The following is a 72,089-nucleotide window of genomic DNA, read 5'->3' on the forward strand; positions in this document are numbered from 1 at the left end:
TTCCAGTGCCTCCAAATTCAAGCTCCAACTGGACTATTAATTTAGATTGCGGGGCATGCCAAACAAACACAAATGAGAATCACCCTGATTCCAATATAACTGTGGTTCGAATTTTAATGCATTCTAAATCCAAGCTCTCAAATGAGCCCTTAGCATATTGCTGAAGTTTTAAAACACATCAAAAGGTAGATTTGAAATACCCAATTTAATTTACTTTCAAAACCAAAGCCGTAAAATGCAAAAAGTAACTGTTTATATTTGAAATACATCCATTTACCATCAATCTAAGGTGCCATACGGGGTACGAAAGAAGTCTCCTGGTCGAGAATCCTGCTACATTTGATTGCATGTATTTCAGGTCTACCAGTAATGCTAGCTCTCCCAGGAGAAGATCACCCCCGCTCTCCCCACCAAATGATGATCTAGACCGTTCATCCAGAACCACCTACAGTACATGTTGAAAGTGTATAAAAACTCAAAACTCACCAATCAGGGCACATAACCGTTCACACCGCTCTAAACTCAGTATAGCTTTTCTCAACCATCATTTTCAAGTCACCGTGCGTGTACGATGAGCTCGGATGCGTGAGCCTTTTCAGCTGCGCCACGTGAAATCCAAGAAGAACGCTCTGGATGATCACGTGGTTGGGCAGAAGGGGCAAGCAGATACAGTGAGACGCGGATTAGCTATACTGACAGGTTGAGTCGCCGGACTCGCTACTGAAGTGCGTCACCAAGTTATTTGGCCCCACTATAATGTACGTGTTGTATCCATACCGTCCATGTTTTACGAGTGGTATCAGAGCATATTTAACAGCGGATCTTCGATTATTTTCATCTAAAAAGGTAAGTGGCCTATCCTTTCTTTTTGGATTGGAATCTAAGGCTTTCAAATGGTATTGGTTCATGTATACCATTTTGTTGATTTAAGGATTGATCCAAATAATGTATCACATGCGTGTACATCACAATAGAATTATAACACATGCATGTACATCACAAATATATGTTATACCATAACTTTTGTACACGTGGGGGGTCATAATGGCTAGTCTACATTATGCCATATCTTAAGCATACGTAGAGATCGGTAAGACTGATGTTGTTGTATTGAAATACAACATAGCTATTAGTGACTAATGTTGTTGTATTGAAATACACCACTTGCTGATGTATTTGAAAAATGGAATGGCTAAGTACACGTATTCTTATTCTGATAAGTGGATCCATATATGATTACCGTACAATAAAGAATCCACGTGATGTACCCCATGAATATACATTACAGCAGAAATATATCCCTCTTTAATGTTGAATGTGGACTGTTGTTGTGTTTTTCTATAATCGACCGTCCATTGGTAGACCACAGATGGAAAGGTTAAGATTGTCCCATGAAGGAAAGTTTGTAGAGTATAGTCCATCCATGGTGCAACTCAATCTACCAACGGTGTGGATTACCAAACCATGAAAGTATGTAGCATATACCCCATACATGTGCATCATACCAACTAAATAGTTGTTGAATTAAAGTCAACCACTAAAACATAGCTACTGGTGACGTATCTCACCATACTTGAATTGTTGGTTGTTGTACACGTGATGGCTCATGTATATGCACACGTGTGATGACTCATGAATTGTTGGCTACTGTTGTACACGTGATGGCTCATGTACATGCACACAAGTGTTTATGCACGTATGTTGGCTAATGTACACGTGTACACATGTTTAGATTAACTTCTCCATATGTTGGCTGATGTACATGTGTGCACGTATACTTGGCTGATGTGCACATGTACACGTGTGTACATATGTTGGCCGATGTGCACGCGTACACATGTGTACACATGTTATTTTGATAGATAACTTCAACTATATACATAGCATCTGTACGCGAATTGGCCAGTGTACATCTTGCCATAGTTGTATTCATGTACGTCAACAACCCATGAATTTCCATAGTTGTATTCATGTACGTCAGCAACCCATGAATATTCATGTGTTGTATTCTTGTACGTCAGCCACCCAAATTGAATATCTCCCACATTGAATATTCATGTGTTGTATCCATGTGCAAATCATGTATTGTATCCGTGTGTTGTATCCATGTGCGATAAAATATTCATGTGTTGCTCAGATGGCAAGATATGTGTTGTATCTAAACCGTCTATCCATATGGAGAACTAGGCAGTCAGTAACACATATAGATCTTATCACGAGGTATGTGTTGTATCCAAACCATCCATCCATCGGGTGAGCTTGAATTTATGACAAATATAATTATCAAGTGGGCCACATGGATGCACGGCATGCATAAACCACATATTTTTGAGATTGGCTCAAAGGAGTTTACTAAGTACGCAATTTGATTTCCATGTCGCCTGTAGCAATGTGTCACATGTACATGGAATAAGGGCCGCTCATCTGGTTATGATGATGCACATATTACAAATACATAATGATGCACAAGTGAAGTGCTTAGTATAATGAATGCATGTATGCTTATGATTTGATGGTCCCATGAATTCGTATGATGCCCCTCTTGTGTAATGTGGGATATGAATGATGTTTCCTTTATAACTTTTTCTTCACTATTGATCAAGAGCTTATTAGTAATCGAAACGATCATCAACTATAATGATCAATGTTGATGAAAGGATCCATCATCAACAATGATCATTATCGGTAATGATTAGAGTCATCACTAATAGTCATGATCACAGGTGAAGATTGTACTCTCTTTATATCTAAGCACTTAATTTTTTCTTTCTGATGATGATGTTAATATGCATGAAAGTATTCGGCTTGATGTGTTTAGATCTAAGCCCCCTTATTTTTCATTGAAAAATATAGAAAAACTTAGTACTTAGGTACTCCCTATATATAAATGAAGGTTGTGCATAACCTGAGTAGGAGTTTATTCTCCTACACCAAATGATGCATGCAACCATGTAATGGAAGGTTGCACGTTATATAAATTTATTCTTATAAAAGTATTAAATCTCATCTTAATTAGAGAACTTGATTGTTCTACACCGCCCATTCGGGTATGTGGACTTTCAGATCTCATTAAGATGTGTTAACTGCTTTTATACTTTGAAATTTTATATAACACGTAGAAATGCTGATGATTAGTGTCAATACCTTAGATCATAGCTATGTAATGATACTCATGCAATGTAGAGATGGCCACCAAAGCGTTAATCACTGAACAACTAAAAGGACAACATTTCGACGGCAACAACTACGAAGACTGGTCCCGAGCAGTGCGATGCCTTCTGGACGAGGACGACATATCTCACACACTCGATGTAGTTCAAGAGGAACCCATCCTGGCTGAAAACGGAAATTTACAAGAACATAGGATTGCGATGACTCGCTATAATAAGTGGCGAAAACAAAATCGTTCAGCCCGTAATGTCTTTCTTAGCACTATGCACAAAGAACTCATACCTACGTATGAAGTGCATGAAACCACTAAGGGAATCTGGGAAGCACTGACAGATGCCTATGCACAGAAGTCAGATGCGAGAGTTAGGGCATTGAAATTAGAATTTCAGGAGTACAGGATGCCTGTCGGCTGTCCCATCAAAGATCATATTCTTAAGATGGAGCAAATGATAGGTGCCCTTAGGAATGTTGGGTGCAAATTGACTGAAAATCAGAAGATTATAGCCATGCACCGTTCCTTGCCTGAATCTTGGGCCCAAATCAAAAGAATTCTGAACCATACTGATTCAATCACTACGCTCAGAGACTTTTGTGGCCACTTGGTACGTGAGGTTGATATGAATGCAATTTAGCCAGGTTCGGCCAAGGCCTTTGTAGCAGAGACCCATAAGCGAAAAGCTAATAATAAACGGTTCAAAGCTCGCAAGAAGGCGAAGAAGAATAATCAAGAACAGAAGACCACAACACCTGCTCCAAATCTCAAGAAGGGGAATGGAAAGAAGAAGCAGAAAAAGATAAAAATAATCTGCTTTGTCTGTAGAAATTACAGCCATTATGCTCGGCACTGTGCCCACAAAAAGACGGTAATTTCTCAGTCATAAGATACTTTGTATGTAGGCGTTTGTTCTGAAATCCTTTCCGTTGATTCTATATCTAACGAGTGGATTTTGGATTCAGGCGCAACAAAGCACGTGACACAGAGTCGTCGAGGACTCGAGGAATTTCAGCTTGTAGCCAAAGGAAGTTACAAGCTATACATGGGCAATAACGCTGTTGAAGACGTACTAGGGATTGTCGTTCTCTATCTCCGTTCGCGCATAGGGCAAACAATAATCCTTCGTGATACTCTTTTTGCACCGGAGATGCGTCGAAATTTAATTTCTGTTTCTACGTTATTATTTGATGGTTTTGATATTCGATTTTCTGGTACTAGAGTTTCTTTGAGATAGAATAACCTCATCTTTGTATGGAAAAATTTAATTTCAGATATATATATTTTAGACGTAGATTGTGATAATGCTCATCTTGCTTTATCAACTATGTTGAATAAAAATGTAGTATCTGAATCTCAAAAATGGCACGTGAGGTTAGGTCACATCGGAAAGGATCGTATGACAAGACTAGTACGTTCTGGTCTGTTAGACTCCTTTTCCAAAGTTGATTTGCTATTTTGTGAACATTGTGTGTCCGGAAAGACATCGAAGAAACCATTTCCCAAAGCGGCTAGGTCTAAGGGCACACTAGAGATAATCCATTCAGATATCTGTGGACCCTTTAATGTACATGCCAGAAATGGATGTCAATACTTTGTCACTTTCATTGACGATTACTCGCGCTATGGATATGTGTATCTCAACTCACACAAATCTGAGGCTTTTGATTGTTTTCTTAAATATAAAGCTGAGGTGGAAAATCAGCTTGAGAAAAAGATTAAAACCCTTCGATCTGATAGAGGTGGCGAGTATACATCTGAAACATTTAAATCATATTGTGAAAACGTTGGAATTGTTCGGCAGTACACAATGGCTTACACTCCACAACAAAACAGTGTTGCAGAGAGAAGGAATAGGACACTATTGGACATGGTTAGATCGATGATGGCACAAGCTAATTTCTCTACCATATTCTGGGGAGACGCACTGTTAACAGCCGTCTACGTCCTTAATAGAGTCCCATCCAAATCCATTCCTAAGACTCCATATGAGATGTGGTCTAGGAGGCCTCCTTCTTTAACCCACCTAAGCCCTTGGGGATCATTGGCATATGTTTTGCTACCTACTCAACATAGAGGTAAACTTGATAGTAAAACCATTGAATGCGTGTTCATTAGGTACCATATGCATTCAAAGGGATACGTTCTAGTTTATGAGGACCATGGACGATGGATTGAGATAGAATCCCGAGACGTGACCTTCGTTGAAGATAGATACCCAAGCCGAATGAAGCAAAAGGTTCCAATAGAACTTTTTGAAATAGTCGATGTATCTCAGGAGAGTGGGAGTTCTGCTCCTCAAGATGAAGATGCTCCTATGTTCACCAGGACAGTGGGAGGACATCTCAGCAGGCTCCTGAGTTTCGTCAAAGCGAAAGAGGATTGATTCCCCGAAGATACTTCGATATTGAGGGACAAACATTCTCTTGCGTTGCAGTTGATGATGATGAACCTGATTCATATCAGGATGCATTATTATCTTCTAACTTGGCCGATTGGGTAAATGCTATGGACGAAGAGATCGCCTCCATGGAGAAGAATAAAGTCTGGGAACTTGTTGATCTGCCTTCCAATCGCAAAGCGATAGGTAATAAATGGGTACTTAAGATCAAAAGAAAGGCAGATGGTACAGTAGACAAGTATAAAGCATGATTAGTTGCTAAAGGTTTTACACAGCAAGAAGGCATTGATTACGAGGAGACCTTTCACCTGTTGCAAAGTTCTCCTCAATCCGCATGATCTTGTCCATTATCGCAAGTTTAAACTTAGAGTTATATCAGATGGATGTAAAGACCGCATTCTTAAATGGTGACTTGGATGAAGAGATATACATGCAACAGCCCATGGGTTATGTGGACAAAAAGCATCCAAAGAAAGTCTGCAAGTTGTTAAAATCTATCTATGGGCTGAAGCAATCTTCAAGACAGTGGTACATGAGGTTCCACTTGGCCATCACCACTTTTGGATTCACGATGAGTGAAGAAGATCATTGTGTATACATAAAACGGTCTGGAAGATCTTTTCTGATACTATCTCTATATGTAGACGATATCCTGTTAGCTGGTAATGACATGCAATTGTTAATATTGACTAAAGATTGACTATTCTCGAACTTTGAGATGAAAGACCTCGGTGAAGCCAACTTTATTCTTGGGGTAAAAATCATCAGGGATCGCCCTAAGAAATTTTTAGGCTTGTCTCAAGCAACTTATATACAAAAGTCTTAGAGCGGTTCAGGATGGAAAATTCAAAAGCTGTTGAAACCCCTATGAATAAAGCTACCAAGCTAGACAGGAAATCGTGTCCCCAAACTGAAGCCGAGAAATTGGCTATGTCCTCAGTACCTTATGCAAGTGCAATAGAGAGCTTAATGTATGCTATGCTTTTGCACCAGACTGGATATTAGCTATGCAGTTGGCATAGTCAGCCGTTATCAGAGTAACCCGGGACAGTCTCATTGGCAAGCCGTCAAACGTATATTCCGCTATCTTAGAGGAACAAAAGACCTAATGTTGTGTTATGAAGGAACAAGCCTCGAGCTCAAAGGATATTCAGATGCTGCTTGGGGTAATGATGCCGATGAGAGAAAGTCTACTTCAAGATATGTATTCTTACTCAAAGGAGGAGCTATCTCATGGTTGAGTAAGAAACAGACATCCACAGCTCTTTCATCTATGGAGGCCGAGTACATTGTATGTTGTGCTGCAGTTCAGGAGTGTGTATGGGTTCGCAGATTTCTATTAAGTCTGAGTGTTGTACTGAGTGTTCGTCAGCCTATATCGCTGAAGATAGACAATACTTCTGCCATTGACTTGGCAAAGGACCCTAAACACCACCAGAAATCTAAGCACATTGAGATCAAGTATCATTACGTCCGTGATCAAGTGAGAGATAAGAAGGTCACCCTCAACTACATTCCTTCTAAGGAGATGATGGCTGATCCCATGAAAAAACCTATAACTAGAGATCTATTTTAGGTTCACGTTAGGCAGATGGGATTGAGGAAAGCTTGACTGATGTACTTGTTTTGTAGTACCTTTGATCTTTCATTAATGAATATTATATTCCTTTTTATTCAGTATTGAACACTAATATAACTAGGTATGAAGATCATCAACATTTACCTTGAAATCATGTAGGATTTCTATTTTTTGTCGGCAGGCCGGTCACCCACTCGCACGGGTTGACCAACCTTGAATGTACAAGAGAGGTATATTTAGGACTATGTTTATACATTGAGGTATGAACTTCCCTTTATTGTGAATAATAAAGGATGAGGATATGAGTGAGTCGTATCCGCCTAAAATCTTATAAAGATTGAAGATGAGACTGATAAAGTCGAATAACATAATCGCACCATTCTGTTATATGCGATCAATGTTATGGCCTGAAATTAAAGCAATGTTATGAGGTTATGAGATGAGTCGTACCTTATGTAGAATGACCTGCGTATTGTAGACCCGACATTCACCTAGTATTGTCTACTTTACGACGTGGATTGTAGCCACGTGCTGGGACCTATAACCTACAGATTGCTTTGATTCGATCTAATCATTACAACGTGCGAGTAGCCAGTCCCGTAGGTGACTCTTTGTGTCCTTAGCTACCCTCCTCTTGTGTATATGAGGATGAGATTGAGTGTTGCTACTTTAGTGTACTATGACGAAAGGTCATTGATTGGCCAGACTCAGTTACGCTAGGAAAGTAGCTTGATTAATTCCAAATTACACATCTATGTGGGGAAGATCCCGTGACAGCTACACCAAGTTTCTAGAACTATAAATACGCACTTAAAGACTTATCCGCCGGTAGTATCGAGTTGTTTTTATTAGACTTTTGCAAATAGTATTTTTCTTAAAAAGCATATACATATATAAGTATTGCTTTAAATTAATTTTATTCGAAGTTTGTGAAAAATCAAGTTTTCATAATAACTCGATAAGTTGGATAAGTGCGTATATTGGCCGAGTACTCCAGGTCAGGAGTTAACTCCATTCGGTGTGGTCATGCGGACTAGGACAGGCATTGCAAAGCTTGGGTTATTGAGTACTAGTCAGGTGGTCACTTAGTACTTAAGCACCTGTGAGAAGATTATGGTGATCCAGCTGGTCCCACGCCTCTGATTCTTTTGATCGCGATGTTTGGTTTTTTGATTGTTATTAGGTAAGTTAGATGGACAAATCTTTTGTGCCTATCCCACAATGTGATTGAGTGGGAGATGTTGGACGTAGGCCAGTGGGGCCCACTGGTGAGCAATCACTAGTGGGTGGGTCCCACATGTTTAGGCTTTCTCCGGCCTTCTTTTCCATTCGGTTGAGATTTCAAATTCAACTTTAAATTTGAAATATGATAAGAGATAAGGATTTGACCGGATAATATGGTTTTATCCTATCTCATCCAATTTCTCTCTCCTTTCCTATAAAAGGGATGCGTTCTCTCTCTCGCAAATAGACAATCATACAAAATACTGAGAGTATATGGAGAGAGAAACATTGTGCACGAGAGTCTGTCCATCTTAGCTTGTCCTTGGGACGATCTGATCCATAGATCGTAATCCGAGACCACTATATACCGTAGGATCAGAGGTGTGAATAGTTCCATCTGCTCTAGTAGTAGATAGGCGGGCCGTTGGAGCACCGTTCTTCTGCTTTGTAAAGGTTCCAAACATCGTGTAGACCGTCAGATCTTGAGGGCTCACCTTCCGCGCTTCCTAACAGTCCATTCATTTGGAAATATCATTTTAGGGCATGACAGCAAAAAGAATGAGGCAGATACAATGTTGTAGTGGACCCACCACAGAAAACAGTGGGGAGAACGACGTTCACCGTTGAAAGCTTCCTAAGGCCCATCATGATGTTTATTTGAAATCCAACCTGTTCACAAATTAACACGAGCATGATAAAAAAGAAAAAACAAATATTATATTATATTGAAACTTTTGTGGCCTTTAGAAGTTTTTAATAGTGGCTTCACTCTCCCACTAGATTTGACTCATTCTCTTGATCTTGCCCTAAAATGATCACTCGAGGCAGATGGACGGCCTACAGAACTTAGTGACGCCACTTTAGTAGCCAGAGTCTTGCTACACAACCTGTCAGTAGCTAATCCGCGTGCGATGAAGTGACTCCGGGAAGGAGAGCCCTCCCACCATGCATCACTATCACACCTCAAACATGTGAGAAAAACTTCAATATTCCAACAGTGTGCCAATGATACACATGCACTTAAAAATTACTTAGTAGTGGCATAGTATGTAATAAGTTGAAATAAGTTGGTCGAAGTTGTGAATTCAAACTTAAATGTATCATTAACCCAAAGTAATGCCTAAGGCTGTTTAATAGGAGAGAAAGCAAAGGAAAAAAGGGAGAGAATAATATAATAATAATTATTTTTTTCCGCTTATGGATTTCTATTTTTTTAATGCACACGCACTCTATATTTTATAAACGCCCGTACACTCACGCCACGGTGGGATTCACCACAATGGGTACTTGAACTCATGACTTTCTGTTAATAGTATTGTGAGTCTACTACTAAGGTGTAAGGACCTTATAAATTTCTATTTTAGAAGTGTTGTTTGACTAGTAAATGATAATCTCACATTCCACGTGAAGTTTGCACTCGAACATGTAACTTCAATGCTCAAACGCACTTTATCTACCATTGAACCATTTATTGAAACTACAAAATTAAATATAGTTAAATATTTAATTATAAAAAATGCTTCATTTTTCTTTCTTTCTTTTAAAATTTAAAAATTTCTTTTATCAACTGAACCTTAACTTGATTACCTAATTAGTGGAATGGAAAGTATGGGTCATCTATTACCTGACAATGAGATAGACATTTATGGGACAGCCAGAAAAGAAAATTAATGGTACTAGCTCTTTGTCATAACCCATGATTAGGACGTGTCATTTATCTAGACCGTTGCAATTTATGACTAACGTGTGTTGCCACCTAGGAGGTGGTGGGTCACCTTATGAAGTATGTGGATTGTGTGACTCAATACCTTATAGCTTAATAAAATTTCTGAGGCTCACCATGATATATATATGCCTTATCCATCCTGGTCATTTGTTTTACCAACTTATCTAGGAACTGATCTCAAAATTGAAGCATATCTATAGCTCAAGCGGGCGCCTTATCCATCCTGGTCATTTGTTTTACCAACTCATCTAGGAACTGATCTCAAAATTGAAGCATATCTATAGCTCAAGTGGACCACACTACAGAAAATAGTGGGAAAATGACGTCCACCATTATAATCTTCCTAAGCCCATGATGTTTATTTATCATCGTAACTTATTCATAATATCATATAGACACCGATGAAGGGAAAAAACAAATATCATATCGATCTAAAACTTATCCATCCCAAGAAGTTTACAACAATAGGCTTTCAACTCTCATTATTTCCCATGGTGTGGTCCACTTAAGCTTTTTATATGCTTCAATTTTAGGCTCATGTCTTAAAATGAGCCGGTAAAATAGTTGAATGGTATAGTCATAGATAACATTATAGTGAACCCTACAGAGTTTACTCAGTACACCATCAGCGTCCCATTCTGAAATGGTACAAATGACTTAGACCACTTATATTCTCATCATATTGTCATTGCTACCACAAATGTATTATTCACAACGGTCAACCTTCACTAACGGTCTTTAATCTTTGATTTTGAGTGGTGAATAAGACCCATGAAAATGTTCTTTTTAATTTATGGTTCTAAATTCATCTCCAGAAAGGAAGTGATGGCAACAATCATCTATCCAGATTTTTCTACTCTAGCCAACGTACCATAAAGTTTACAACACTGGACATTTTTGACCACTCAGCTTGTGGGGAATCCTGAACGCTGGAAAAAAAAATATCCACAGATCAGAGGTTAGGATTGTTCAATACATCTAATTTCAGGACCCTGACTTGGGGACAGTGAGTTTCACAATTTAGTCAGTTTAATTTGAGTTGGTGTATACCACGTATACAGTTTACGGGTGCCTGAGTATTGACCATCACATGTTGCCAGAGTATCAAATAACTTCCATAAACATGCCATCCTTTACCATAAAAACTGTGGAGAGATCCTCCTGTCTTGTTTTAAAAATCAAAGACCCAACCCGAGCGACCGACCGAGCGAGAGAGAGAGAGTGAGAATGCTCACACTCCAACCCAACTACTTCCCGCTTCCATCTCTCCAAAACTTCAAATGCAGACCGTCTATCTCATTCTCCCGCCGTAAATCTCACCGTACAAAACCACGCAACTTCAGCTCTCCTCCAACACCTCGCATTTCCGCCTCCTCCGCTGCAGAAACCTCTGTCGAGGAGAAGAGGAGCGTGGATGGCGGAGACACCCTCCCAGAGGGCTTGAGCCGCGACGCAATGCCGAGGCACGTGGCGGTGATCATGGACGGGAACGCGAGGTGGGCCAGGGCGCAGGGGCTACCTCCTGCGGCCGGGCATGAGGCTGGCGTCAGGTCTCTGAAACAGATGGTGAAGCTTTCTTGCATGTGGGAGATTAAGGTCCTCACCGTCTTCGCATTCTCGTCCCAGAACTGGTTCCGGCCGAAAGTCCGTTCGTTTCTTATATTTTCTTTTCTTTCTATTACTGGTTTTGTGGTTTTCGGGAAATTTATATGTAATTTTCTTGTTTTCCTTTGGATTTACAGGCGGAGGTTGATTTTCTGATAAGCTTATTTGAGAGTGTTCTTAGGGCGGATATAGAGAATTTTGTGAGGTATATTACTCCAACACTACTGAATTGAAATGGGTTCTCTTCTTATTCTAGGAGTTATAAGATGTGTGGCCCGCATCTTTTCATCACATACACAGGTTTTCGATTCTGACAGGTGGAGCAGGTGGTTTGGTGATCCAGAGCATAGTTCAAAAATCTTCTCGATAAGACCATCTTAATCTTATCCTTTATGGCCTAAAGATAAATGGTTAGTAAAAGAAATACGACAGTGGTTCCATTCAGCTGAAAAAGGTCCTAACATGAAGGGATGATTTTTGGGGCATGCTCCATCAATGGTGGGCAGGATTGGATACCGAAAATATTGTTCTACATGGGGTGCTATAGATATCCCTGGGTAAAAGTCCCTAAACCCTTATGGTACCAAGAGGTTGCTCCAACGTCTAGACCGAGTGGGTGCATGAGCGCTAAGCGCCAATTACCAGATGGTTGCGCTTTCCACTGTGTCGTGGTCGGTTGAAAGGGGGTACGGCCTTACCCGCCCAAGAGTAGGGGGCAATGCTAGGCTAAGTCTGACCAGCTCAAGGAATGGGTCAGCTATTGACGAGCCGAGCCCGATATTGGCAGGCGGATAGTGAGGTCTTTTCCACTCACCTTATTGCGCGCGATGGGGCGGCAATCTGGCTTGGAGTGTAAAAGACCCCGATGATATTCCAGATTTAAGCTGTATTGATATGTGGACTTAGATGAAGATTTGTATGCTTGAGTTGCATTTCACATTGCATGGCCTTGGTATGGCCAATATCATTCTTTGCACCGCATGGCCTTGGTAAGGCTAATGGTATTCTTGGCTTCCATCAGCATGTTCCGCATTACTCTGATACTGTATACTGCATTACCACCTTGAGCACACACTTTCACCACCCTCTAAGCTTTTTATAAGCTTATACATGACCGTTACGTGTAGGTGACGTTGGATCGCAGCAGCGCTGAGGCATGATCACTTATCAGATCATTTTGGAGTTTTTGTTCATCATCATTGTATTTTCCTTTATGCTCATTGTACTTGTAAAGTTTTTGATCATAGTGGAAATGTGATGGAGTTTTTGGTTGTTGTTGTGGGTTATACCTTTGGTTATGCTTATTACGAATTAAACTGATGTTAAAAAAATCCTCCTCGTAGCATCCCAGGATCGGAACCTGGCGAATGGGAGCTGGGAGTCGAGAATAGGGTTCTACGGAAGCTGTCGGCGCCGGATTCGGCGATCGAAAATTTTGAGAGCCCGGTTTCCGAGTTTGGGGCGTGACACGGCTCACTTTAAGCTTTCCTCAGAATAATGTCCTAAATCCAATGAGGAAAAGTAGGTTATGTCTCATGTGCCCTATTCGAACGCGGTTGACAGTTTAATGTATGTCATGGTTATCAATGGGTTTCAGTGGGCGAAGGGTGTCCCAGGCTCCATTCAGGCGTGAGTAGACATGGTTAACAAACATGGTTGATCAGTAAGTAGACTAGACTGCATGAGTTCAGGCGAGTACGTGACAAACGACATCGAGTATAAATGACTCATTTAGTCTAACTACTGTCGCCCATACGCACCCGCCCAAATTCACGGGTTTAGCCTCAGGGTAGTCCTATCAACGGGACCACCGTCTCTCTCCTCAGATTCCTGACCAACCCAAGGGTTTTGATGGTAATCCATAACACTTCAATAATCAGGGTTATCAACTAACATAAGCAATATCATGCATTCATATTTCCCAACATGAAATTCAGATTTTTCTACGACGCAAATGCTAACATTTCTGTGAAATAAAGGTGTATATGTGGTGTGTGGGTTAGTGGGGAAACCAAATATTTTATATATTTCCTAATACCAAAAATATACATAAGGGTTAGTACATCAAACATGTTATGGGGAATCATCATACAAGAATTGAGTAAGGATTATACAAGTAATCATCAATTTCATACCCAATCATGTTGAGAAATATCAAACATTCCATCATCATTTCATATTGATTTGGGGGAGGATCTAAAGTGTAATGGCTTGTCTAATTTTTTTCTAGATTTTCCAAATACATTACCCAACAAGCAAAATCATTAGATTCATATTAAATTTGGTGCTAGGCCACGTAAGAACAATAGTCCGCACCTATGGATCATTGAAGACTCGGGAAAACGACCTAAAAGTGTCGAACTCATGGTTGATTGGCCGGAATCCTGCGTCAATGCATTTGCATGTTAGAATTTCATATAAATCCTAGCTCAACACAAATGATTACAAAAAGGATGGGTGCTTACCACCCCAATCGGATACAAATCGCTTGTATTTGTGGATGTGGGATTTCTTAAGAAAATGGAAGAGGGGTTTTTAGATCTCACCTCCCTTGGGCCCACCTTTCTCTCCCTTCTTCCTTCTCTTCTTCTCTCTTTCTCCTCTTTTCTCCTCTTTCTCTCTTTCTCTCTTTCTTTTCTCTAGGGCAAATTAGTATGAGGAGAGGGGGTGCCCAAATGAGGCCCTTTTATAGTGCTAGATTTGGTGTAAATGGCCCCAATGACTAGGTTTTTACTATACTAGCCCTATGGGAGGGTCTTTCTAATCTTTAGGGCTCACTATGGGCTGTACATATTGATATACACCGTAGGATAGTTAGCTCTAATGATGATCTATGTATGCATATGATCGACCCGCCATTTGGGTGCGCCGATCGACAGATATGATTAGAAGTCTTGTTCAATGGTCATCGATAGTCGATCGGGGCTGCGACTATATGGATATGAGCAGGAAAATATCCTTACTTCACGGGTAAAGTTTGGTCGTAAACCAACGGTCTGAAATCCTCAACTTTGCATAAGAGTGGATGACCCAATTCACTTAAGTTTCAATTCATTCTTTTAGGGTATTTGCACTTCTCATGCACTCATCCTTTAGCTTAAGTTGAGCGGTTTTGGACAGCACCCTGGTCTGACTCCCGCGATGGACGTCAAGTCCAATAAGATGGATAAAATTCTATAGTTTTGGAACTGGTGGCCCACTAACGAGCGGTGTAGAGCTTGTTCGGAAAATCGGGGTATTCCTGGAATGAATCTGGTAGTGAGATTTCTCGTGGGCCATGATTAGGGTTTAGATTGACTATGTTCATAGTGTGGTCTATTTATAACTAGTGAAGGTGGAGATTTGGTCATGATTACTCTAAATCGTCGGTTTTAGGCTAAAAGAGTAATGAGGTTGATTTAGTTTATTATTAAAGATCCGGGCCTTATTTGACTAGGCCCCGGTTAGATCTTTAATTTAGTCATGATTGTCTTGATTAGTTAGTGATGGGTCGATTAGATTTGGATTCTATGTGAGTTAATCATGGGGCTACACCTGACGTTCAAGTGATCGGGCGGATTCGTTGGCTTCCTACGGTTGATCAATCGGACTGGTGCGGTTCTTTACTGGTACCACCCTTGTATAATCTAACATTGAGTGCTAATGGTCATTAAGTGATATTATAAGTTAATTAATAAAAAAAGAATTTCAAGAATTTTTAGAAATCCAAGACAGTGAAAATCCAGGATGTCACAATCTAGTTTTAAACAAAACCGCTAATGGGACACAGTTTTGGGCGTCGATTTTCCAGGGGAAAACCCTTCTCCACGTGGACAGTGCTCGGACGGTCTAAATGCATCTGAAATAGAGGACTCTAATTGGAGGATCCCTCCTCTCGCGGATCGCCAACTTGGTAAATCGAAGGAGGAGGAGTTTCCATTTTCGGAAATGCCACACGTGGCTCTGTTTGGGCTGGGTTTGAGTACATGCACGCGCGCGCGGACCTGCACGGGCAACATGGTTTTGGTAGGATAGTTATGCTCCACTTGATGAACGATTTGGATCAGCTCAAGGTGGCCCACCTTGATCATAAACGGTCCATTTTTACTAGGCTAAAAGCACATATCCGTTGTACACCGTCCAGTCATGCCCATCATCGTGTGCATGTACGAGGTCCCGCATGTGAGGTTTTGTTTGGGCTTTGATCAGTCTCGTGTTGCGGACACGATGGACGACCTAAATTATGCGAGCAGGGCCAGATGGTGGGCCATCTTGTGATAAAAACGGCTCGGTTCGTTTAAAATCCTTACGGCGGGATTTGGAAACTGTTGGGTCAGACTGACCTGATCGTGTCTCCAGGATCTAGTGCATTACGACTGAACACACCCTATGTGCACGCACACTCTAAAGTGGGGCCCACTGAGGTGTTGTTGACGAATCTGCCCCATCCATCAAGTTATGTGGGTCCTCTTAGGACATCTGGTCAAAGGTGGGATAAAATCCCAAGCTTAGGTGGCTCATACTCGATCAATTCGAGTTATCCAATCGATTCTAGTCAATCCGATGGTCGGATTGTTCCAAATTTGAACATCAGTGGTAAAAAGTGTCTCAGGGACGGATCATTAGTCCAATAACCCCTTGCTGGGCCCAATGTTCATGATCTAATGTTTTATGGGCCACAAAACATGAGATTTTGTGTTTAATTAATGTCCACGATCAATTCAACGATTAATATTCAAATATGACGTTTAGATTCTCACAGAATTACTCCTCTACGGCCCTATGTATTGTATTATCTATCTGAAGTAGATATAACCATAGAATTTTCCATTTAATAGTTGAATTGTGTAATTAAGTAATGGATTATTGTGTGGGCCATGATTATCGATTGGTGTTTTATTCTTCATTCAAGTACGTAGCCGATAAATAGTGGACCTCATAGTCACGGCTTCTAGTTTAAGGTGTAAGGTTATATCCTATCTATTTAAAGAGAACGAACTCTTAAAGATAGGCTTCTTAGTTGATGTGGAGATTCATTTTGAAAATAGATGGTTGGATGGCCTGATCTAAGGATGGGAATCCTGCTAATGGTCAAGTTTAGGTTAGATCGAAAGCGAATATATAGATGAATCAGATTTGTGTTTGCACTAAACTTGATTCTAATGGTAACACTCGAGTATAGAAAAGTACAGGGTGTTACAATATCAATACAATCCAACATATATTAACATCACTTATCAGTTGGTATACAAGAGTTCTAACAATATAAATTTCATCTTCTTCAAGCATTTTATCAAACATATTAGCTACCAACTTCAAATAATATTAGGGACAAAATAAAGAAATCTAAACACAAATAATATATGAAATCCTAACAATAAATTTTTTTTTTATTATCTAACACTATCAATGGTTAAGAAAACCTATAAGAATGGTCAACACCTTATAGGGTTTCAACAAACCTACTCGTACATGTAACTGGTCTTAGTGATGATCCACGTAAGACTTCGATCGCCCTGCAATTCGGATGTAACAATTGATAACTATAATCAAAGTTAATTTGACAATTATCAATTATTGATTGGGGTTGCGGTTATACGGATATGCATAGGATATTAATTTTGGTTGGTGCCTTAAATTTGGTCATGATTTAACAGTCTAAAAGCTATAATTTTGGTAAAGATCAGACGTGGACAAATAACTTAAGTTCCTGATGGTCTCTAAGAGCATTTATATATCTCATGCGCTCACTTTGTGAAATCAAGTTGAGTGATTCGACGCGCGGTCTTAGCTCGATGTCCCATGATGGACCTTAAGCCCGTTGAGGCGACATCTTTCTATAGTTTCGGGTTTAATGGCTTACTAACAAGCGATCTAGAGCTTGTTCGGATAATCAAAGATTTTCTAAAATAGATTGGGTAGTGAGATTTCTTGTACTTGATGATTATGTTTAGATTGGGTAAGTCATAGTGTAGCCTATTTGCGATTAGTGGAAATGACAATTCGATCATAATCACCTTAAACCGTTGGTTCTTAGGCTAATAAAGTAATTGAGTTAGTTTGGTTTGTTAATCAAGATCCGTCCCATAGTTGTCTTGGTTTTAGGTAGGGCTTTATTTAGTTATGACTATCTTGATTAGTCAGTGATAGATCGATTAGATCTAGGCCCTGGATGAATAGGTCACAACGGTAGGCCTAAGAGTTTAGTGATCGGGAGTATTTGTTAGGTTCTTATATGGTTAATTAATCGAATTTGTGCGATTCTTTACTGATAATACCTGCGTATAGGTTAATATTGAGTGTTAAAAGTCAGTAAGTATTAAAATAAGCTAATTTATCGATTCCCTAGTGGGGGTGAATAACAGTGAAGTGTGAACTGACAGTGGGGTGTACTAATACGCTAACAAAAAAAAAAAGAGAAGCTAATTCTAGTATTTTGTTTTAGAATTTTAAAATCCAAAATAGTGAAAATCTGGAACATTACATTGGATGGTTCAGATCATTATACTGATGCGATTTTAGTGTTGCAGTCGATATTTGGATTGTTTTGGAGTATCAATAGCGAGTGTCCAATAAATTAATAGTCTAGAGACACATTTGTTATTTGTGCGATTCTCCTACCCTTGAAAAGGAGGTAAAAAAAGCATTTCCTTTAGATTACACCGGAATCTTATACCCTATTTAGCACATTGGATTTGGTGCTAAATGAGTGTATTCTTGGATTTAGAGGTAAATAAAATCGGAAGCATTTCAAATCTATCTTTTTAGTATATTCTGAAATCTCAGCAAAATGTTGAGATTGGAGAGTAATATAAAAGAAATATATTTTTTTGCCTCCTTTTTAAGGGTAGGAGAGTCTCACATGTAACAAAGGTGTATTTAAGCTATTAATCCATTGGGCACATGGCACATTGATGATACCCAAAACAAGCCAATAACAATCCACTTATGGGCTGCAACGCTAAAATTACATTAATAGAATGATTTGAACCATCCAAACGTTGAACATTTAAAGGGACGATTAAAAAATGTTAGTGAGTCGCTTGTTTGTGATCTTTGCATTTGTGGTCTACCTAAGACTCGGAATTTTCTATTTTTTAGGGCCAAAGTTTATATTTTGATGAGCTTGTTATTATCATTCTATCAAATATCTCTCACACACACACACATATACACACTAATTTGAGATATAAAAGGTGATTTAGTTTACCAAATCTATGTCATGTGAATATGCCGAAAAATTCCAGTGCCTCCAAATTCAAGCTCCAACTGCGCTATTTAGATTGCGGGGCATGCCAAACAAACACAAATGAGAATCACCCTGATTCCAATATAACTGTGGTTTGGATTCTAATGCATTCTAAATCCAAGCTCTCAAATGAGCCCTTAGCATATTGCTGAAGTTTTAAAACACATCAAAAGGTAGATTAGAAATACCCAATTTAATTTACTTTCAAAACCAAAGCCGTAAAATGCAAAAAGTAACTGTTTATATTTGAAATACATCCATTTACCATAAATCTAAGGTGCCATGCGGGGTACGAAAGAAGTCTCCTGGTCGAGAATCCTGCTACATTTGATCGCATGTATTTCAGGTCTGCCAGTAATGCTAGCTCTCCCAGGAGAAGATCGCCCCCGCTCTCCCCACCAAATGATGATCTAGACCGTTCATCTAGAACCACCTACAGTACATGTTGAAAGTGTATAAAAACTCAAAACTCACCAATCAGGGCATATAACCGTTCACACCGCTCTAAACTCAGTATAGCTTTTCTCAACCATCATTTTCAAGTCACCGTGCGTGTACGATGAGCTCAGATGCGTGAGCCTTTTCAGCTGCGCCACGTGAAATCCAAGAAGAACGCTCTCGATGATCACGTGGTTGGGCAGAAGGGGCAAGCACATAAAGTGAGACGCGGATTAGCTGCTGACAGGTTGAGTCGCCGGACTCGCTACTGAAGTGCGTCACCAAGTTATTTGGCCCCACTATAATGTATGTGTTGTATCCACACCGTACATTCATTTGGAAATATCATTTTAGGGCATGACAACAAAAAGAATGAGGCAGATACAATGCTGAAGTGGACCCACCACAGAAAACAGTGGGGAGAATGATGTTCACCGTTGAAAGCTTCCTAAGGCCCATCGTGATACTTATTTGAAATCCAACCTGTTCGCAAGTTAACGAGGGCATGAAAATTAAAAAGAAAACACAAATATTATATTGATTGAAACTTTTGTAGCTTTTAGAAGTTTTTAACGGCGGCGTCACTCCCCCACTAGAGCTTTGGATTTGACTCATTCTCTTGATATTGCTCTAAAATGATCACTCGAGGCAGATGGACGGCCTACAGAACTTAGTGACGCCACTTTAGCAGCCAGAGTCTTGCTACTCAACCTGTCATAGCTAATCCGTGTGTGATGAAGTGACTCCGGGAAGGAGAGCCCTCCCACCATGCATCACTATCACACCTCAAACATGTGAGAAAAACTTCAATATTCCAACGGTGTGCCAATGATACACATGCACTTAAAAATTACTTAGAAATGGCATAGTATGTAATAAGTTGAAATAAGTTGTTCCAAGTTACGAATTCAAACTTAAATGTATCATTAACCCAAAGTAATGCCTAAGGCTGTTTAATAGGAGAGAAAGCAAAGGAAAAAAGGGAGAGAAGAATAGTATAATAATTATTATTTTTATCCGCCTATGGATTTCTATTTTTTTAATGCACACGTACTCTATATCTTATACACACCCATACACTCAAACCATAGTTGGATCCACCAGAACGAGTACTTGAACTCATAACCTTGTGTTAATACTATTGTGAGTCTACTACTAAGGCATAAGGACCCTATAAATTTCTATTTTAGGAGTGTTGTTTGATTAGTAAACGAAAATCTCACATTCCACATAAAGTTCGCACTGGAACGTGTAACTTCAACGCTCAAACGCACTCTATCTACCATTGAATCATCGATTGAAACTACAAAATTAAATATAGTTAAATATTTAATTATAAAAATGCTTCATTTTTCTTTATTTCTTTTAAATTTTAAAAATTTCTTTTATCAAATGAACCTTAATTTGATTACCTAACTAGTGGAATGGAAAGTATGGGTCATTTATTACCTGACAATGAGATAGATAGACATTTATGGGACAGCTAGAAAAGAAAATTAATGGTACTAGCTCTTTGTCATAACCCATGATTAGGACGCGTCATTTATCTAGACCGTTGCAATTTATGACTAACATGTGTTGCCACCTAGGAGGTAGCGGGTTGAAGTATGTGGATTGTGTGACTCAATACCTTATAGCTTAATAAAATTTATGAGGCTCACCATGATATATATATGCCTCATCCATCCTGGTCATTTGTTTTACCAACTCATCTAGGAACTGATCTCAAAATTGAAGCATATCTATAGCTTAAGTGGACCACACTACAGGAAATAGTGGGAAAATGACGTCCACCATTGAAACCTTCCTAAGCCCATGATGTTTATTTATCACCGTAACTTATTCATAATACCATATAGACAACGATGAAGGGAAAAAACAAATATCATATCGATCTAAAACTTATCCATCCCAAGAAGTTTTCAACAATACGCTTTCAACTCTCATTATTTCCTATGGTGTGATCCACTTAAGCTTTTTATATGCTTCAATTTTAAGCTCATGTCTTAAAATGAGGTGGTAAAATAGATGGATGGCATGGTCATAGATAACATTATGGTGAACCCTACAGACTCAGTACACCATCAGCGTCCCATTCTGAAATGGTACAAATGACTTAGACCACTTATATTCTCATCATATTGTCATTGCTACCACAAATGTATTATTCACAACTATCAACCTCAACTAACGGTCTGTAATCTTTGATTTTGAGTGGTGAATAAGACCCATGAAAATGTTCTTTTTAATTTATGGTTCTAAATTCATCTCCAGAAAGGAAGTGATGGCAACAATCATCTATCCAGATTTTTCTACTGTAGCCAACGTACCATAAAGTTTACAACACTGGACATTTTTGACCACTCAGCTTGTGGCGAATCCTGAACGCTGGAAAAAAAAATTCCACAGATCAGAGGTTAGGATTGTTCAATACATCTAATTTTAGGACCCTGACTTGGGGACAGTGAGTTTCACAATTTAGTCAGTTTAATTTGAGTTAGTGTATACCAAGTATACAGTTTATGGGTGCCTGAGTATTGACCATCACATGTTGCCAGAGTATCAAATAACTTCCATAAACATAAACATGCCATCCTTTACCATAAAAACTGTGGAGAGATCCTCCTGTTTTGTTTTAAAAATCAAAGACCCATCCCGAGCGACCGACCGAGCGAGAGAGAGAGAGAGAGAGAATGCTCACACTCCAACCCAACTACTTCCCGCTTCCATCTCTCCAAAACTTCAAATGCATACCGTCTATCTCATTCTCCCGCCGTAAATCTCACCGTACAAAACCACGCAACTTCAGCTCTCCTCCAACGCCTCGCATTTCCGCCTCCTCCGCTGCAGAAACCTCTGTCGAGGAGAAGAGGAGCGTGGATGGCGGAGACACCCTCCCAGAGGGCTTGAGCCGCGAAGCAATGCCGAGGCACGTGGCGGTGATCATGGACGGGAACGCGAGGTGGGCCAGGGCGCAGGGGCTACCGCCTGCGGCCGGGCATGAGGCTGGCGTCAGGTCTCTGAAACAGATGGTGAAGCTTTCTTGCATGTGGGAGATTAAGGTCCTCACCGTCTTCGCATTTTCGTCTCAGAACTGGTTCCGGCCGAAAGTTCGTTCGTTTCTTATATTTTCTTTTCTTTCTATTACTGGTTTTGTGGTTTTCGGGAAATTTATATGTAATTTTCTTGTTTTCTGTTGGATTTACAGGCGGAGGTTGACTTTCTGATAAGCTTATTTGAGAGTGTTCTTAGGGCGGATATAGAGAATTTTGTGAGGTATATTACTCCAACACCACTGAATTGAAATGGATTCTCTTCTTATTCTAGGAGTTATAAGATGTGTGGCCCGCATCTTTGCATCACATACACAGGTTTTCGATTCTGACAGGTGGAGCAGGTGGTTTGGTGATCCAGAGCATAGTTCAAAAATCTTCTCGATAAGACCATCTTAATCTTATCCTTTATGGCCTAAAGATAAATGGTTAGTAAAAGAAATACGACAGTGGTTCCATTCAGCTGAAAAAGGTCCTAACATGAAGGGATGATTTTTGGGGCATGCTCCATCAATGGTGGGAATCAACAGAGCAATGGTCTGGATTATCGAAGCCGTGGCTTCAATTTCAGAGTTGAAACTACATGCATACATGTGGGCCACGCATTGTATAATTCGAAATTTGATAGTTAGTGGAAATGGTTAATACAGAAAAAAAAAAACAATTCTTTTTCCTTGACACCAACTGGACTGATCTGGGTCTTGTTGATTTTCTTGGTCTGTATGAAAATTTGCAGTTCATGAATGATTGATTCAAAGAATGCAAATGACTTTTATAAAAATAAAATAAAATAATCTAAAATTAACTTACTCAAAAATGAAGCTATGATTTTTCCCCCCTCCTCCATTTGGAATCTAAAGGTTGGTGGAAGTGATCAGTCATGACAAAGACGACAATCTACGGAAATGGTTATCAAAGAGATGGTCACTTAAAAAGGCATTCCTGTTGTTTGATGAAATGCAATCTTCAACAGTTACCCTCCATGTCTTTATCTCTCAAACGATTCTCTTTCAAAGAAGAGGATGGTTTTTATAACAAGGACTTGCTGTTTTATGATTGGTGTTATCACTCTTGTTTGTTAAATTTTACAATTTCTAGATTGGTTAAGTTAACTTATATTGCAATTGACAATAGTTCCTTTCTTTGGGGTTAGCTTGTGCTGTGGTCTTAAACATAGTTCAACAATCAATCCGAAGTCAACTCAGTATTGGTGGAGAACTAAACTAGTAGCCCACTTCCTACCAAGTCAGATGGTTTTGGCTGTGTTGGGGCAAGTTGTACCGGTCTCGTTCTCTGGGTAACTCGCACTCCAAAAAATTCAAACCGTGCTGTATACTTGCTTTTCTATTGTCAAGTAATATAGGTTTGTCCTTTTGGTGTTGATATCAGTGGAAATTCCAGCCTATGTTCAGATGAAAGTATTCTTGTACATAGGAAATTGAATGAAATCATGCTCACTCGTACAAATTTTGACATGATGTTTGTATCATGTACATGTTTGTAAACAACTGGCTTGGCAAATGAGGAATCTAGAAATATTTTTGGCGTGTGAGTCTTTTCAATCTGTGCCTAAATCAAGCAATTGACTAGGAAAATGGAGTTCCTAGCTATGTTATTTGGGTGCGGGTGACCAGTATTGGTAGGGTATGCATCTAGCCACCAGACTCTCTCAGTTGCCAAATCTCAGTGTATAAGGACATGGATTTTATATATATATATATATATATATATATATATATTTGATATTAAAATATTTTCTAAAATTCTATTATTCTTAAAAAGAGAAAGATTACCTACAACCAGTTGCATGCTTTCCCACCAACTGCCCACATGTGTCAGCACTAGGGTGTCAGTTCTAGGGCATCTAGTCCTTTCAAAAGATGCGCCCCACCAAGTAGATCATCTATCCTTGAAATCAGGTCAATCCACTCATTAGGTGGGCCAAACCTGTACATTGAGTCAGACCGTCAGCCTTCCATTGATCTCGACAGTGTGGTCCTCTGGTGACTGGACGGGCCTGTTTTTTGTGCCAGGTGATTCTTATGATGGGACTGCCTTTTGCATGACTCAGATGTCTTGCATGTGTGACATTTTGGAGGGAAAGAGGGGCTACATGCTAAGTTAGCATGCAGCTGGCTGTAGGTGATGATTTCTCTTTTTTAATACACATCTAAGATTTTAAATTGAATTTTAAAACAAAATACATGGGCACAATTGAGTCATATACAACACAGACACATGCCCATGTAATATCTGACAATGGTATTCTGGAAATTTTGTGGGATCTGTGCACCATGGATTTGTAGGTTTAGATGATTATGGCATCTACAAGATGTTCTACCCACAGAAGTTTTGTGTGCCATCTATACACGACCACCAATTAACCAATCAGATGATATATAAAAACCCCAAAATGGAAACAACTAGTCAATGTAACAATGATACTCTATGTACTTGTCAGTTGTGTTTCTCTTCATCATCATCATCATCTAAGCCTTATCCCTAGCAATTGGGGTCAGGTACACGAATCCTGTTTCACTATTCCACTTTATCAAGGACCACATCTGGATACAGGAGGAGGATTGCGCCAAGTTGGCAGCAAGCATGAAAAGTTGTTCACAGCTTTTATCATGAATCTGACTTTAGTTGTTTTTCTGATTATTGAAATATACTTTTTATTTCTTTACACGGGGTCCAAGTTACGTAAGTCCTAAAAGCTGGACGATTTGTGTTTGACATGACAAATCATATAACATTGTCCTTCTTACACAGCTGGAACATCAATATAATTGATTGTTTGGTTCTTGACAGGGAAAACATCCGACTATGTGTAATTGGGGATTCCTCGAAGCTCCCAAAATCGCTACAGATGTTGATAAATGAAGCAGAGGAGATGACGAAGAACAACACGAGGCTTGATCTCATGGTTGCTGTTAGCTACAGTGGACGTGATGACATAGTGCAAGCATGCCAAAAGATTGCCTACAAAGTAAAGGATGGTCTACTTGAGCCGGGGGACATCACCGAGTTGCTAATCGAACAAGAACTAGAAACAAATGCAGTGGATTTCCCATTCCCAGATTTACTTATCCGCACTAGTGGTGAGCTGAGGGTAAGCAACTTCTTGCTGTGGCAATTAGCATACACCGAACTTTTCTTTACAGGGTCTCTCTGGCCCGATTTTGGAGAGGCCGAGTATGTACAGGCTCTACAGTCGTATCAGGACAGGCAGAGGCGCTTTGGTTTACGAGATGGAGCTGCATAACAAGACCTCTAGGCAAACTATGTATAGGAAATTATACTCACATGCTAGGGGTATGCAAGGAGTGGCTGGTAATGTGCCTAAGATCTGTCCAAGATGATCCTGGACACACGAAGCAACAGAGACTAGAAGTTTTACAGGCATGCACGAGCAACATGAGCTATTGAAGTTAGAGAGTTTTATCAGTATCCAGCCCCAGGGATAGCCTCATCAAGTAGCCCATGGCTGGGCTTGGGCCTTGCATTACAAGCCCATCAAAGTACTGGCTGGATTTGGCCTTAAATGCCATGCCTTGTTGGCAATTTCTAGCTGATTTCTAGTGTATTATTGCCATGATTATATCTTTATAGTATACGTTAATATGCATCTATTCAATAAAAGTTTGAAGCTTGTTACCATGACTGCCTTGAGATTACTCCTTTCCATTCTCTTTCAACAGTCTCAATCTTAAAGCATACCAATGTCCTCATCTACTCCATTCGTAATGAGTGACTAACCTGCCAAGTTAGAATTATGATCATTTAGGTTGTGTTTGGATGCTCAGTTGAATTGAATTGCAATACCCGATTTGATAAAGTAGAAATGACCACCCAAGTAGGGCTAGCTCCATTCCGTTCTTAACAAGGGACTAGCCTCCGATAGCTATCCAGATCATTTCAGGTAGGACTTATTAAAATGCATGGAATTGCAATTAAGGTTTGATTCTTATTATGAGTTAAAATGGTGCACCTTCCATTTGGTCATTTCCTCTTAATTGAATCGTTGCAATTCAGGCCAATTTGAGTATCCAAGAGATCCCTTAAAAGTTCAACTTGAAATGCATGAAATTTCAATTGGGGATTTGTTGTCACTATGAAATAAAATGCCACCGCCCCACTTTGGTAATTTCTACTACTGTGAGTTGGATATTGTGAATTAGTTCATTTGGACATCCAAACATACTCTTAGAAAAAGCAAAGACACCTGTTGATGCCTGTTTGGAGTGAATTGTGAGGTAAAAATTTCTCCTTATTAATTTATTCAGGGTGGGTGCGTTAGCTGCTTTAGAATGCAGTTGGCAGTTGCTCCTCCCGATTCATGCCATGCTTTGGACTGACGTTACAACTATCCAAATTTTGAAAAGGATGCTACAGGCTCCCATGTGCAAATTTTTTGCCACTTCACTTTATGCCATTATAGGGTGGCACTTCTTGAAATTATACTACTACTTTATATCAATATAAATCCGTGCCTCTTGCATGCCGTTTTCATGTTTTCCAATCACCAGATACTCTCTTTGGAGGGCAATACAATCTCATACACTTCAAGATGAGCAGATTTCCTAATCATTCTCATTGCCTTCCATCAATATGGGTCCCATCTCTCACCAATCATTCCTGGAGTTTAATGTCACCTCAACCATTTTATCATATCAATTGTACGTTGTCATTCAGCATTGTGGGGAATATTTACAAATTCAGAAAAATGAAAGCAGTTTATGAATATGAGAGGCATGCTTGATCAGCAGAGCTTTCCTTATCAACTGCTACAGAGTCTGTGACTAGGATGAAGGCATTTTGTGCCATCTAATCTTTGAACAAATTAAATACCTGCATCAGGACCAGAATGATGATCATAGTGGAAGTAGACAACAAAACAATGGCTCTTGTGAAAAGGGTATGCGGTTTTGGTGGTGAAAGACTCGAAAGAGTCCGATCCATGTCCTCCATGGTAAAAAATTCCCTGTTCTAGATAGATTCATGGCATGAAACTGCACTGCTTTGAGAAGAGTCACAGAGAGTAATGCAAAAGCATTGGGTTATCCTGTGCGCTAATGACGCTCTGGCAATCTCTATTCCATCTCAAATAATGCAACGGTAAGACTAGTTTTATGTTAATCTTCATTTTGTTTTTAGAATATTCTATTATTATTATTTTCCATGTCTTTTTTTTAGATATCACCTATTCTTGTCATGACTTGCAGCTTATGCTATCCTCTGGAGCCTGGGTAAAGGAGGAGAGTTGATTTAAGGTAGGCAGACGTCATCGGAAGTTGGTCAAGCAAATTCAATCCATAAAGCTGGTGATTGTCTGAGTTAGGACATTTGGGTCTATTGGCACCTAATTCATCTACAAAGGTGAAACCATGGAGTGTAGAGCTGTACACGAGTAGAGTAAGCTCGGTTACTCGCTCGACTCGACTTGGAATTACTCGACTCAACTCGGCATGAGTTTGAGCCGAGCATGAGCATGAGTTTGATACTCGTTTTGATTACGAGTAGAGTACGAGCTGGGCAATACTCGACTCGGTACTCAACTCAATACTCGACTTGTGTGCTCGACTCGGTACTCTACTCGTACTGTGTGGTGTTGATTTATTATTATTGGTTTTTTGTATAAATTGTTAATATATTTTAGAAATTGATATAATATATTGCTAATATATGTTAGAAATTGTTAATATATGTTAATATAGCTAATATATGTTAATATAAAAATTGTTAATATGTTAATATATGTCAGAAATTGTTAATATGTTAATATATATTAATATAGCTAATATATGTTAAAATTGTTAATATATGTTAATACAGCTAATATATGTTAAATTTGTTCCTTGAAAACGCTGCTCGAATTGGGCTCAAATTCGGACTCGGATTCGGACTCGAACTCGACTTGAAAACTCGGACTCGACCCGACTCGATTTCTGCTCACACTCGGCTCGTACTCGGACGAGTAGAGCACGAGTAGGGAATCCATGCTCGATGCCCGAGCAGAGTCGAGTACGAGTAGGACTTCGACAGTGCGAGCTGAGCATGAGCTGGGCAATACTCGGCTCGGCTTGACTCGTGTACAACTCTAGTGGAGTGTTTTTTTTGGGTAGGTGATTGTCTGAGATAGGACCTTTGGGTCTATTGTCATGGGTTAAACCGGGGCTACTTCCTTATGGAATATCTGAGGTCACGCTTGATCCCGGGCTATGCTGTGTCAGGAGAGCGGAACAGTATCAACTCGGATATGGGGCGGGGTGTAACAGCGGTGTATATAATGCTGTTGATTGTGATGGGTATAATTGGTCCCAAACATAGATGATGTGCAAGGAAAAATAAATTTTCATTGACACTTCTCCACCATTGCGGATTCATCATGCATGTGCTGGCATTTGTATGCATAGCTCTATTCTTCCATGTATGTATGATCTTATAAACAGGTTGGATGACAAATATACATCACTATGCGGCCTAACATGGTTTCAACGGTGGAAATCATTGCAGCATGATCGACTTGATCTTTAGATATGCTTCAATTTTGGGCTCAACCCCTTAAATTAGATGGAAAAACGGATGGACGGCATAGATGAAACACATACATCATGGTGGGGCCGACATAGACCACCCGCCATTGGCCGGTGGCGGGGGAGTAGCCAGTCCGTTTCTCAAACTTAAAACCCAGGGACGTGGATTTCCTGCTAAAGTCTTTCCCATGAAGATCGGCGGAAGAATTTTGTATGGGACCCATTGTGATCTTTGTGTGAAATTCAATCCGTCCTTGTATTTTTAAATATCATTTTAGGACATTATATCAAAAATGAGGAGGATCCAAAATTCAATTGAGCTATACGAGATGAAATAGTGGGGAAAGGAATGCTTACCGTTAAAACCTTCCTAGGCTCCACCTTGGTGTTTGTATTCCATCCAAATCGTTTATAAGGTCATTTTCACTAATATGAAATGAAAACACCACAATCGTAAACCAATACAAAACTTTTGTAGCCATATGAATGTTTCAACGGTGGTCACTAAATCCCCACTGTTTCCTCTCATGTGGCCAATTTAATATTTGGATCCTCATTTTTGGTTGCATGTCCTAAAATGATTTTGAAAAATGGATGGACATATTGGATTTATCACAAACATCATAGTGGGCTCCACACAGAATCTTTGCAAATGATCTTCCATCAGAAAAAGGCTCGCACATAAATTACTTGTGGCCCTATAAAATTTTTCGGTTTATTTAAAATTTTCACCATCCAACGAATAACGTGCCACCATTACTCTACTTTATAGAAGGTATAATACCACCGAGTCGTCTGGTACCTTTTCCCTATATATATATATATTAATCAAAGCTTTTTTCACAACACGAATTGTATTGGGTTGGAAAAGTCTAAGTCAACCCGGTTGAGTTGGAATCGGATTAGGCATGGCCAAGTTCTAAAACTATGGTGAAAGGACTTCTGTAAAGAAAATGGATGGCTAGAGAAAGGTCTCACGCTAGTTTGGCGAATGCAGCGTTGTCCAATCAGCGAGGTTTCAAGTGGATGTATGGCACACCGTCGTTAAGATATCCCTCACCGTGGGGCCCACCTTGATGAATTTTTTTGTATATCACACCATTCATCCTTTTTTCTCAAATCATTTTAGCATGTGGTCCCAAAAATTAAGCAGATCGAAATATTAGGTGGACCACACCAGAGGAAACAGTGATAATTAATACCCACCATTAAAAACTACCTAGGGCCTTCCTAGGGCCCAACGCGTGTTTATTTTCCATCCAACCTGTTTATATTATAAAAAAGGCCTGTATAAATGTAAAATACAAATATCAGCTTGATCCAAAACTCTTATAAACCACATTAATTTAATAGTCGATCACCATAGTTTTACAGTGGTGTGGCCTACCTAAGAATTGAATCTACTTAATTTTTGGTATTAAGTCCTAAAATGAGATGGAAAGACGGATGGACAGCGTGGATATACAGTACATTCATTAAGTTGGGCCCCATACGGTCAGGGTAACACCCACTAACGTGTTACCCGGGTAACACTTCTTCATCACCTCCTTTCCATCTATTCGGGTACTCCTTTTGCCCCATACCAACACACCCCCGAGTGTAAATACCAAACCTCTCTTCTTATATAGCAGTGGAGGGAGCTGGCCTTCCTCCTCCTCAATGAAAGCACGTAAGATCATGACCGTCCATCCAATCTCTCCTTTCTTCACTACCGTCCATCATCATTCTAACACCCCATCGCCCTCATCATCATCTCCATCCAAACACTCACTATCTACAGCTGCAGACTCTTACTTGAATCTCCTTCTCCAAGGAAACGCTTCCCAAACACTTCCACCCCTAGAAAAAACCCTATCCCAAATCAAACAGAAGCTCGACTCCTCCTCCGTCGAAACCGTCCTCCGCAATCCCTCCACCGTCCGACCATTGGCCCTCCGATTCTTCGTCTGGGCCGGTCACCAACCCAATTACCGCCACACCGCGTTGATGTACAGCAAAGCCTGCGAATTTCTCGAAATCGCCCACCGCCCTCAAACCCTAACCGACCTTCTAGAAGCTTACAGGGTCGAACGGTGTCCAGTCTCCGTCAGAACCTTCAAGATCATTCTCAATCTCTGCAGAGAAGCGAAGCTTGCTGATCAGGCATTGGGTGTCCTGAAGAGGATGGGGGAATTCAATTGCCGGCCGGACACGGCTTCCTACAATGTTGTCATCCGTCTCTTTGTTGAGAAGAAGGAGATCAGTATGGTGGAAGATCTAGTGGAAGAGATGGCGCTGATTGGGCTTTACCCTGATGTGATCACCTGCATTGCGATGATCAAGGGGTTCTGCAATGCAGGCCGGTTGGAGGATGCGTGGGCTGTCGTCCGACGTATGCGGTGCCATGGGTGCATCCCGAATGTGGCTGTGTACTCTGCGTTGCTTGATGGGGCTTGCAGGAGTGGGAGTTTGGAGACTGCATTGGAGTTGTTGGAAGAGATGGAGAAAGAGAAGAATGGCTGTGAGCCGAATGTTGTCACGTATACGTCGGTAATTCAGAGAATGTTTGAGAAGGGCAGAGTAGATGAAGCGTTGACGGTTTTGGATCGGATGCGGGAGAAAGGGTGTGCTCCGAATTGGGTCACGATCAGCACGGTTATTAATGGGCTTTGTATGGAAGGATGGATAGATGATGCGTATAGGCTGATTGAGAAAATGGTGGCAGAAGGGAGCTGTTCAAGCGATCGATGTTATAGCTCGCTGACAGTCTCTTTGCTGCGGATGAAGGCTTTGGATGAAGCAGAGAAGCTTGTTAGGAGGATGTTGGACAGTGGTGTTACGCCAGATGGATTGGCGTCTGGGTCATTGATAAAGGATCTTTGCTTGGCAGGACGGGCTTTGGACGGGTTTCGGTTTTTTCATGAAGTAGAGAAGGTGTGTGGACTGCTTCTTGATTCGGATGTTTATTCTGTTTTGGTTGCAGGGCTTTGTCGGCAAGGCCATTTGGTCGAAGCTGCAGCCGTGGTTGGTGTGATGGTTGCTAGAGGGATTCGAGCGAGAGCTCCTTATATTGATGGTGTTGTGGAAGAACTGAAGGCGGCTGGTGACAATGAGCTGGCTTTGCACCTTTTGGGTATTGGAGGATGATCAAAGTAAGTGGATCATGTTGATGAGGAAGGGTTAAATTAACAGTATCCAGTTCAACAGCAAGTTGGTTGTGCACACCCGGGATCAAATCCCGCTGCAGGGGTTACCAGAAAGTGAAAAGGCAAAATGAATAATAACTCATGGAGCAACTTTTGAAGTAGAAGAAAAAGAAAATTTGTATATATTTTGATGGGTTTCGAATCGATTGGTCAGGTTAAAGTGCTCTACAAGACTTTGTTTGACATCAGAAGAGCAACTTAGAAAGTGAGGCCATTGCTTTTCTGGTGAAAATTGGTATATATATTCACCCTTTCTATCTGCCATTCATTCAAGTTCTAACAACTGCAATACTCAACATGCCAGAAAAGTATGGATTTTTTGAAGGGAGAAAATAGAAATTGTGTGTGCAGTAGTATTTGCACTTGCATTTGTTTGTTACATTATTATAGTCATCAAGCTGATCACTATGCTTTGATTGTACTTGCCTTTTGACATTCCAAGGCATAGATAGGGTGTGAAATTGGGTGATCACTTAATGTATCTGTTTTCGGTGGGCAAGCTGTTCTTGATGTCAATAAAACTATACTGGCTGTTCTTCGATCAAAAGCCAAGACCATGTTGCAACATGGATGTGGTTGTCCCAGTCAATGAATGAAATGATTGACAGGGTTTTGGTACCCAATTCTTGAAGTTGGGAGTGTCATTTTCTTTCCATTGTTCAGTTGTGTCATGAAGCTAGCTTGGTACTTTACCATTCGTTTAGGAAGACATCAAGCTCTTTGGGTTAACTTACTTCCATATGGGGTATTCGACTTTATATCAATATATCTCATAACAGTTAAGAATTTTGTTTCGGTAGCATCGAGTAATTACAAATACCACTTTCTTTTACAACCTTCTTCATCCATAAGGTGTTTTGTGGTCATATTGTTATCTTCTTGACTTGCATCTCTTACCCCTATTAGTAACATGACAACAGCATCATAGTCATCACAGTCTTGTCCTAGCTATTTGGGGCTGGATTTCTCATGATTGCTTGGCAAAAGTTTCATAACCAGCTGCCTACCTAACATCAACTCCCCTCTTTTTACTGGGCTTGGTACAGGCGAGCACATTGCTTCAAGGTGGAATTTGGAAGTACACGGGAGTATGGGGATTTAATTTATTGTTTCTATTTAATGCATAATTATTATAAGCCTTTGAAGCTAATCTAATGTAATTCCATGTCAATATGACTTCCATATTATGTATCTTTTCTTTCTCCGTCATTTGAATATTATTGCCATAAAATTTCATTCTGATTATTTTACACATTGTAAGGTATAGTCTTTTCTTGTCATTCCTGGGTCAATATGACCCAGTTTCTCAAGCAATTCAGTGATACATTGAACTGTGGTGTGCATTCTTCTCTCTCTTTTATTTCACCTTTTATAAATTTTTTCTTATAAAAATAAGGTGTATGGGGATCTCTTGTGTCTTCATTGACCTTTTGTATCTTCCTTTCATCATCCTCGTTGTCATCATCTTCTAAGCCCTATCCCAGCTAACTGTGGGTGGCTACATGAATCCTGTTCCTCCTCCTTTCCACTTGATCAAGGACCATATCCTCAGTTAAATCATAGGTCATCAAGTCTTTCTACCTCCTGCTGTGTCCCTTTTAGTTCCTTCAACTTGAACCAACTCACTCCTAAGAGGCATGGTTCTTGGTCTTTGTTGCACGTGGCCAAACTGCCCACATCCACTTTCCCTCATTTTATTAAATATCGGTGCTACTTCTAAGTTCAAACACATTCATTTCTAGTTCCATCCTTCCTTGTCTTGTCATTCATCTATCTTAACATCCTCATGTCAGCTACGCCGATGTAGGACAGATGATCTATCCTAGAATGATGCAATAAGATCATTAACGGATTAACTAGAACAATTTAAAGCACAAAATAATGCTAATCAATCACAAGCATAATGAATTCAAGTATTTAACTATGCTCATATTCAAGACTAAATCACAACCCGTCAGTTAGATCTTATAAAACATGATTAAATAGGACCTATGGAAGGTAGGACTTCCATCTAGTATATGAATTGATCTAATTCTAAATGGGATCTCTTGGCTTGTTAAAGGGTTTAAGAGTTGGGGTTTTTTGGATTTAGGGATTTTTGAAAAATTGGGGTTTTTGCTAAATTAGGAGATTTTGGGGAAATTAGGATTAGGGTTTAGAACTAGGGTTATGGGGAATTAGGGTTTTGAGAGTTAGGTTTTTGGAAAATTAGGTATTTGAGATATATGATTTTGAGAATTAGGGTTTTAGGCTTAGGGTTATGGATTTTAGAAAACTAGGTTTGGGTTTGAGGGTTTTAGGCTTAGGGTTATAGATTTTAAAGAGAAATGAGTAAGGATCAAAGAGGGAAATAGGGATGAGATGGGACGGCTGTATGAACGGTCGTGTGGTCATGTGTGGAGGTCCATACGGCAGTATGGTGTAAGTCAGCCTAGGTTTAGATGGGTTTTGGAGGAGATTGTGGATGATTTTTAGGAAAAACAAAGAAAATAAAGGGGTAGAGAAGGATTGAGAGAGATTGAAGAAAGTAGCGAGAGAGAAGAAAAGAAAAGTAAAGAGAGAGAATTTTTATTTTTTATTATTTAATTCATGTGCAATAATGGGCTAAGGTAGGACGTCCAAGCCTTATATAATCTCATAAAAGACTCTTTACAAAAAGATACTCTTAGATAAAAAGTTTCACATAAAGACGCTCAATAAAAATAAAATTTGTTCCTAACTCCCTAATCTCAGTAAAAATATAAGCTTTAAAAAAAGCAAAACATCTAACCAACTAAATAAACTAAACTATTTCGTGGCCCACGATCAGATGTCCAATGATGATGATCCAATGGTAGGGCCTATGATCAAGATGTCTAATGACACTGATCCAACGGTCGGAATAGTCCAACTAAGTAGCCCGCATACATCTTCCTAGTGTGGGGCCTTCAAAGATGCATAATTATGCATGTGGGGTCTTCAACGGGCTAGGCACTCAAATTGGGTTCACAGGGCCCCATGTATGCATCACCTAACCATAAAGAAACGTTCCTCCTCCTTTGGTATACTTTGACTGGTGCTCGGATGTCCTCATCATACACTCATCCTATGAACATGTTGTTCTTTAATTGCCCAACATTTTATCCCACAAAGCATGGCTGGTCTTATAGCTATCCTATAAAATTACACCTTCAATTTGATTGGTATGTGGCAATCACAAAAAACTCTCACACATCTCCCCTTCTTCCACCCAGCTTGAATTCTATACACCCTCATGAATTATTGACCCAAGGTGTCGAAAATGGTCATTTTGGGATATTTATTTGTCAGAAACCTTTAGTAAATCCTCGTTGTTTTTTTTTTTTCCACAAGTGGGAGCTTTCTCTATTAAGCTTGCCAGAGTCCTGAAATGCCCATTGTTTTAGCTGATCCATGAGTGTCTACTGATCCCAGGACCCGCTCAATTTTGAATAGGTGGAAAAAAGCTAAACAACCATGCCTCTTCAGGTGTGATGAAAAGATGATCTGCAGATTCCAACTATTTTCATATTATGAATCTACTGGAGAGGGCCCAAACTCTGATGAAGGTTATCAACCCTGAAAATCCTGTTTGCAATAGCTGCGCAGAATCATGTTTTATTTCAATTTCTCTTTAGTGGAGTGTGTGGGGAGGGATGTTTTAGCTGCCAGAACGAGTTGGAGGTTTTTGAAATTATACAGGGAATATTGCTGATTTGTGATCATGTGTAAGGCATTGGTTAACAGAGCATGAAATGACAAACCTGGTGGGATGGATTCATCATCATCATCATCAACTCTGTTGCATGGATTGCTTGTGTATCCATAGGCCAGCCATTGAAAGGTTAGGATTGACCTGTTGAGGAGATTTTAAAGGCATTGTTAGCCAACGATGAGGCACATCAAACGGTGGCATGGGCCCTGATTGTAAAGAATCTTGTGCAAGTGGATGACATCCTTAAGGACTACAGATTGGAAAAAAATGCATTGGGAGTTGCTTTGAGCCGAATTTGGGAACTGGGTCTTCTTTGAACCCTTCTGTTCTTTTATCTTGTGATGATGTTATGTGATCCAAATTCGTTCATCTGCTTTGTTCCAGGCGGCATTTTCAGTGCAATGGATAGACTTCCATCTATATATATGTTAATTGACTTTTTGGCATATTCATCATGCACGTATAAGCATATATGCCTGCACTCACAACCATACATGACTTCAGAATGTTCTAAGTATGAGGGAGCATGCTAAAAACATGCTGGCAGGAACACATGGATGTCCTTGCCACTCCACATCCTCGGCAATTTGAACATCCACTCAGTGGAGCTCAATGTGAGGGCTGGCAATGGGCTTGGCCCTGGCCAAGTAAATGAGAAATTTTGAATTTGGCCAGCCTGATGGACCCTAGTTCTAAATTCGGGTTTGGACCTTTCTAGGCCCTACTATTGCAATCATAAATACTCTGTCGATGGATTGCTGGTCAAAATGAAACTAATGGACGTTTCAAATGTTACCTTGTCAATTTGACTTGTGAACCATTGCTTTGATGGTTGAAATTGTTCTACATGTTTGAGTTTTGGTTAGTGGCCCATCCATAGCTAGACCCAATTAACTAAGTTTAACATGATGACGTGTGGTGGAAATTTGGGCAAAACTCATCAGCCCTTGTCATTAGACCACTATCTATGCATGTGTTGTGAAATGCTGAGCGAGAATTAAACATTGGGCATGGCATGCATTGGATGATATGCCTGATTTTCGGTTAAAAAGGGTCCCAAAATCCTGTTAAATGCATTAAAACATGTTAATAAGCATTTCTAAGTACACACCTTCCTCAAATCTGGGCTTGTAACAAGTGAATTGGGAGGGTATTTGTGCAATTGGCTTGTATTATTGGGTACTGAAACCAATGATAGTATGGGACAACACATATTAGTTAAATATTGATGCATACAAATGCCAGGGGTCCAGTGGGTGTAAACAGAAGCACCATTTTTGAATTTTCCAAAAACACATGATGGTGATGGTGATGGTGATGGTGATAACAGATAAGAGTTGTCGCATCATAACAGCCATATTATCCACATTGGATGTTGGTAGGAAAAAAAAAAAAAAAAAACGGCTGCACAGCTGTACATGGTCATCTCCCCTTCTTCATTTATCCATGCTTCTCAGCCTGTTTTTACTATTTCCTGAACATTAGATAACCAAAAAAGAAAACAAGAATACTTAATTTCATTTATACCAATCTGACTGGATTAATTCAATACAAAGTTACGAGTCCAGGAGAACAAAAAAAGTCAGAAAATCCACGGCATCAACAAATATGTTCCCTGATGCAGATGATCTAGGAGGAATTGCCACTTCCAATAACAATTTCTACCTCTCTTTTCCTGGACTGGGGCCCACCCATCTCGTGGGAACCCATTGGTGAGACTCAGCATCTTGCAACCCCCTTTTCCCTGGTGTAACTGCAAGAAGCATTCATTGGATACAATTTCGACCACGATTGGTGGGGGCACCAAAAAGGATAGAGGATCTTTTAGTCGAACAAGCAGCATTTGGTCATCTGCACCCACATCTGGCTACCACGCCCAATGGACATGCTATGGCAGCATAGGCTGATCAGAACCAATGAAGGTGATGATGTTGATAAGAAAGGATATTAGAAATCAATGGATGAGGTCTTTGTGGACCCGGAACAACTACCAGAATTGGCATATGTGCTCCCACTCGAAGCATCCACAGGTGCTTGATTTAACCGCTCCAATACCAAGGATCTTCGTCGATATAGCTTTATCGAGAATGTGGTTGCTTCTAGAATGACAGGGACCTGCTCACAAGTCGGAATTACTTCATAAGAGGTAGAAAGTAAGCAAGCTAAAACTTGACAATAGAATTTTTCAGTTTTGAGGTAATTGTATGATCGGTGAACAGAGATGAATTTTACTCAGGCGCTCTGAGGGTACAAATGTGCCACACATTTTAGTTATCCACACCGCTGATCAATGGGCCATCCCTCAATAACCTCTCCTTAATCAATGGGCCATTCCTCAACAATCTCTCTGATTGGAAGCTCCTATCCATCCAATCTCAGGCCATTTCCTGTGATCCTTCTTGTGATATTTAATTTAACCATCTATGTGCAACCCGTTGAAGGATCAAGATCATTGCATCAAGGAGCACTTTGGGGCATGGTCCATCCACGGAAGGACCTCAAGGCCTGGAAGGATTTGTGAATTTCTTCAGGACAAGGATCATATAATTCCTCTCCAGCAAGGTTCTAAGACTTGGTGTGACTCGGGCCGACTTGTTCACACCTGTGTCGAGTTGGCCAGAGTCACCTCCTATTTCTCAACCTGACTCAAAGCGCCGAACTGGATTGGAATCGACCAAATCCGATTCAACTCAAATGAGTTGCATCAAACTTGGACGAGCAGTCAATCCATCCTCCAGTTTCGAGGCTAAATAAATCTGCATTTGATGTAGTAGAAAATGTGCAGAAAACGAGAACTTGTAGGAAGAGGAATGATTCCCATGGAAAAAAAGAACATCACTAAACTGGATTCTAATTGAAATCCAAAATATTAACAGATTCAGCAGTGATGAATCAATCGACCAAGATAAGTACTGAAAAGAAGCTAAGCAAGAAAAGGCCATGCATTAAGGTGAAGCAAAAATGCTATAATGGAGCTCATTTGTCACCGAAGTTCAATTCAATCCTCCCTGTGGTACACATGGCAAACATGTAGGGTCGGCACTGTTGATGTGGATGGGTTATAGGCCAAAAACGACAGTGGTCAAACAAAACTAGGACCACCAGTTGTGAGTTTTCAGGTTAAGTGTGGGCCATTGCTCTAGTCATTCCTTTTAAAGGCCATTAATTGGATGGCTACCGCTGTAAGGATGGAGTTACATAGAACTTGGAGGACGCGAGCTGCATAAATATCATTTTCTAAGATGAAAGCAGACATTAGATGAAGGGACTTTAAGCTTTTAGGAATACCTGAGTATTAATCTGAGCCACTTTATGGACGTGCAGAAGGCCAACCATATCCTGATAACCTGTCAGGAGCTTCGCCATCTCTTTGTCCTCATCTGATTCAAAAAGGTTTCCCCAAACAGATCCACAAATTAGCACAGATACAGTTGGGCTGTAGTGCAGATGAACAGATATGTAGAATAATAACCTGGGATTGCCCTGACAGAGAGCAGAGTATCCGCCAAATGCTGCCATCTCTTAGAGAAGGAAGGTGACAGAACAGATGGAGGGAAAGTAATCATCACAACTGCATTGGTTGACCGTATCATACCCTTGAGAGATCTGATAAAGGAAAGCAAATCCCAGTCCTACAACGAAATGCGGACAGAAGTTAACTGATCATGGAATTTTGATTATACCAAAGAGCGCCCCAACGTTTTAAAAGTACAGTAGATTGCTTTTTGGTGAGTAAAATGACTAAAATGCCGTCATCTATTATTTTTCTTAAAAGGGTGGTAGGGTCAAGGCATTGCGGGGCCCGTATTGGGGTGCATATGTCCATGTGTATATGATATCCAACCCATCCAACAGGTGCCTCCCACCATTTTGATCATGGAAATAAAAAATCAGGCCAATCGAGCCATCGGGTGGGCCATACCATAAAAAGTGTACACAACCTAAAACCCTCCAAATTCAATTGTGGCCCACTTGATGATTAGGTCGGCCTGATTATTAGTTTATGTCGACATCATGGCGGGATACACCTTTTGGATGGGCTGGATTTCATCAACACACCATGCCAGCCCCAAAATGCTTGACTCTACTATGGACAAATAATAGACTGGGCATTTCAGTCATTTCTCACAACAAAAAGCATGTTCTCGCACTTACAAAAAAGCTGAGGCATTTTTTTTTTCGTAAAATCAGAATTCTTGAGGAATTCTGCAGTAAAAACCCCAAAAAAAGACCATAGAAAATCGATGTTGGACTAGGAAGATGGTTTGTGCTCTAAAGGATCTATTCAATATGCATTTAATTTTAAGATTAAAGAGTTCTTAAAGGAAGCAGTCCAGCATAGGCCATTACCTTTTCAGCAAGAATCATAAAACCGAGAGGCTAATGGATGTAGTCACAAGGTTGAAACTTACCAAGTCAGAGAAACAGCATTGTGGAGCACAGAGTGACTGTATAGCTATGCGGCCAGCAAACCCAATACCAGCACCATCGTTTCTGGAAGTAAAACGAAAAGGTATTAACAAGGCCCACAAAGATAAAAGAGCAATATTCATATTGAGTCGAGCCTTCAAATATAATGCACTAGTTGTAGGAGGCACTATATGATGCTCAGCCCAAGAATTATTACAGTAGGCTTGGTTTTTCAGTTTGTACAAGTTGGATCCTTGTTTCAGTTCAGTCATTTGTTGACATGATGGCCCCCATACACCAAAAATACCCCAGATGGAAAGATCTTAACCCTTTAATTGGCAGCCAGCATATAGACGGTTAAGATAGAAAATACAGCTATGGCCCGTTTTCAAAAAAAAGAAGAAAAGGCTGAAGATTTGATGGCTATGATTTTCCAGTCTGTAAAGAAAAGAGACATAGCAAGATGGGGAATTTTGCAGCTCGTGCCTGGAAGATAAATCTTGATGGAGTTCTCTTGGAAATACAGGTCCATCCAGCACAGGATGAGCGGTAGAGTGCAGAAACGTTAGTTGGTTGAATTCAAGAAACCCAAACTGTATAGCATGACTTAATCTAATAAGCAAGTGACAAATCTCATTCTTGGGAATTTATTGGCCTGGGAATCTCTCAAGAGATTTTTAAATTTTGAGGTTTTTCTTGGGAAATCTCGCCAAAAATAAAAAAACAAAATATTTATGAAAAAATTAATAAATAAATTTTAAAATAATATATGATTATGATAAAATAATTAAAATTTTAAATAAATTTTTTATGTTAATATCTGGACAACTTTGCAAAAAATTAAAGAATGCGTTTTTTTTTTAAAAAATTAAAAACCTCATGATATAATCATGATAATAAAGTTCGTCTATTTATCATGGAAATATTGGGAGATCTTCAAAATCTCGGGGATATTAGTAAGTTCATTATTAACACGTACAATTTAGCACCTCCAACATTTTCACATCCCCACCCCTTATGAGTAGGTTTCATGTATTTTAGATGTCAGTAAAAGTAATCATATTGCCAAACCTTGGAAGTTGAGCTAAAAAGGTAGAACATTGGTCTTTGAGTGACGTAAGATGTGGAGAATCTTGAATGCTTATACAATGAACACGTTGCGCGCTGAGTAATTGCCTTTCTAGAGGCTTCCGCAAGTCAAAATTGTTGGAATACTCCTGTCTGTTATCTGCACAATTCCCTCTTTCATGTCATGGTCTGCATCATTTGCTTGAATTTCATGGACTCGTAAGCATTGTTCTATTCCTCACTTTGGACAAAGCAAGTCTAAAATGTCTTGAACAATGTGATAATGCAGCTTTGACATGAAAGCAAAAATGCGAATAATAGCTGATCTCTATTGAAACCAACATATTAAACACTGAATGTTAATTAGGCACAAAAGAGAGGAGACGGAGAAGACGGTAGGTAGGCAAAACAGGAGAATGCTTTTGTATTTGCAGAAATCTAACCAGAACCACATCCTATAACCATATCATCATCATATTGTCTGGATTCATGATGAAAGTTATGGCAAAAGTGTGACACTGGCTGACAACCTGACACAACCCTTCCTCATCCGGGCTTGGGACCAACAATGCGAGCACAAAACTCCCACAGGCACTATGTAATAGACTGCTACATAGGTTGATTACAATCAAGCACAATCTAATAATCTATTACACAGGTTGATTACAACCAAAGAGTTAATAACCGTATATATCGCTCAAAACTCATGCTTACCTATAAAAAAGAGACCGTATCTACATCTGTCTTTGCATCTATATATTTGAAAACTATTAACCAGTGTTTCAAATAGCGCTTGTAGCGTAGCTAAATAGCGTAAATCCCCTGTAGTGTACCTTATGCTACAGCTACGTAGTGTGTAGCGTTTGTAGCCTACGTTACAATGTATTTTTTTTTTTTGAAGAATGATGAGCAATTTTTTTAAATTTATTTTTAGATTTGTTTGTTAAAAATAGTGTAGAACTCATATTATAGAAAATAAAATAAAAATAAAATGTAAAGTTAAAACCAAACCTTTCTTTGTTTACTTTCACTTAAAATGGTGGTGATCCTTTGTTAAAGTTGATGCGAAACTCGCACACTAAAAATATTTAAAACTAAACTTAAAAGAAAAAGGTGTTTCAAAAGGGGGTTTTTGAAAACCTACTCTTTGTATAGATGACATTTGTATTGTACTTAAAACTCTTAACTTGTGGGGTTTTTATTTGTTTTCATACTAGTGAGTTGTGACTTGTGGTTTCAATTAGACATTATTAATTAAAGTGGTTTGCTTAGAAGGTTGTTGATGTGATAATTATTTGATTTGGTTTATGACTTTATGTGGATTAGCTTTTGATAAATGACAATTAATAACTTACTTGAATATGCTTATACTTGAAAAAATAAATAAACTTTTAGGCATTTTTATATTTTTTTGTTTTTTTCTTACTATTTATCATATTTTTCCTATATTTAAATTACAAATAGAAGTATCATGCAGCCTACGCTACACGCTACACGCTACAGAGGGTTGAACGATACGCAACACACTGCCGCTATTTAAAACACTACTATTAACATAACTACAATCAAAATATGTATCTGATTATCCAAGCATTTGTTTGTAGTAACCACGCCATATGCCTCTCACACATTAAAAGAAAATTGCATAAAGTTGACGGCACCTGGATCTTGTACTTGGCCAAACTGTAAGTGGCGTAAAGTACAATGTGGATATGGGATATAGCTTGAAGCATATCTATCCTTATGGGTGCATTTGGATGCAATATCCCGTTGAATTGAAAGTATTAATCACCAAAATGGAAATAACCAAGTTCAAATATTCTTCTTTAGCATTCGTATTCAGGATCTAGGCTCCAAATTGAAATTATGTGGCTTTCAAGTTGAACTTTTGATGCAGTTCTAGATGGGGGTCTTTGAAAACAACAGCCAATTCTGAATTTTGGGTTTGGTTTAGTGAAGTTGGCGATAAACGTTATAGGTTAATGGTTTAAAATAAGGGAAGCTATGGTCGCATAGGGTAGACTAAAAGTTTACAGGTCAAAAGGAAAATAGCGTATAGGCTATTTGGTAATTGGACCGTCGGTTGGGGTGAAAACATGGTAACTCTAGGTTGATTAATAGAAGACACATACTTATACTAGAAGATATGAAACGAATTGGGAAATTTATAGTTGGGATTTCAGTTGACTCAATTGTCTGATAATTCAGTTACAATGAATCACAAATAATAATAATAATAAAAAAATAAAATAAATAAAAAGAATCTGAACCAGAAATAAAGAAAATCTGTTTTAAACAAATCCTCAAATCAATCCAGCAATCAAAAACCAATACCTTCAATAAACTAGAATAAAATAAAACTCGTGGAATCAGGTTTAAACAGATTTAAATAACATGAACACGTACGACAGTGATCATGTAGAGAAACAAACAGATAATATAAGTACCAAAAACCAAAAATAGTAGACACTCTTCTAGGATGTGACTCACCCGGAGATTGGAAGAGACATTACATACCCTTCTAATACTTTGATGGGGACATCACGCGCACACGCACGCCCCTACGCACGTACGCAAGGAGGAAGAGGGCCCCACCATCGATCTGGATCGATGACGACGTCCAGGGAGGGCCTCCTAGCTAGAGGACTGCGTTTTGGTCCCTTGGAGTGGACTCGATCGTCATGTGAATCCCACTATGGGTTCTTATGATCGTGGCCCACTATTCTAAACAATCTAGTACTCTGAGTTTTGGTTATTTTTGTTATTAGGAACATCATAGATGGTTTAGATTGCTTTGTTTAGTTGTTATTTGTGGTTACTTCATCTCTAAGCAATATGTTGCGTACATGGTGTGAGTTTTGGGGTATAGGATTTTACTATAAATAGACACCCCTTGTAGTCTTTTTCTCATGGAAGATTGAATAAAATATCTGTGTTTTCCTTCTCCTTTCTGAGTTGTGAAAGCCTAATTGGGTGTGAAACCCTCCCTTCTTCGAAGGGCTAACTACCGTGGAGCGAAGCCACACCCATCCCGATTCGCCCCTACCTTCTACTATCCATATTCCTCTTTTCCTACAGTCATTCCACCATTATTTTGCAGCCATTACTTCTCTACAGCATATTTCTGGAATCTGGCCCTGCAGGAGAGCTGAAACTTCGGCAGAGCACCACGCACGAACCGTATGACGGATCGGGCCAAAACTTGAGGGGTTTGTAGCCCATCCTTGGCTGACTAGACCCAAGGAGGGGTTTTATGGGTTCGTGGGCCCCATGCACGTGCGTCAGGCCTGACCTGCTGTCCACAAGTGCGGGCTGGCATCAGGTTCACTCTTTCCTCTCTTTCACTTCTCCCTTAATTGATTTCCCTAACCCTAACCCTAGATTGTCTTAAATCCCAATTTTCACACCTTTTTCTTCAACCCTAGGGTTCCCTGAATTGAAATCTGTGAATCCCCTGGATTGGGGAAATATTTCTGTACATGTGTGGCTGAATCTACTTTCCTTTGAGCATTGTCTGGTCTATAACTTTAATTGATCCAGCCCTAGCATGTGTAGGCCTAGACTTGCATAGATTCCCCTTGTTGAGTGCTTGACTTTATGTGGGAAGTGAAATTTTGTGTGATTGTTTCTGAACTAGTATGATCTAAAGCCTGGAATCTTGCATAGCATGTTTTAATTTTCATGTCCTGCATCATACTTAGATATTACATACTCATGCATATGAAGATCTGAAACTTTGAAGTTCTCATATGAAAACTTTTATTGAGGACAATAAGTAGTCTTAAAGTTTAATATATAGCAAGTATTTATAGGCAAACAAATCACACGCTTCATGGGATGCCCTAATACCTTTTTGACTTTTGATGAGTTTAGCTCAACAAACACCACCTATCTTACAAAAATAACCCCTTAAACAAAACTAACCCTGAACACTCATAACTCTGAAACTATTAATCCAAATCAGAAAATAAAATGGATTTCGTGCGCATATTCCAAGGCCCACCAGATGAGACCAATATTGCCCATGTGATAACTTGGTCAACGGTCATAGTCAAATGGTTAACTTTAATAAGAAATCAAAATTGTCAAACTGTCCAAATCTATGAAATTTCTTCAGATCTGCAAGTGATGCTTTCTTCTACTATACACTTTCTAGCCCTTAGTTGCATCACTTTCATATGAAAACTTTTCAAGTTTTGTCTATGTACCGGTTTGAGGCTAAAGTAAAGGGTGAAGATGTATTTGCTTGTGTTTCTAAGGAAGCAAAAGGAAGGACAACAAGAAGATTATCCTCAAGTGCAGAAATTTTTGTCTGATTTAGTCCTAGATGAGCTTCCAAATGTATTACCTCCCATGATAAATGTGTAGCATCCATTGATTTGATTCTGGGTGCATCTTTACCTAACCTTTCAACATATCGTATGAATCCCACAAAAGCAGTTGAACTCAAAAGGCAGGTTGATGAGTTATTAAAGAAAGGCTTCATTAGAGAGAGCTTAAGTCCGTATGCAATGCTCGCTAATCGCTGAATGGGTTTCCCATATGGATGGGCTTAATGTAGATCTAGCCTTCCTTGAGGCTTAGTTAGCTTCTCTTATCTCAGCAGTTTTCTCTCTCTTGTTCTTTCTGTTTCTTCTTTAATAGAAGTTATCTTTCAAAAAAAAAAGTCCGTATGCAATGCCCGCTCTCTTGACTCCTAAGAAGGATGGGAGTTGTAGAATGTGTGTTGACAGTCAAGTTATCAATAAGATCACCATCAAAGACAGGTTTCCCACACCTAGATCAGATAGTATTCTTGACATATTGGCCAGATCGACCGCCTTTGTCCAAGATTGATCTTAGAAGTGGCTACACCAAGGTATTAAAAAACGGTTACGTAACGGCTGTTACCAAAAAAAAAAAAGAAAAAGAAAAAAGAAAAAGAAAAAGAAAAAACAACCTGTAACAGTCCCGTAACAGACCCGTAATGGTCCAAAAACATGTCCAATAATGGTAATGGCAGTGGCTGTTACGGCCAACCGTTATTGAACACCTTGGGTCACACCAAATCCGGGAAGTCTCCATTTGAAGTTGTTTTGGTGCTGAAACCAAGGCAACCCATTTACCTTCTTTCATTGCCAATTGAGGTTAGGCCAAGTGGAGAAGCTAAAGAATTTGCTAGGCATATACGTAATGTGCATGAAGAGGTCAGAGGAAAAATTGCCATCACTAATGTAACCTACAAAGAAAGAGCCGATTCAAATCAATGATATGTGTCTTTCAATGTTGGAGACATGGTTATGGTCCACCTTCGACCTAAAAAGTTTCATAAGGGAAAGTTCAAGAAGTTAGATTTCAAGTAAGTTGGACCATACAGAGTGAAGGAGAAGCTAGGATCTAACGCCTATGTACTTGCGTTGCCTGAGGATGTTCACATACATCCCATTTTCTTTTCAACGTTGAAGATCTCACTTTCTATCATGGTGATCATGAAGACTAGACGTATGAAAAACATGCCGTAAGGATACCACATGTGCCCAAAGAGCCAGAAGTTGTTGAAGACATCCTTGATGATCAAATAGTTTCAACAAGGCAAGAAGGATATCACAAGTTTTGGTGAAGTGGAAAGGGTGTCCAACAATTGATGGAATGTGGATCTTTAAGGAAAATTTGCAATTGAACCCCGATCTCTATAAAGCATATCAAGCTGCCAACTAGTTGGATATTTTCGTCAAGGAGATGTTGCAACTAAGGGCTCGAAAGGGTATACTAAGAGAAAGTATCACCTGTAGATCTTGAAGATCTAAAGAAAGTTCATAGATTGGAGAGTTTGGTAACTTTGACATTTTTGTCGAAGTCAACCCTTTGATTGTGACTTTTGTCTACGTTATTATATGGGCAATATTTGTCTCATCAGTTAGGCCTTGGAATATGCATACCAGATCCATTTTTATTTTCTGATTTGCATTAGTGGTTTTAGAGTTGTGGTTTTTTTTTTTTTTTTTTGTGGGGGGTTGTTATTTATATATTGTGGGGGGAATTGGCAAGGCCAAACTTGTCAAAAATCAAACAAGTATTAGGGCATCCCATGAGGCGTAGGATTTGTTTGCTTATAAATACTTGCCATATGTTAAACTTTACGGCTGTTTATTACCCTCATAAATAAGAGTTTTTATATGAGAATTTCAAGCATTGAGTCTTCTCGTATGCATAAGTGTGTAATATCTCCACACTAAAAGGGTGTGTCATATCTCTTCTAATCTATGGAATTGGAACTGGCTGTTGATAACAGGGAGAAATGGCTCTATTGGTCCAAAGAGGAGCTTGCTGAGTCACAAGTCGAAATTAAACGCGATGGACCTTTCACTTTGCTAGAAACTCCTGGGCCTAATGGATACATTTCCCTATTGAAGGAACGATTGTCGCATGTGCTAAGGGATAAGGTACCTTCACCTCTGTGAGCTTCAAAATTCAAAGTTTGGACACGTGCCACTAGGAGAGGCTGGGGGGCACACATCTGCATCTTCCAAACAAAGCACATCTCCTTAAGCCACACCACAAGCTGGGATGTATGGGATAACTCCACATGGTCCTGACGGGCTGTCAATATCTCCAACACAGTGAATGGGGTCGAGACATGTCACCTACTTTGTAGGCTTGCACAAGGCTCAGATTCAAACCTCATGCGGAATCTCCCTCGGACTTGCCATGATACCCCGAACGTTAGTCCAACGTTTCTTTCTGAACCTTGGCCTAAGCCCCTTGCAGAGCCTCAAGAGAAAAAAAATCTTCAACAAGCGTGTGGTAGGAATCTCGTGTGAGTTAGCATCTATCGCCACATAGGGGACCAGTGGAAGTACTCTTCTCTTTGCGAGGTGAGTTCTTGTGTCCACAAGAAGAATGAGAAAACTTGAATATTTTACTACATAATGATCTAAGATTGGTCGATTACATCACTTATATGGAAGACCCAAACCTTAACTTGAAATTACCCAAAATAGTAAAAATCTCTCTCCAACGCCTAATTTGCCAAAAATATAAATGTCTAAATAAACCTTACCGAAGCATTCCTAGCATTACAACAAGCAATTTCTAAAAATAACGGAAATCCTAAAATTACAAGAATAAGGAGATACGATGAAAAGATTTTTTTTTTTTTAAAGTAAAATTTTCCTAAAATCATAATGTTGAACCGAAGGCGTGCATTTTCTAGTGAAATGGATGAATTCGATATGCAAAGCTGGCTGGTTGGCCCTAGAAGCATTGTTACATAAAGATTTATAGGTTGTGCATTTTGTGACGATGCCCGAATAAAAAGTTATGGCTGTTTTACAGTCAACACTTCAAACAACAATTTCTCCATATCTAGGATGAATCTCTTCGAACTAGACAGGTCTGGCACCCAGTTACGTCATGCCCTATATAGGATTGGGTCCGGTTCTAACGAACTACTCCTGCTTTTGGTTGAGCTTCTTTTGGTCCACCCGTGCTAAGAATGCATCTATTGCATGTCCTACATCACATGCAATGTGCCTTTAACCAAGGTAAATAAGGTGGTAGAAATAAAGGCTTTGGTATACTCATGCAATCTACTCCAAAAACAAACAATACGACAATAACGCAGAGGATCTTCGAATGAACTCCATCCCATGCCTTTTCAAGGTGAATCGTAGAAGAAGGCCATGAAGGAGCTCACATGCTAAAAGCACGTGCCCATTTTTCATCCATTCCCAAAAAAATAAAAATAAATGACATTTGCTAAGCAAACAGGCTTGCATTGAATCTCGCCAATGATAACAATCATAAAACAGCAAAGGCTAATTGGAGGCAATCATTTTTGAGGAAACAGATCCGTTGTCTCTTTGAGAACCCATTCCAAAAGGTAATTCTCATCCATTGTGACCCAAACATCATAGCAAATCATTATTCCAATACATCGTCAACAACTTAATAGTGAAAGCATTAGGACTAGTGTATTTTTTTTTCGAAGTGCTTTACAACCCAATGCTAACCTTAGTAAATTGTAGCCACAAGCTATTTGTTAAAGGTTGTATTGACTCTCTGGTTAAAATTTTCTTGAGGATTGATCACCTACAGCTAGTTGTGCACGACAAGCCATTTTTCTCATGCCTTCAGAATTTTGGTTTTGAATTTTTCTGTTGAAAATATCATGCATTTTCAGTGCCAAATTGCAAGTAGAAAAGGGCTGGTAGGTTGTCAGCAACCAGTTCTCAAAAGATTTACTATTCAAGTGTTCGTTCATGTATCTGTATAGTGGGATTCATCTCATTAAATAACAACCAAATTCACCAACCAAAGACTAAAAAGTACTGAAAAAGACGGATTCATTTGTGACGGATCTTACCACTAGAATTCCCGGAAATCGGCTGCTCTCCAAAATACTTCTTGTATTGCCAAGCAATCCTCAATCCCTTCTCCTGCACCTCCACAAGACCCACCCACAAAAACTCATCAAAATCTCAAAAAACCGAACTAAAAAAAAAAAAATAATAATAATAAAGAGAACCTGTTCTTGGGTGTGATCAGGACCCAGCTCGCGTTTGTCGTCATTGGATGTAATTGGGCTAGGAAGGGTGCCTAGAAATGCCCGTGGTTCCATCGTCGGGCTGGCATAAAGAAGGGGTTGGTTGTGAACAATGCCTTGAGACATGAAATTTCTCAAGAGGAGAAGATGGTGAGGCGCTTCGGCATCTTCCATGATCATTACAAGGCTTCCTAGAGAAAACCCACCTCCCAAAATCTCTGTAGTTCCAAGTTAAAGAAACCATTTACAAACTTCTGGACAAAACCCACCTCCTAAAATCCCAAGAAATAGCAGTTGAAGAAACCAAATAAGAGAGAGAGAGAGAGAGAGAGAGAGAGAGAGAGAGAGAGAGAGAGTATACTGTCGAGGTCTGGGATTCCGGAGGAGACGAGGACGCCGCCGTTGGGTCCGTGCTTGACGCCATGGGCTCGGGCCGTTGGTCCGATGGTTGGGTTGCGAGAGAAGCTGCTCGTCTTGATTTTGGGAGCCGCCATGGCCGATCAGCAGCAGCAGCGGCAGCGGCAGCCACAGCAGTCGGGCCTAGAGTGTCGACAGTTCGCTCGGAATTTTAATTTCTTTAAGTTGGGACCCACGGTTCAGCAATCAGAGCATTAGGGGTCGTTTGGACGCCTGTTTTAAGTTTAATCCGATTACAGCCGTAAAGTGTTTACATGTACCTCCCTTTGGATATAAGTGGTCCTATTTTGCTTTAAGTTGAAATCTAATTACAGGGGAATAGTTGTCTATGGATTACTTGAAATCCGTTTACAACTTATAATTAAGTACTCGCTCACAACAAAGCTTAGAATGGTAAATTTTTTAAAAATAATCAAACTACGTGAGGGATTTTATATAAAATAGATAATTGGAATAAGCTCAACTTAATGAAGCTTATGATGAATTTTTACAATAAACAAATTATTTGCTAGATCACAAAAGTAAATTCACTAATTCAAACACGACTCTAAAGTTTAATAACATTCTAACTTATGAGAAGTTTTAACTCCAGTAACAATAATAATGAAAGAGATTAATTTTTTCGTTCTTGGTTTTTGTATTCTTCTTTTGTTCTGGGTCATCGTAATGGTTAGAAGATGTCATGTAACTTTCCTTTGAAAATTTTAAAATACGATAGCTGTTGCTTGAAATACCTATACTCGTGATACAAAAGATAATTTTTTCTCATGTTGCATATTACACTTACACTGTAATCGAATTATACCTTGTAATCTGATTATAAGTAGATATACCCATTCAAACACCCCCTTATAATTTGATTACCTGTAAGTAGATTCGTACTTAAGGTCTTTATAAACATCAAAACGACCCCTTAATAACTTTAAATAATGAGCCAAGTGCCTTTGACTAGTGAATTAGTTAATCTTTGGGCCAGCTAAATGTTCATGCTTAGTCACAGCTGGAATGCACCCAATTCCATGTGTGTGCGCCATGAATTGCTTCAGCTGCTAATGGGCTGATGGCCCGTGGGCTTTGGACTGACCTTCTTTGATGGGTTTCGGATGGAATTCTAGACACAAATACGGGCCCAGGCTTAAATTTGAGCCCTTTTATATATGAGGGTGGCCATCGGTAGGTCTATGAGCCTATCAGCCTGGCCGGAGCCCCCTCTGTTTGAGGTTTCAAGGGCATTTGTCATATATCACGCAAGCTGGGGCACACCTGAACATCCAAATCTTGCACAAAAATCAGGTGACCGGTATGGGGCTTGAGATGTGAACGATGATCATAGGTCAGATTTGAGACTATGATTTACTATGTGGGCCCGGCTTTGAAATATGTTTTCCTGGACTGGGCCCAATCAGTTGATAGACCTGCGGTTTCTGGCCTGCATCACTGGCTGGGCTCGCGCCACAGTTCCCTCAGGTTGGGGAGGAAGCTACTTTACTCGGTCCATCAGGTAAGTTGGGCTAAGGCCACCATAATGAAAATGTTTATATATTTGTATGCATTTATTAGGGCTGATAGTTGGACGGGTTCAACCCGATGGACGTGTGACTGACCCGACATTGGGTTGGTCTTAGGCAGGACATATTGGGTTTGGTCTTGAGCTTGGGCCATACAAACACCAACCCGATAAAACTTTGGTTGGGCTCAGGTTGCCCGACTGAACCTGAACCTGATCGATACATAAATTCCTTATAAGTTAATTATAATTGAGTGCGGATCTCCTGTGTTGAAGGCATATGAAATTCCAATGTCGTCGGGTTTCATTGGTCCGTGTCATTTCAAATGACTTGAGCTAACAAGACACGCTGGATTTCTCCCTTCCAAATAGATTGCTTGATACATAATACGACTTTTAAAAGAGTAGTTGTCCTATATTTTAACTTGTTTGTTTTAGAAAAAAATGAACTTTTTTATGATAAATAGCTACGTATATAATAAATAAAATTATAGGTACAAAATATAAGACGTGTATTGAAAATATAATAGAAGTAATAACGAAAATATTAGCATATATCTACCCAACCAACCCAACCAAGCCCACTTGGGCTAGGCTTGGGTTGAGGATTCGCAACCCGAGGTTGGGTTGAGTTGGATTAAAGTTGAGGTATAGGAACCTTGGGTTGGGCTAGGGTTGAGCACCAACCCAACCCAAACCGACCCACCCTGCCCCACTTTCCGCCATAGCATATATGTATTTTTTTTTTTTTTTTTTATTGTAGGTAAGTAGAGATTATATTACTGACTAGAAAGGTATAAAACTTAATTTATCAGGTCTTGCTAACATAGGTATTGGCTCATTTGAGATATTACACATTGATCGGATGGATGGTCCAAAGGTCCAACTGTTTGGATTTTCGATTTGTACAATCAAAACACGGTTTAACGGTCCAAAGTTCAAACAATTAGGTGGGCCTTACAAAGAAGTCTGATGCTCCAGACATGTCCCAATTGGAGGATCCCAGATTTTTATCTTTTTATTCATGTTTAGTGAGATGAATGTCAATTTACTACAAGGTGCATATAGTTAAAGGAAAGAAATTATTAATTAGTGGCCAATTAATTGTGGAGCAGGCAAGATCCATGGCTAGGATCATCATACAAATATGCCACGTGCATGGAAACTACATGGATGCACAAATATGGATTGCAGAAATGAAACTAGTGATCATTTTTCATTCTCTGTTCCAGTTACATTATTTCTTGTAGGGATAGCAAGGGAGCGGGTGGTGGGACGCCTGACTGTGGGGCCCACTTTGATGTATGTGACTACATCCACGCTGTCCATCTGTATTGAAAAGACATTTTGTATATGATCGACGAAATGAAGCATGTCTAAATGGGTCTTTACTCATGGCTCAATGGCACACTCGCAAGAGTTTCAAGGAGGTCATCGGTTCGAGTACCCATTGTGGTGCGAGTGTGTATGTGGGGGTGTGTGTGTATAAAAAAGAATCTAAATGTCAGATGCAACATAGTATAGGAATCAATGGCAAATAAACATTCCTGTGGACTGTATGATGTTTTTTAATGTGGGGATCCAATCATGACCGTTTCCTGTGGTGTGGCCCTTGAAAGAGCCAAAGTTCCTGACCCGAACCCAACCGACCATTACACTGTGGCCGGATCAAACCGGTTAAAATTCATTGAGCCAAGCCTCAACTGGATCCGAGCCATTTGATTGTGATAGGTCTGGCTTGGTTGGATTGGGTGACCTGACCCAGCCCATTTAAACCCATATGTGTGAGCTAGTGTAGGGTTCAACCCAAGAACAACCCATTTACTTCAATGGGCTATATTTTTAGGCCAAACCTGACCCACTACCGATTACACAGGAGTTTTGCTAAGACCAGCACGTCTAACTCCCTGTCCATGTACACGCCAACCACACAGCCATTGTGGCACACATGTACAAGATCCAGGCCGTTCATTAGGTGGACAACAAGGAGTAGATTCATGAGCCAAAAAATCTGGAGGATTTCATTTCATGCGGGTCACATTTTATAAAACAAATGAATGGCAAGATTTTTATTTTTATTTTCCACTCAGACCATCTGTTTCATAAACTGTGGCACACCTGATGAGTAGACTACCACGATTTTTGTACCAAAATATCTTCAAATACTGGCCCACCTGATGAACTGCTTTGATCTTGCCTGTGTCTGCCATATTGGCTCATACACTGCAAATGGGCGGCGCTGTATACACCTGGTTTGGCTTGGCAAACCTCTTCCACACCCGTTTGGCCGAAACTGTTTGTTCAAAATATTTGAAAACAACCATCCATCTAGTGGGCCATCTTCGAACAAATTTTAGTCCACAATATTCAAACCATTCATTTGAAATCATGGTTAGTGCATTATAGATATCTCAACGTTTTAGAATGCATTTGGATGTACTATCAAATTAAATTGAAATAATCAACCCAAAGTTCTAGCCCGGTCATTTGCCACTCCTAAAATTGAAGTTCCGAAGAGTGATTTCCTTGTTATAAGCACAAGGAAACTTGATTAATTTTTATAATTTCATCTCAAATAAACAGATGGTTTGAAATTCAATTCACTTGTGCATCCAGTCGTGACCTTTAAGTTCCTTTGTAGAATAAGAATTTAGGAAGAGATTGTTTTTAGGACCGAATAATAACACTCATACAACATGCTACAAGCTATCTCTGTTGAAGGCAAACTTTAGTTGTTACTGAAATTTTTTACGATCAGGACCGTTGATCAGTGTCCAAATATGAAGAGAGAAGTGTAGTGCTAGTGGGAATCATTTTGGTGGTATGCTCTTTCAGACCGTAGGATCTTCTTGGGGTTTTCTAGTGTTTTCTCAAGCGTTTCGTGAGGGGGGGTTGCCAATCCCCTTTCATATACTCCCATCCACCTTCCTAACGGTTGGATCTTTAGCACCCACATAGAGAAATGCTTCCCTTGTGCTTTGGAAATACTAATCCACATCAATCATTTGATTTGAATGGTTGAAAATCGACTTTAGAAAATAAATACTATTCTCAAATATTAATAGTATTAAAAACTGCTTTAAACATCTTATTTAGCAAAACCATTGTAGGAATTACTGGGTCTCCACCACGAACGGTCAGGATCATGCTTGGGTTGATAGAAAGAAATGGATGGATAGAAAGGCTTACAAAGCCACGTCACACTCACACATGCTGCCTTATGAAGGGATTATCACATGATACCAGATTACATTTGTGAATTGAATTTTGTTTACAACCAAAAGGCTTTGGTGGTAACAACATGGATGACACTAGGGATGTATTCTTGGAGGACGTATGGTGATCGGCGGTGGTGGACGGGATGGTCGCCTTGCTGGGTCCATCTCTGCATCTAGCAATAAAGTAATATTTCAATTAACAAGCAGCTAATTAAAAAAAAAAAAAAACCTTACTAGATTAGATTATTTAGTGGTGTGGATTAAGTGCTTACCTCCAGAAGCCATGGCCCTGATGAGCAGTGCAACGGTATAGATGACAATAAGAAGAAGATGGGGTAGAGAGATTGAGTACTCCATGGCAAAATCTGACCTTGTAGAGTCATGGGAATGGCAAGTCCTTTGTGCATTTATAGCATGGGAGGACACGGTTGGACGGTGATCAGACATAGACCTACAAGATTTGACTACATGGGCTCACTTGATTTGAAGTTATGGATGCACCGGACAGTTTTCATGTGCTTTGATGGTACGGTGGGCTCTTGATGTCATGGGCTAGATCAATGGCAATGAGGTCTTTATGTTGAAATCTCAGGGATGAATTTTCTTTTCACACCTTATATGATATCGTTATACCCAGTCGGCGAGTTTTGGAAATGTTGTTGTAGTGAAAAACGTGTGGCTTGACCATATATCTTCGTTTAGAAGTAGGTAGACGCAAGTAATTTTCAGCCGGCCATTTCATGGGCCGAGTACAAGGGCTTACGTGTGCTGCGTTCAGGAAGTTCATCAGGTGGGCTCCACTAATAATGATTCTTGGCTCAGAAATCCGTCCAGTACGCTTGTCAAGTAGGCCAGTGTGCTGAAATAAATGGACGGTTAGAATAATGTTGGCCATGTTCAACATTCAAGTACCTTAACGATGAGTAGCCAATCCTGAATTTTAGGCTATGTCATGAGGAAACGGATTGGCTGCTCCCCCTGCCACTAGCCCGGTGGCTGGTGGTCGGTGCTCTGTGGGCCCCACCATGATGTAAGTGTTTTATCCATGATGTTCATCCATTTTTACGGATCATTTTAAAATATGAGGCCAAAAATGAGATGGATATAAATCTCAGGTGGACCACACCACAGGAAAAGAGTAGTGCTTAGATATCCAACATTAAAATCCTCCTAAGCCTACTGTACTGTTTATTTGACATCCAATCTGTTGATTAGGTCATACAGACCCAGATGAAGGGAAAAAACAAAGATCAGCTTGATCCAAAACTTTTATGGCTCCCAAAAAGTTTTGATGGTCGACGCTCGTTCAACACTGTTTCCTGTAATGTGGTCCACTTGAGATTGGGATATATCTCATTTTTGTCTTCATATTCTAAAATGATCTATAAAAATAGATGGAAGGCATGGATGAAACACATACATCATGGTGGGGCCCACAGAGCACTGACTGGATTCCTCACATGTGCCCAGGCGTGTGTTGGCTACTCGGGCGCAGTAGCCTGTTTTGAAAAAGAGAATACAAAATGCAGACGAGAAATTACTCCATGTGGAATCCTAAACACATGAGAGACTCTAGAATCCATCAATAATTCCAGCATTATTGATGGATTCTAGAGTCTCTCAAACAACTTTGCAAAATTAACATTCTTACATTACCAAAAAAAAAAAATAGAAAGTTTGGAAAACAATTACCTTTTTACCCTAATAAAGAAAACTTGATTTTACTAGAATTTGAGTTAGTACATATTGAAAGTTTATGTGGTGTCTTCAGTCTCATTTTATGTATAATTGTTAAAATATTTCCTATAGATTTTTACTCTTTGCTATATATTCAATTGTTATGAGATAAATAATACAGGTTATAGTTTTTTATAATATAATTTTTTTGTTTTAACAATAATAAAATATCACGTATGTGACTGCAAGGTGGAATGTAATCCAACAATGATGCCACGCTTTAAACACTTCAAAGGCGAGTCCACTACGATATATTAGGATTTGGATTCTAGTCTTCCAGAATGCATATATACTCATTATAACTAATGGACAAGTCAATGAACTATGTTATGCAACCCTCCATTTATGGTCTTCCTGCTTTGATAAGCCCACATGCATGTACAAGGTAGGTTATGTGCATGTGCCAATATTACACATATGATACCAGATCCAATCCATTCGTTAGAGGGCTAACTCTATGTAGGGAGATGTTGCATAGGGTCAAGTTGGTTCTCTCATTAGATAAGCCACGATTTTTAGATAAACAAATGCATTAGTATCCAATTGTTTGCCCACTTGTTGAATGGATTGTTCGTCCCTATTTCATGTAATTCATACAAGAGCCAATCAAAAAAGGTTGTATATGGATAAGGAAGTTGCATGGTGTATTTGAAGATCTTTAGAGATACACGAAAATGATTTTGTAGTAATATAGCTAGTGTTTATCGAGTAGCATCATGTCATCCATTAAGAGAAAATGGTCAGTGAAAAGCAATCATGCTAAAGTAGTTATTGAAATAGATGTCAGGATTAAAAGCAGTGAAAGTTAGTAGTGTTGAAACAATTATAACAATTGTTAAATGTGGGAAGTATTTAAATGGTCGGGTTAACACTATAAATAATAAGTGAATTAAGTAGGATAACTCGTTTTATACCAATAAAACCAAACCAAATCTATCTTTCAATTATCCTCTTAATTATTAGTCACTTATATTCCTTAGTGTAATTCTTATGTTTATCAGTCATTTACATTCCTTAATGTAATCTTTACCTTTACCTACTATTCCTTAGTGTAATTCTTAGTAATAATCAAAGTAGTTATTAACTTAGTTATAATATGAGTTTATACTCATATGTTGAATTCAATTTAAATATTAAGTGAAGTTTTACATCCAGTGAAGTTTTCTGCAGTTGTTCTTTGCAGCCGACTGTAGGAATTTCTTTTTTATTTTATTTGTACTAAGGAGAAAATCATTTCATATGGAAGGCAATTGTGTGGCCCATTTTGAAAGGGCAAATCCTACCATCTGACTAATCGCTTGATCACCTAAAATAACATTGTACAAGTGGCTTAATAGGCAATTGATCTTATTGGGACATTGTCATATATAGTCGATTTTCAATGTATCTGTCTATCTCGGTGCTTAGGGTCGTAATTATTTAATTTGAATTAGCCGCACATTCAATTCTAGCATGCATGAGCTAATCACGTGATCAAATTTGATATCGAACCACAGCATGCACTACATTTATTTGGCGAGAAATCTAGGCAGTCAGTTCCAGAGGGTTTGGATACTGCACTTATTAGGGATATTGGCACATGTAAGGGTGTGTAGATGTAGATGGTATTCCTTGCATACTCGAAGTGGTTTGTTCCTTCAGATGAGAGAGAGAGAGAGAGAGAGAGAGAGAGAGAGAGAGAGTGTGTGTGTGTGTGTGTGTGTGATTGAGGATATAGTCTAGGTCTATGATAGCATGTGCCTACGTGTGCCATGAATTGCTTCGGGTGCTAACGGGTCAATCTGGCCTGCGGGCTTCTGACTGACCCTCTTCCATGGGGTTGGGTTGGAATTCTAAACCCATGCCTAAAATTGAGCCCATTAATTTATCAGGCCCGGCATCGGTGTGTCTAAGAGCCCGTTAGGGTGGCTGTAGCCCATCCTGTTTGAGGTTTCAAGTGCACTTCTGTCATATATAAGGCACGATGGGGCACAACTAATGAACATTCTAATCTTGCACAAAAGTAAGTGTCCAGAGTCAGGCCCAGGACGTGCATGATCATCAAAGGTCAGATTAGATCCTCAAGCGTAAGATTTACTATGTGGGCCAGGCTTGGACAGACATCAGCTGGACTGGACCCAATCAGTCGATAGACCTGGAATTTCTGGCTTGCATTGACACTGGCTGGGCTCGTGTTATACTTCCTTGGTGTTGGGTATAAAAGCTCAAGGCTTATTAGAAAACGGCCCGATCAAGCCAGGCTCATTGGTCCATCAGGCGAGTTGATCTGAGGCCATGACAATGAAAATGTATCTACATTTGTGCACATTTATGAATTTTTTTGGAGGGTCAGCAGAGATTATACAATGATAGGTTGGATGGTGCAATGGTCCAACTGTTTAGATTTCCAATTTTTACACTCATAACATGGTTCAACGGTCCAAGGTGCAAACAATTGATATGATGGGTGGGCCTCACAAAGATATCTGATGCTCCAGAAATGTCCCAGATTGAGGGTCCTAGATTTCTTGTAGGGGCACTAATGGGTCCAGTTCAGGACACATCGGGGTGAAAGGGCCAAAGTTCTTGAGTGGAATCCATTTAAAATTCATTGAGCCCTGGCCCAGCCCAATCTGAGCCATTTGATTGTAAATGGGTCTGGCTTGGTTGGATTGGGTAACCTGGCCCAGCACATTCAAACCCATATGGTTGTGTCAGGTAGTGTAGGGTTCAACCCAAGACCAACCCATTTACTTCAATGGGCTGGCATGATTTTTGTGCCAAAATACCCCATTAAGAAATGCTTCCCTCACGCTTTGGAAATACTAATAATCCACATCAATCATTTGATTCTAATGGTTGAAAATTGACTTTAGAAAATAAATACCATTCTCTAATATTATTAAAAACTGGTTTAAACATCTTAGCAAACCATTGTGGGGATTATTGGGTGTCCACCACGAACGGTCTGGATCAAGAGGGCCTAATGGCCACTGATGTAACATTACAGTAAGAATCCCAAACTTAAAAAAGGGATAGGTTGTGGTCATGTTTGGGTTGATAGAAAGAAATGGATAATAGATAGGCTTATGAAGGGAATACAACATGATACCAGATTACAATTTTGCATACAACCAAAAGGCTTTGGTGGTCACAACATGGATGACACTAGGGATGTATTATTGGAGGACGTATGACAACTGGCGGTGGTGGACGGGATGGTCGCTTCCCTGGGTCCATCTCTGCATCTAGCAATAAAATAAATGTTTCAATTAAAAAGTAAAAAAGAGAATAAAAACCTGACTATTACTTGAGTAGATTTAACGGTGTGGATTAAGTGCTTACCTCCAGAAGCCATGGCCCCGAGGAGCAACCCAACGGTGCAAATGATAATAAGAAGGAGATGGGCTAGAGAGATTGGGTACTGCATGGCGAAATCCTGCCTTGTGGAGTTATGGGAATGACTAGTCCTTTATGAATTTATAGCATGGGAGGAAGCATGGACGGTGATCAGATGCAGAACTAGTTGATTTAACTACATGGGCCCACTTGATTTGAAGCTATGGTTGCACCTGGCAGTTTTCATGTGCGTTGATGGTGGATTCTTGGTGTGATGGGCTACGTCAATGGCAATCAGGTCTTTACGGGGAAAATCAAGGGATGAAGTTTCCTTTTCCACCATATATGATGACTATGTTACACCTAGCGGTTTCGTAAGCATTTCCTCTGGATTGATAAGTCTTGGAAATCTTGTACAAGTTGAAAACATGTGGCTTGACCATCTTAATTTGAAAGTACGTGGAAGCAAGTTATTTTCAGACGTCCATTTCATGGGCCAAATAGAGGGAGCGGATGGTTGCCGTGGGGCCTATCTTGATGTTTGTATTCTACATCCATGCCGTCCATCCGTTTTGCTGGCTCATTTAGGGCATGAGCCCAAAAATGAACCAGTGGGCCATATTATATGAAACAGTGGTGATTGAACGCTCTACGATTAAAAAATGCTCTACCATTAGAAACTTCCTAGGGCCCACCGAAATTGTTTATTAATATTTGCCATCCAACCTGTCGAAAATGTCACATAAAATTACTAAATGGAAGGAAAAAAAATCAGCTTGATCCAAAACTTATGGCCTATAATGGACAATCACCACTTCATTTTTGGGGTCATGCCCTCAAATAATTTGATAAAACGGATGAAGGATGCGGACATAGAATACATACATTAAGTAGGCCACACAGTGAGGGCCGCGCACATAGAATACAAAACTATCTTCTTTGATCATTCTTTAAAGTCTTATAGTGTTGAGAATTAGTTGCTTTGGTGTTTTCCTTGGAGATAAATCTAGGGTAGACCTTTTTGACAGGTATAGAGATGACATGAAGATCTCGCAGCAATAAGATATGATCTAATCCATCCACATTAGCATATTTAAATTTCTAAATATTTATATGGGAACAGGCCATAAAATGTTTAAGAACATGACTTATAAAACTTTGCACTACCATTTTCTTCCCAACAGCTCTGCCAGTGTATCAAAGTGTTTCAAAACAAAAATTTCTTTATATATATATATATATATATATATATAAAGAATTTCTTTATATAAAAAAATGAAAAATTTCATTCCCCGGGTTTTCAAGGTTGGAAAACTTTGTACATCTGGATGCATAATGCAAACAAACATAGGCTGAGAAAAATGCACAAAATCATCTCAACCTAATGCTTTCAGCTATGGATATGGTTTTGACACGACAATTATTTTTGGATGACATAAAGCTTTGCTTCATTACAAGGAATAAGGAGAGGTTTTAGATAAAAATAAACGGTATTTAGGAGATTTTTGATGGTACCATGGACTGATCTAAGCCTCCCATTTCTATGAGGAGAAAAAGTTTAATACTTTAGTACGGTAAGATGGTCGATACACAGATAATAAGAAAATAAACAAATGAAAGAGAATGAACTTAAAAGAAATCATTCAAATTGTGGACTTAGATTTAGATGGATTTCAATTACTATAATGAATTGATTTTCTAATGTGCATATTAGTGTATGGTGAATGGATAATAAACTCAAACGGCAAATGGTACAAATTCAACAAATAAATGCTTATTAATTAAATATTATAAATAAATGCCTTACCAAAGATCAAACAATGTATTTGTTGGATGCAACACACACACACACCCCACGAATGTTCAGCTGTGTACTAGTTTGCACGGAACTCATGTGAATTTATTTGAAAACTCATCATACATAATGTGACTCTAAAATCTAAACGGTCCACGTGAAGTAGCACCTCATTAAACCTCCTAGCCCAATTTTTACTTTGATCCAAAACTTTGGTGGGCCATGAAAAATGAAAACAATATCCCCCCTTGATTTACATTACTCTTTGCTATGGCCCACGAGAATTTTGGATCAAGGTAAAAATTTGTCTCGTGGCATTTCATGGGATTTTGCATCACATGGACCGTTCGGATCAGACGACCGTGACACGTGTGCAAAGGTGTGCAAGTGTGACCCTCTCTCTCTCTCTCTCTCTCTCTCTCTCTCTCTCTCTCTCTCTCTCTCTATATATATATATATATATATATGGCAAGATTTTACCCAACCGATAAATTCTGGAGAACGAGATTGACCCTGACCCATTTCCTTCCCTATCAGGCGTATCTCGCAATCCGGAATGAGTTATCGGACGTAAAATATATGATTTTAGGGTAGAACGAGTTACTTTAGCCAACCAACCCCTCTATGTTGAGTTACGCAAGCCGGATTTATGAAATACCACTGGATCGACGATCGTTTCTCTATTTTAATTTCATTTTTACTATAAATAGTAAGTTTTAGTTAATTATAACTCTTTGTCCGTCAGGCTTTAGGAGTTACGCCCAACATGAAAGGAGCTTAGAATACTTAGGAGAACGGTTTGGTGAAGCCAAATAGAACACTTACTATTTTTAGCCGAAAACCTTATGCACTAGTAGACATCACGACCATTAATAAATAGTAAGTTTACTATTTATAGTAAGTCGTGAATTCTAGGAGTTTTAGTCGTGGTTTGATTCTGATTTTTCTCGCATTCCTTGGTATCCCTATTTAAAGGGTCATGAACTCGTTTTTATTCATTCATCAATTAATTTTGAATTTATTAAAATTTATTTTTATTTTCTTGTTTTCTTTCCTCGTGGATTTGAGAAGTCTCTGTGAGGAGTCCAGAGAAGTTCTATGGATTCGGAATAGTTATCCTCTTGAGAAAGACGGTCTTCAACCTCACGTCCTTCCCTGCGTCAATATATATATATATATATATATATATATATATATATATATATATATATATATATAAGAAGTGAGATCAGGTTAGGTTGGGCTAAAATGACTTAAACCAAGTCCAGCCCAAAAATTGAATTGGCCATTCATGGCCAGGCCAAAGCCCAGCCCATAGGCATGTGGTATATATGGTGGTGAGTAGATGTCATGCCTTTTAACATGTGTGCGCGCTTGGAAATCATCAGAAGCCGTTTTTAATTTGCGTGGATTTGGTAATTTAGATCAGATTAGGATTATTTTGAATTATCCTTAACCAGAAAGGAAACAAACCTTTTAATTTAGATGATTTAAGGAAGCAAGTCTTTGATTACTTTGATTAGTGATTCGGAAATATGTATCATATATCGACTTTTCCATGCGGTAGCATACTTTTTCTCTTCCAACTTCAACTTCCAATGGCCGTTTCTCTCTCTCTCAATGCCATTCCATAGCTCCCACTCGGTCCTTTTGCTTCACATGTGGTTTAATACATCAGCATTATGTATGGCTCATACACATGAGCCATCTGTGGTAGCACCCACAAAATGGACGCTCCTAAATTATACATGCCTATGGCACATGTATTTTTGAGGGCGAGCTTTGCCATTGCCACCCGTTGGAGCAAATACATGTTGTCATTGACCATTTACTTGCTGTCATTGGTCATTTAGTAGTAAAACAGAAGTCGATGATAATGTACATTTTCCTTTTGTGATGACGTGGATTAATCACAATGTAGAAAATTAGAAAATTTCTATTTCTAGCAAGCAGGGATTGAATTCAACCCTGTAGCATTTACCAAATTACATTGTCTAATGCTATTGGCAGTACGATAGATTGAAAAGAGGACTTGTGAGACATGTTGATCTATGCCATGTTGTGCAAAGTCAGGGCCACTCATCAGGTGGGTGTCTTGTTGTGTGGGGCCCACTTGCCAACTCAAAACTACATGATCTGGTGCGACCTGATGAGTAGTCTGGCATAATTTTTGTGCCGAAATATCTTCAAAGTTTGGCCAACCTGATGAGCTGCTTTGATCTTGCTTGTTTGCCATATTGGCACATGCACTGTGCAGAGGGGGTGGGGCTATATAAGTGCTTGGGCTTAGCAAGCCTCTTCCACACCCTTTTGGCCGAAACTGTTTGGTTTACATATTTGAAAAGAGCCATCCATCAAGCGGCTCATCTTCTCACAAATTTTAGTATACGAAATAACCACTCGCTCCAAATCATGGTTGGTGCATCATAGCTGTCTTAATGTTTTAGAATGCATTTGGATGCACTACCGAATTGAACAGGGGGTTTGAAAACTAATGTGAAAGCTTGGATTACATCTAAAATCCTTTCCAAGAGGTTTAACATGTGTGTCATAGGCTATTAATCTATTGGGCACATTGTCCACTGGTGATATCCCAAAACAATTGAATTATCAATCGCATTACTATAATTACATTAATAAGATAATCAATGTTCTCCAAACATTATTCATGTAAATCAATGGTTAAAAATCATTGGTTTGTCACTCAGATGTGGCTCATCCAAGACTTAGAATTTCATCATTTTCGAGCAAATCACATATTTCAATGGGCTAATTACAACCATTGTGTTAAACATTACATACTTACACAAATTAGAGAAATTAAAGTCGATTTAATAATTAAATTCAAACTTCCATAAATACACTATGCATAACTTCTTTTGAATTACAGTATATTTCAAACTAAAAGAGGTTCCAAACAAGGGTGCCAAACACAAAAGGGGGATTTCAAAACCAAGGGGTGTTATATTTTGTTTTAAAATAATATTAAAATTTTGAAATTTCAAATTCTCGATAATTTCCCTCCACATTTGAAAAGTTTTGGTACTTGTGTTGTGGGTTTTGTCCCACATCGGATTTGACAAAGTAAACTATCTTGTATATAAGATAGTCTTTTTACCTAGGGCTTGAGCCCCTTTTAAGGGGCATGTGTGTGTGTATGGGTACTCGGAAGACTTTATTTGCGAGAGTGTACTCGCACTTGCGCCTTTTCTTTTTAATATAGAGAGATGCGTCCCTTCCGGTTGGTCGCACCTGTTGGATTTAAACCCAATGGACTTAACCTTTTGTAAAGGGTGTTTATACACAACTTCAGAGTCTATATAAAGACTACCGATTCCAATTTTAAATATACAAAATTATTATCTCTCTTATAAAACTCTCTCTGATATGATTTTAAGAATTTTACTGAGTTCATCGTTGAGTCAACTCAGCACTTTCGGATTAAACTGCAAGTGGTTCGAGCCCATGTACAGTGAGTGCACCGCTGAGACCGAGTCATAGTCGTTGTATCCTGGAGGTCGATTGCTCTGGAAACCTGTTGCACTTGAGACGCTGTCCAAGACGAGCAAATTCGATTTTAAGCTAAGTAACATAGTCACGCCTCGACTCAATTCAATAAGTTCTTCTTTTTCAAAATTTTATTTTTCTTTTTTAGTTCTCGATTTTAATAGTCAATTTAATTCAACCAAATATTCTAACAAGGGGTTTCAAATCTAGGCTCCCAAATGAAGGGAGAAGTGTGGTGTGACTGGGAATTGCTTTGGTGGTATGCTCTCCCAGACCGTAGGATCTTCTTGATGTTTTCCAGCGATCCCTAGATCATTTTGCAGGGGCGGATCCACCATCCTAGGAGTCGGATCTTCAATTTTGGAAACACTAATATTCTACATCAATATTTCAATTTGAATTCTTGAAAATCGACTTTTGATAATAAATACTATTTTTTAAAAAAATATTGATGGTATTAAAAATTGTTTTAAACATCTTAATTAGCAAACCATTGTGGGGATTTCTTTGTCTGTACCACGAACGGTCAGGATCAAGAAGGCTTTATGGCCATTGATGCGACAACTACAGTAAGAATCCCAAACTTAAAAAGGACAGTAAGAATCACACGTGCTGAGTTACGAAGGGAATATCACATGAAACCGAATTACATATGTGAATTTAAATTATTTTTAAAAAAAAACAAGGATGACACTGGACGCGGTTTGGCTAGTGCCGACTGACTAGTTAGTGGCCGGTGATATGTGGACCCACCATGATGCATGTATTTTATTCACGCCATACATCCATTTAGAAAGATAATTTTAGTGCTTAATCCCAAAAATGAGGTAGATCTAAATCTTAAGTGAACCACACCATGGGAAAACAGTAATGATTTAATGTCCACCATTAAAAACCTCCTAGGGCCCACTGTAATGGTTATTTGACATCTAACCTGTTGATCAGGTCATACAAACTTGGATGAAGGGAGGAAAAAATATATCAGCTTGATCCAAAACTTTTGTGGCCCCCGAGAAGTTTTTAACGGTGGCCGTTCAATCAACACTGTGCGGTCCACTTGAGATTTAGATCAACCTCAATTTTGAGCTCATGCCATAAAATGATCTGGAAGAGTGGGTGGACGGCATGGATGAAACACATATATCATGGTGGGGCCCACAGATCATCGACCATAACCATTGGCAGTGGCAGCCAATCCGTTTCCGATGACACTAGGGGTGGTTATTTAATGGTGGAGACCGTTTGCTGCTAGGCGGTGGTGGAAGGAAACGGATTGGCTACAACCCCTTACACCAGCAAATGGCTGATGGTCGGTGCTATGTGGGCTCCACTATGATGTATGTTTTTCATCCATGCCATCCATCTAATTTTATAGATCATTTTACAGTATGAGACCAAAAATGAGGTATATCCTAATCCCAAATGGACCACATTACAGGAAAGAGTGTTGAATGAGTGTCGGCCATTAAAAACATTTTACGGGCCACAGAAGTTTTGGATCAAGCTGATTTTTGTTTTTTCCTTTAATCTGGGCCTGTATGACCTAATCAACAGATTGGATTTCAAATAAACAGTACAGTGGGCCTTAGGAGGATTTTAATGGTGGATATCCAATCACTATTGTTTTCATGTGGTGTGGTCCACCTGAGATTTATATCCCTCTCATTTTCGGGATCAAGCCCTAAAATGATCAGTAAAAATGGATGAACGGAATGGATGAACACACATACATCATGGTGGGGCCCATATTGCACCGACCACCAGCCACGGGGCTGGTGGCAGGGGGAGTAGCCAATCCGTTTCCGTGGTGTACTGTAGAATCGTCTGACCGATTTAGTCTCCGACCTTAGCAATAACGTAATGTTTCAATTAAAAAGCTACTAATTGAAAAGAAATACTGACTATTACTTGAGTAGATTGAACGGTGTGGATTAAGTGCTTACGTCCAGAAGCCATGGCCCCAATGAGCAGTGCAACGGTATAGATGACAATAAGAAGCAGACGGGCTAGAGAGATTGAGTACTCCACGGTGAAATCCTGCCTTTGTGGAGTTATGAGACTGACAAGTCCTTTGTCGTTTATAGCACGATGGATCAGGGATGAACGGTGGTGATCAGATGTAGGTTTACTTGATTTGATTATATGGGCCCAATTAATTTGAACCTTTGGTTGCACCGGACAGTTTTTATGTGCATCGGGCTCTTGGTGTCATGGGTCAAGTCAATGGCATTTATGTTTTATGTTGAAATATCATGCATGAATATTCATTTTCCACCATATATGATGTGACTATGTTAGACCCAGTAGGGTGCTGATCAAGTCCAACGGTGGTGATTAGATGCACATCTACTAGATTAGATTACATGGGCCTACTTGATTTGAACCTTTTGTTGCACCACTAGTTTTCTCGTGGGATCTTGACCGTAATAACCTCGAAGTTTGGGCAAATTATCCAACGAGATTCAACCTTTCAAATATGAGTTGCCTTCTGACAAGCTTTCGTAAATTACTTGGACCAAAATGCCTTTGTTCTTGTTTCAGTAGTTATACGATTTTTTAGGGAATAAGAAGTTACGCCATATTTAATGCTAAGAGAGTGACGTGTACAGAACCTTTTTTTGCGCATAGGCGAGGACCAAACTAGTGGGGCCCACATGATGTTTGCGTATAATCCATGCCGCCCATCCTTTTTGTCGTGTCATTTTAGGGCTAGGGCCTAAATATCAGCCTTAGCCAGAGCTCATGTGGGCCACATATTAGAAAATAATGGTCATAATGGTACCCACTGTTGAAACTTCCCAGGCTCACTGTGATAATTGTTAGAAGTGGACATTGCCCAAGTTAGGATTTTTTGAGCCCACGGAGAGCAAGCCGACAAGGTGGACAGAACGGATCACCCAATTGTGGGCCTTAGGCCATGTCATTTTAGGGGTAAAACCCAAATATCAGCCGATCCAGCACTCGTGTGGGCCAAAAAATAGAAAATAATGGTGGGCCACATTGATGTATGTGTATAATCTATGTTGTCCATCCTTTTAGGCCCATGGTGAGCTGACAGACAAGGTGGATGGAACGGATCACCCCCATTGTGGGCCTTAGGCTATTGTACCAATGGCTATCAGTTCATTTGGTAGTAAAAGAAGTGAACATGCAACAATCGTGACCCATATAACAAGACATCCATGACCCATATAACATGATAACTGCAATTCATGACAACTACAACCCATATTACATAACAACCACGATCTAGACAACATAACAACCACGACCCATATAACATGGCAATTACGACCCACGTAAACCACGACTCATATAACATGACAACCACGATCCATAACAATTGCAACCCATATAATATGATAGCCACGACCCATATAACATGACAACCACGACCCATATGGGACTCATATGGCAACTACGAGCCATATGGCTACTCCATTACAACCGAGACCCATATAACAGGAAACCACAACCCATATAACAGGACAACCACGACCCATATAACATGATAACTACAACCCATGACAACCACGACCCATATAACAGGACAACCACGACTTATATAACATGATAACTACGACTCATGACAACCACGACCCATACTTCATGACAACCACAACCATTACTGCATTACAATCACCTGATGCGACCTCTGCTACTATACAAATATCGTTAGCACGACTATGGTGTGACTTACACTAACTTAGTGAGTACATAAGATAAATGATATCTATGTATGTCATGTACTAACTTTGATGGATGGTAAGGATCTTATGCGTACCAACTTGGTGAGTATATGGGATAAACGATAGCTACGTATGTTATGTACTAACTTTGATAGACGGTAAGAATCTTATGTGCAAGTCACGCCATCGTCGTGCGTATGTAGCCATATGAGACGTAGTTGGCATATGGGTCATAGTTATCATGTTTTATGGGTCATGGTTGTCATGTTATATGGGTCGTAGTTCTCATTTCCTACTCCCAGATTGCATGACAACTACGACTCATACCTCATGATAGCCACAACCCTTACCACATTACAACCACAACCCTCGTAGTTGTCATGTTATATGGGTCGTGGTTCTCATTTCCTAATCCCAGATTGCATGACAACCACAACTCATGCCTCATGAAAGCCACAACCCTTACCACATTAGAACCATGACCGTCGTGGTTATCATGTTATATGGGTCGTGGTTCTCATTTCCTGCTCCCAGATTGCATGACAACCATGACCATATCTCATGAAAACCACGACCCTTACCACATTACAACCACGACCTTCGTAGTTGTCATGTTATATGGGTCATGGTTCTCATTTTCTGTTCTTAGATTGCATGACAACCACGACCTATACCTTATGAAAACCATAACCCTTACCACATTACAACCACGACCTTCGTGTTTGTCATGTTATATGGGTCGTGGTTCTCATTTCCTGCTCCCAGATTGTATGAGTCACGACCCATACATGCACATAAGATCTTTACCGTCCATCAAAGTTAGAAAAGTAACATGCTCATCCGTACCAAAGCTAGCCTGGTGTTTTTCGAATATGAGATGACTATTGATAGACTGCAGGAGCAGGAAATGCGGGCTATATGGGTCATGATTGTCATAAGGTAAGGGTCGTGGTTGTCATGTTATATGGGTCGTGGTTGTCATGTTATATGGGTCGTGGTTATCATATTATATGGGTCATGGTTGTCATATGAGTCATGGTTTGCATGAGTCGTAGTTGCCATGTTATATGGGTCGTGATTGTCATGTTGTCTGAATTGTGGTTGTGGTTTTTAACGTGTTTACTTCCTTTTCTACCAAACCATTGATACTATAACTTAAGACCCACAATGGGGTGATCCAATCCATCCACCTTGTCAGCTAGCTTGTCGTGGGTCCAAAAAGTCTTAACTTAGGCAGTATTTACTTCTATCCACCTTATCGGCTGATATTTGAGCTTTACCACTAAAATGACACGACAAAAAGGATGGGTGGCATGGATTATGAATGACATGGATGCCTTACTCCTAAAATGACACGACATGGATTATGGACGGTATAGATGAAACACATACATCATGGTGGGGCCCACAGAGCACCGGGAACTAGCCATTGCCCGGTGGCAAGGGAGAGTAGCCAATCCGTCACTTTCTTAGGAGAGTAGTCATTCCATCGATTTAGGATCGCACGACTTCTGAATCAAAGATATGGGCATTTTCGTTTGAAACAATATCCAAAGCTTGTCAGAAGGCCACTCTTAGGATATTTGAAAGGTTAAATCTCATTGTGTAATTTGTCCAAACATCAAGCTCCCTTGCCTTGTGCATTGATGGTGGGTCTTGGTATCATCGGTCAAGTCAATGGCATTTAGGGTCCGTTTGGCCGGACGGATTGGAAGGGATTGGATGGTATTGGAAGGGATTGGAAGATAAATCCCGGGATTGGCCGGGCGTGCCAAACAGAGTCAGTGATCTGATCCCAATCCCATGGATCCTAAGACAATCCACTGACAACATCATTACCTTTAAATCCCATCCAATCCACCCTAATCTGTTCAAATTTGCTTGAGACTTGTTTGGTTCGAGGGATTGGAAGGGATGGGAAGGTTTAATCCCAGGATTGGCCGGGGGTGCCAAACAGACTGGATATAGCAATCCCATGGATCTCAAGACAATCCACTGACAACACCATCATTACCTAGAAATCCATGCCATCCACCCTAATACCATTCAATCCCTTCCAATCCACCCAGCCAAACGGGCCCTTATGTATTTGGGTTGAAATCTCAGGTATAAATTTTCTTTTTCCACCGTTTATAATGTGACTATGCTAGATCCTGGGTGCCAATCAGATCCAACGGTGGTGATTCCATTGGATTACATGGGCCCACTTAGTTTGAACCTTTTGTTGATGGTGGACTGAATGTGACGCTCATACCAGGCAAACTTTTGAGTGCGGCTCGTCTGGGGTGAATGCACAGCAAAATTCATAACCGTCGCTTCTCATTGGTCTGCGTCATCACCAATGCCTCTATCTGGAGACGGGTTGGCTACTCTCCCTGACACCATCCCCGTGGCTGATGGTCGGTGCTCTGTGGGCCCCACCATGATGTATGTGTTTCATCCATTCCGTTCATCTATTTTTACAGATCATTTTAGGGCTTTATAATAAAAATAAGAGGGATATAAATCTTAGGTGGACCACATTAAGGAAAACAATAGTGATTGGATATCCATCACTCATGGGACGAAGAGAGAGTGGGCCAAAAGAGTATGGTACCCCAAAATCCCCCAAAAATTTTCCGTATTCATGTGGAAGCTTTTGCGGGGGGCCCTGTCGGTCGATTTTATAGCTCATTTTAGGAAATGCTGCCAAAAATAAAGTGTATCCAAAACTCAAATGGGCCACACGAGACGAAAAAATCGGGATTTAATAACCACCGTCGAAACATTTATACGGCCACCAAAGTTTTGTATTGGTCTAAGTTTTGGTATTTTCGGTTCATCCCAGTGAAAATGACCTAATAAACAGTTTGGATGGAATATAAACATCAAGGTGGATCCTGGGGAGGTTTCAATGGTAGGCATTCCTTTCCCCACTAGTATGGCCCACTTGAGTTTCGGATCCTCCTCATTTTTGGCCGCGTGTACTAAAATGGGCTCGAAAAACGGATGGACTGGTTGAATTTCTAATAAACATGATGGGGGTCCCACCTTGCATCCCAGTGCAGGA

At 39.7% G+C, this 72,089-nt stretch overlaps 3 protein-coding genes across 7 annotated transcripts; 2 read left to right on the top strand and 1 right to left on the bottom strand.

Moving 5' to 3' along the window:
* Positions 1-11,246: 11,246 nt before the first annotated feature.
* On the top strand, positions 11,247-26,080 carry LOC131245619 (cis-prenyltransferase 4, chloroplastic-like). 2 transcript variants are annotated; one of them, XM_058245200.1, is made up of 3 exons: positions 11,247-11,737; positions 22,573-22,640; positions 25,229-26,080. In XM_058245200.1, the coding sequence occupies exons 1-3, from the start codon at positions 11,321-11,323 to the stop codon at positions 25,680-25,682; spliced, it is 939 nt and encodes a 312-aa protein (XP_058101183.1). In that variant the 5' UTR covers positions 11,247-11,320; the 3' UTR covers positions 25,683-26,080. The 2 variants fall into 2 exon arrangements, with proteins under 2 accessions (XP_058101183.1, XP_058101182.1); XM_058245199.1 differs by lacking the exon at positions 11,247-11,737 and adding an exon at positions 22,013-22,474.
* A 4,434-nt stretch (positions 26,081-30,514) lies between these two features.
* LOC131245620 (pentatricopeptide repeat-containing protein At5g47360) lies at positions 30,515-36,269 on the top strand. 4 transcript variants are annotated; one of them, XR_009170924.1, is made up of 4 exons: positions 30,515-32,084; positions 32,293-32,374; positions 35,569-35,704; positions 35,869-36,269. XR_009170924.1 is itself a non-coding variant. In XM_058245201.1 (2 exons), exon 1 carries the CDS (start codon positions 30,613-30,615, stop codon positions 32,077-32,079), a length of 1,467 nt encoding a protein of 488 aa, XP_058101184.1. In that variant the 5' UTR covers positions 30,515-30,612; the 3' UTR covers positions 32,080-32,084; positions 32,293-32,927. The 4 variants fall into 4 exon arrangements, 1 of the variants encoding a protein (XP_058101184.1); XR_009170923.1 differs by having other exon boundaries at positions 35,569-36,269; XR_009170925.1 differs by lacking the exons at positions 35,569-35,704; positions 35,869-36,269 and adding an exon at positions 33,185-33,390 and having other exon boundaries at positions 32,293-32,373.
* A 1,078-nt stretch (positions 36,270-37,347) lies between these two features.
* Positions 37,348-50,495, bottom strand: LOC131245621 (elongator complex protein 4). The gene is made up of 8 exons (XM_058245202.1): positions 50,214-50,495; positions 49,835-50,070; positions 49,673-49,745; positions 41,332-41,488; positions 40,263-40,344; positions 39,323-39,482; positions 39,139-39,230; positions 37,348-37,965 (listed from the first exon to the last, which is right to left on the bottom strand). Exons 1-8 carry the CDS (start codon positions 50,344-50,346, stop codon positions 37,798-37,800), a joined length of 1,101 nt encoding a protein of 366 aa, XP_058101185.1. The 5' UTR covers positions 50,347-50,495; the 3' UTR covers positions 37,348-37,797.
* Positions 50,496-72,089: the final 21,594 nt, after the last annotated feature.

Source organism: Magnolia sinica, chromosome 5 (genome assembly GCF_029962835.1).
Source record: "Magnolia sinica isolate HGM2019 chromosome 5, MsV1, whole genome shotgun sequence".
Classification (NCBI taxonomy): Eukaryota; Viridiplantae; Streptophyta; class Magnoliopsida; order Magnoliales; family Magnoliaceae; genus Magnolia; species Magnolia sinica.

Excerpts from the sequence above, each read along its gene's own strand:
- LOC131245619 (XM_058245200.1), top strand. The coding sequence starts at position 11,321 with ATGCTCACACTCCAACCCAACTACTTCCCGCTTCCATCTCTCCAAAAC. Across the intron at positions 11,738-22,572 it reads AGAACTGGTTCCGGCCGAAA|GCGGAGGTTGACTTTCTGAT; the intron begins GTCCGTTCGTTT and ends TTGGATTTACAG. Across the intron at positions 22,641-25,228 it reads GATATAGAGAATTTTGTGAG|GGAAAACATCCGACTATGTG; the intron begins GTATATTACTCC and ends GGTTCTTGACAG.
- LOC131245620 (XM_058245201.1), top strand. The coding sequence starts at position 30,613 with ATGAAAGCACGTAAGATCATGACCGTCCATCCAATCTCTCCTTTCTTC.
- LOC131245621 (XM_058245202.1), bottom strand. The coding sequence starts at position 50,346 with ATGGCGGCTCCCAAAATCAAGACGAGCAGCTTCTCTCGCAACCCAACC. Across the intron at positions 50,071-50,213 it reads CGGAATCCCAGACCTCGACA|AGATTTTGGGAGGTGGGTTT; the intron begins GTATACTCTCTC and ends TTGGAACTACAG. Across the intron at positions 39,483-40,262 it reads AATGCTGTTTCTCTGACTTG|GACTGGGATTTGCTTTCCTT; the intron begins GTAAGTTTCAAC and ends ATTTCGTTGTAG.